The sequence below is a fragment of the Gossypium hirsutum genome, chromosome A05 (genome assembly GCF_007990345.1).
Source record: "Gossypium hirsutum isolate 1008001.06 chromosome A05, Gossypium_hirsutum_v2.1, whole genome shotgun sequence".
Lineage (NCBI taxonomy): Eukaryota > Viridiplantae > Streptophyta > Magnoliopsida > Malvales > Malvaceae > Gossypium > Gossypium hirsutum.
This window is the reverse complement of record NC_053428.1, coordinates 80,897,026-80,969,114: the sequence shown is the minus strand read 5'-3', so window position 1 is coordinate 80,969,114 and position 72,089 is coordinate 80,897,026. Positions and strand designations below refer to the sequence as shown.

The 72,089-nt window shown below is 34.3% G+C and overlaps 6 protein-coding genes across 10 annotated transcripts in view; 4 read left to right on the top strand and 2 right to left on the bottom strand.

The window, feature by feature from the left end:
• Positions 1-39,369: 39,369 nt before the first annotated feature.
• On the top strand, positions 39,370-41,913 carry LOC107957168 (uncharacterized). Of its 2 annotated transcripts, none has more exons than XM_016892616.2 (6): positions 39,370-39,705; positions 39,798-39,861; positions 39,959-40,066; positions 40,246-40,344; positions 41,152-41,277; positions 41,523-41,913. In XM_016892616.2, the coding sequence occupies exons 1-6, from the start codon at positions 39,676-39,678 to the stop codon at positions 41,666-41,668; spliced, it is 573 nt and encodes a 190-aa protein (XP_016748105.1). In that variant the 5' UTR covers positions 39,370-39,675; the 3' UTR covers positions 41,669-41,913. The 2 variants fall into 2 exon arrangements, with proteins under 2 accessions (XP_016748105.1, XP_016748104.1); XM_016892615.2 differs by having other exon boundaries at positions 39,396-39,705; positions 39,953-40,066.
• Positions 41,914-42,041: 128 nt separating this feature from the next.
• Positions 42,042-44,363, top strand: LOC107961160 (protein LURP-one-related 14). The gene is made up of 3 exons (XM_041112510.1): positions 42,042-43,438; positions 43,702-43,923; positions 44,054-44,363. Exons 1-3 carry the CDS (start codon positions 43,193-43,195, stop codon positions 44,144-44,146), a joined length of 561 nt encoding a protein of 186 aa, XP_040968444.1. The 5' UTR covers positions 42,042-43,192; the 3' UTR covers positions 44,147-44,363.
• Positions 44,364-45,035: 672 nt separating this feature from the next.
• LOC107957167 (amino acid transporter AVT6C) lies at positions 45,036-47,113 on the bottom strand. Its single transcript, XM_016892614.2, has 5 exons — positions 46,628-47,113; positions 46,317-46,469; positions 45,968-46,171; positions 45,418-45,883; positions 45,036-45,324 (listed from the first exon to the last, which is right to left on the bottom strand). The coding sequence occupies exons 1-5, from the start codon at positions 46,992-46,994 to the stop codon at positions 45,207-45,209; spliced, it is 1,308 nt and encodes a 435-aa protein (XP_016748103.1). The 5' UTR covers positions 46,995-47,113; the 3' UTR covers positions 45,036-45,206.
• An 11,694-nt stretch (positions 47,114-58,807) lies between these two features.
• Positions 58,808-63,410, top strand: LOC107957165 (acylamino-acid-releasing enzyme). 4 transcript variants are annotated; one of them, XM_016892608.2, is made up of 5 exons: positions 58,808-59,121; positions 59,235-59,303; positions 60,243-60,347; positions 62,439-62,748; positions 63,019-63,410. In XM_016892608.2, the coding sequence occupies exons 3-5, from the start codon at positions 60,317-60,319 to the stop codon at positions 63,125-63,127; spliced, it is 450 nt and encodes a 149-aa protein (XP_016748097.1). In that variant the 5' UTR covers positions 58,808-59,121; positions 59,235-59,303; positions 60,243-60,316; the 3' UTR covers positions 63,128-63,410. The 4 variants fall into 4 exon arrangements, with proteins under 4 accessions (XP_016748097.1, XP_016748100.1, XP_016748099.1 ...); XM_016892611.2 differs by having other exon boundaries at positions 58,916-58,998; XM_016892610.2 differs by having other exon boundaries at positions 58,920-59,128.
• Positions 63,411-64,227: 817 nt separating this feature from the next.
• On the bottom strand, positions 64,228-65,187 carry LOC107957166 (protein EARLY RESPONSIVE TO DEHYDRATION 15). The gene is made up of 2 exons (XM_016892613.2): positions 64,682-65,187; positions 64,228-64,588 (listed from the first exon to the last, which is right to left on the bottom strand). The coding sequence occupies exons 1-2, from the start codon at positions 64,938-64,940 to the stop codon at positions 64,428-64,430; spliced, it is 420 nt and encodes a 139-aa protein (XP_016748102.1). The 5' UTR covers positions 64,941-65,187; the 3' UTR covers positions 64,228-64,427.
• A 4,871-nt stretch (positions 65,188-70,058) lies between these two features.
• LOC107960503 (GDSL esterase/lipase At2g30310) overlaps positions 70,059-72,089 on the top strand; it is a 4,126-nt gene continuing 2,095 nt past the window's right edge. The window contains exon 1 of the mRNA XM_016896842.2: positions 70,059-70,340. Coding sequence (XP_016752331.1) covers positions 70,059-70,340 — 282 coding nt within the window. The remainder of the gene's footprint in view (positions 70,341-72,089) is intronic.

Here is a 72,089-nt window from a genome sequence, read left to right as displayed (position 1 = left end):
AGTTTATGAAAACTCAGTGTGAAATCCGTATTTACCAAAAAGTCAAACATACAGTGTTGAATAGTCTGGGCTTAAGCCCATATCAGTAGCGATATCAGTGTGGGCCTTAGCCCAATACAGTAGCAGTATCATTGTGGGCCTTAGCCCAATTCAGTACAGTATCAAAAATGCATATAAAGATCCTACCCATCCATCCTCTACACTCCACTCCGTCCAGCCCTACACTCTATGTGGGGATAAAATCGACCCACCCATCCCTACACTGTAGAATATAGTACCAGTTGCGGCACTAACAGTATTTGCAGCAGAGTTGCTAGTATTAGGCTTATAGCCTTTCAGTACACTTCCTCCAATATCATATGTCTCACCCCATGCAATGCAACATAATATATATGTACAAATAATAAAGATGGCATGCTCAACATTCATATATCATATAAGGGTATATCCGTTATTTACCTCATAGGGTATAATCGTCGTAACATAGATTAGGGTCTAGGTATACTTACCGACCCAACAGTAGGTCCACAGTCGTCTCGTACGACCCGTGCAACCTTAACACTTAATCAACAAAAATGGGCCCAAGCCCATAATACGGCCCATGTGGGCCCATACGCTTGTGTGGCCCAATAAGCCCAAATAATGGCCTTGGCAGTGTAAACAACACAGCCGGCCCAATAATCTCCACATATCTATGTGGTTTGCCACGTGCAGGGCCCACGAGGTCGTGGGGCACACACGGCCTATTTTGGCCCAACGTGGCCCAAAATGACCTAAGCCCACGAGATTGCTTGGGGTGGTCTCTACAATCATATGCTTGGACTTATGCGTTTAGATGACCACACGAGCGAGTGCACGCTCACGTGGCATCGGTGGTAACAGTTTTCTAGCTTTTTCTATTTAACGAATGAAGTAGTGTGATTACACACCTTTTGGAGAGAAGAACGCCAATCACCACGTGCCCCAACCTAGATCCAAGTACGATCCAATGTCATTCTTTAAATCGTTAGGGTTAATACCCTCTTATTACACTTAGAACTCCAAATGTACCATTCACTTACCTTGATTAAGCAAGCAAGGTTTACTCCTCCCTTAAGCTAGCGATCAAGCACTCCTTGCCAAGGATCTACACTACCAAGGTAGTCCATTAATGATGATTCATATTCACACATGGCTTGAATCAAAAACAGACTTATAGAAAATACTAGATTAAATACAGGAAATAAGACATTCGACCAACACTTTCTAACTCCAATCTTGCACCAAGTTCACCACATGATATCTAAGGGTTAAGTTACCTTTAGTCGAGAGAAAAGCACAAGGTTTTGAATGCTTCAGCAATCCCTTGAGAACCCCTTCACTCCTCAAGTAGTTCTAAAATGCAAGAGCACCATGAATGAGGGGCAAAAAGAGAAAAGCCAAGGATGAAGGAACATCATAGAGACTTACCATGCACTATTCGGCCAATGCACCAAACGTAATAGAAGGGTGAAGAGAGAAAAGAAATAGAAGGAAGAAGAAACAATATATTCGGGCAAAGTGATGTTAGGAGAAATTGGTCAAAAAGGAAGACCCAATAGGTAAGAAAAATAGTCAGTTGCAAAAGGAACCAAATGGTCAAAATGAGTACCAACAATTGGAAAAGAAAGTAAAATTACCGAAAGAGAAAGCAATATTCGGCCTCTACTAGAAAGTGCAAGAAAACAAAAGAGAATTCTTTGGCAGGAACCGAAAAAGAAAACAACCATAAACCAATTTCAGTACTTAATTACCTATGACCAATTTTGGCACTAGAGAGTTCCACTTTCGACAGACAACTACCTCATCTCCCCTAAACTCTCCTAGAATCTCACCCCTTATCTCTCCCCAAATCCCTCAAACACCAATTCAAACTCCCCCTAACAACCGGCCACACACACCACTCTCCCTCAAACACTCCAACCATCAGAGTTTCGGTCAACCCCAACTACCTACCCTGCATGAGTAGAAAAATATAACTCCCTTGCGCATAGGGTAGCTCGAACCCAAGACCCCTAGGCACACCCACACGCCACTTACCATTAACCTAATAGGCATTACATTGCCATGTTTTACTCATTTTAATTTAAAAGTCCATTATTAACATGCAAGGGTTTATTCAACAAGAAGACAAAAAATTTTGCTAAAGCCTAGGTTTGAACCCAAGACCTCTCACACTACTCAAGACCCTTAACCATCACAGCAAGTAAGCTAACATGCAACATAACACGCAATTAAATTACTAAATATCTAGGGCATTACAAACAACGTCTCGATGAACCAAGGAGTGTGATAATCCCAACGATCCGAGGAAATAATTTGTCTACAATAATGCTGTTAAAAGATTCAGTAATTTTTTAGATAAACCACTAATCCCCTAACACTGATTTGATTTTTTCATGCAATTATTTCACGACCCGATCATAACCAGGGTCAAGAACTTAAAGTGTTCCATTTTTTGCTGATTACCCCCTAAACCCGTTGTTATCTCGATAGTTCAGGAATTTTATGCAAATTTTCCTGAGGCATAAGAACAAAGGGTCTTCATGATACGTGTTTATGCCTCTCTATTTGCAATCGAAGCTATTCACAGAACACCTCATTATGACTTGGATTTTTATAAAAAATTACAAAAAGGTAAGGTACACTCTGAGGCAACTATAAATTTTCAAACTGAAGGACAAGTTACTTGGGTTTTTAGGGTGGGAAAAATGACCCAATACAATTTCAACAATCCATAATGCTCCCTAAAGAAAAAATATGGATCTATTTTATTTGTACGAATATTTTTCTTGTACAAAACATCACAGAAGTTACCTATGATCGTACCATTCTACTACATGCTATTTTGCATAATCAACAGATAAATGTGGGAGACCAAATTGTCTATAACATAAGGCAGTGTGCAGGAGGGCATACATGAGGGCCAGTGTTGCGATAGACCCTAAGGAACTAACTGAAGAGCTACAACTCATACCAATAAGGGTGAAACAAAAGTGGGCAACTTCGATAACTCTCATGAGTGAAGAAATGGGCCGACGTATAAAAGCATATCTCGAGTACTACGCTAAGTGCAACTATGGATACGAGAAGGTAATGAGCCATCTAGTCAAAAAATTCAGCATAGACTCATTCCGATGTCCACAACCACCTCTATTTTGGAAAGCTTCAATGGATGTTGATCCATCCAACACCACCCGACCCACACAGGACATACCATCCATCTAAAGAGGAAAGGAGAATATAGTCAATTCTGAAGAGGACAACCATACCGAAGAGTTCGATAATGATAACTTTGCTGATCTTTAAGGGAGTAAAAAAATTAATTATTTGTTTTATTTAGTTTCCTTAATTTAACAGTAGTTTTATTTTCTTTTTGTATAGGAACTCCACACTTTAGAAGGCACTACATATTCAAGCTGAACCGACAAGGGAAAATGACACAATTAACCTTACAAACCGTTCAAGACAAAATGGATAATTTCATTTCTTATTTATTTTTAGGTGCATATTGGGGACAATGTGCCAAATAAAGTGTGGGGATGACATAGAAATTTTTTTTAATTGTTCCATTATTTTTTCTTAGTTTTAGTAGATTTTTAGTAGTTAATTTTTTTATTGCGTGTTTTGTTTGTGCTTGAGCTTGTATAGATACAAGTGATTGGTTACGGGTTACGAGCATGTAAATAGATTATTTGTTTAAACTGTAAATTTAGCTTGAGAATAAACGATTTTAGGTTGTTTGAATTTAGACTAGTTAATTCAATTTGTTAAACTATAAATAGAAAAAATAGTTACACGTACCAAATATTAAAGGTATATACAAGTAGGCACATATGTTTGTTGAATTCTAAGTTGTTTAAATTCGAATACTCGAGTATTGAATCCATGGTTATTAAAATAGTATAGTTTAATAAGTATAAAAATCCTTATAAGTAAGTGCCTAAAAATAAAACTTAATGAGTGACTAAAAGCATGGTGAGGGTTAAAAGTAAAGCGAGTGTGATAAAAGCATAAAACAGTTAAAAGCCAAGAGAGTGAAGTGTGAACACAGTGAAATAAATCTAAAAATATGAGTAATTTAGAAAATCTCACTCATATTGGAAAAAATACTCATGAATTGCTTACACTTGTAAATATTTTATTAGAGTTCAAAGCATGGATAAAAGCAAATGAGTAATCAGAGTTTGAACTACATGTATTCTCCAACTGTAAATGTTATACTCGTGTATACATTTTCATTGAGTCATATGTTTAACTTTGTTTGACTTATTTTCTTTGCAACATATTGTAAATCGTTTAGACACCTAGACAGAATTACTAGTTGAGAAAATATTCCTATTTTTCAATGCTCCGATCCAATCTCGTGTATGAAACACGCTCAAGTACTTTAGTTATATTGCACTTTTCTTTTTTCTTTGTCTTTTATTTTTGTCTTGTTTGCTTGAGGACAAGCAACGAGTTGAGTATGAAGAAGTTTGATCTACCACAATTCGTTGTGACAAATTAGACTATTTTTCGACACTTAATAGCCTAATTTCAAGTCGTTTTATGTTATTTTGTTTCATTTTCTATTTTAGTAGCTTAGACTTAATTATTAGCAACATAAGTATTTTTATGCATTTTCTAGTGTTTCAATGACCCGTTAGGCTAATTCAGGCCTCGAGAATGACTAACGGGCTGCTTGAGTGCATAAGGTGCCATTTCAGGTAAAAGAACACAAAGGACAATGCCAATGTCGCAAAACCAACACGCAGTGGCGTGACACCGCAAATCGAAGCATTTAAAGCCAAAAAAGGGTCGATGTCACGACATGGAGAACATGACGTCCCGACATCACGACGAAAACCTGGATACGTTGAGATGCATTTTGGCAACCATCTAAGGCATATTTGTCCAATTAAAACCCTAATTATTTCAAGGATGTTTTAGGCACTTAAACCTTAATTGTAACCTATAAAAACCTCATTATAACCTCAATATAAGGGAGTCAAACAATATTTCATATTTTTAATTTTATGTTTTCTTTTGTTCTGCTTTAGTTTTATTTTAGTTTTTCTTATGTTCGCTTAGTCAGAATCTTTATATTCCAAGGTGAAGACGATTGCGAGCGAAGATTGTTCCAAAACTGTGCTCCTATTATGTATCATTGAGCATTCTCTTTTTCCTTATTCTTTTATTCTATTATTTATATTTCGTTAACTTAATCAACTAACGTTTGTCTAAATATTGGGATAAATTCTTGTACGTATTTTATATCTTGCATGATTCAGTTATGAAACTGATTTATTAATTAAGTAATTGTTTAAATGGGTGTTTATTCAAGAATACTTAGTATATTAGGGAGTGATGCCCCTAGTAGAATATCTAGACATGAGAAACCAAAAGGAGATCCTGTTGAGTACAACTTGTGCCTAGCAGTGACATTGAAAGGGTATATATGCCTAGAAAGAGACTGAAAGGGTGGCGTAGGTGGTAATCCTTATTGAAGATGAGGCCGAAAATTTATTCTTAGCTAAGGGTGGTAAATAACTTAGTTGAGGATAATTAGCGATTTAATTGATAATTAGGGATTTAATAGATCATAGGCCGAAAACTCACATCGTCGAAACTAGGAATAGGAAATTCCATAAGGTTATTTTAGGTTATTAAATTAATTATTTTAATTAATATTTTAATTATGCATCAACACTACTAATTATTAATTTTTTTTTTGTAATTAATTTAATAAGAAATTCTCCAATCCACAATCCTTTGGGTACGATCCTCAAAATACTTTCCAAGTTTTTTGTTGTAAACAAACTATATTACAATTTGACCCATCTACTTATGAACACGGTTGTTTTATTCTATATCTTTTTACTACAATATTTCTAGTCCAAACATTCACATGTCTGGCGACAGTCACCCCTGTCTGGTATCGATACTGATTTAAGTTTTGATGTTCAAGAAAATTAAGCAACAATAAAATGTATCAATACCCTAAAGATAGTATCGATACCTTTCAAAATTTATCGATACCCTGTCTAGTATCGATACTATTTTAAGGTTTGATGTTTTGAAAATTTAAAGAAAAATTATCCAAGTATCAATAATCTCCCCAAGGTATCAATACCTCATAGCAGGTATCTATACGCTTCCTATTGCATCAATACTATAGGCTTTAACGGTCACTAAATTAAGGCATTAGATGCCCAGAGTGTTGATTCCCCTCCAAAGGCATCAATACATTATGTTGCCGGATTCATTAATGCTTTGGCTCTTACACCTCTAACGAATCTATTCAACTCCTCAAGAATGCAATGATTAGAAATCTATTAGGGGGTATAAATGCTAGCTTCCAAAGCTTCTACAAAATCAAAAGAGATTACAAAAGATCAAGAGCTATCAAGAATGATCAAAAACTCTTATATCAACCTTTTGTGCTTAAATTCTTTATATTTTTCTTGTAAACACTTTTGAGAATTTATTGTATTTTCTAAGCTCAAGTGTTTCTCATTGGGTGTGTGCTTAACTTGCAAACATTCAAATTTTGTAAGAATTGTTTTTTCTCAGTTGTTTGCTCTTTTGAGAGGGTTTAAATCTTAAGATTTGGGTAGAAATCTTAAGGGAGTTGTAAGGTTAAACATTATCTTCAAAGGTTGATCATTAGTGAATTTAAGAAAATCCTTAATGATGGAAAGCTAAGGTACTTTCACTTTGCAATCTATTTCATTGTTTTCCTTGGTTGATTCTGGTTCTACACATTCATATATTTTGAGTGAATTAGCTTGTAAATTAGTGATTCCTATAAAGATGATTGATTTGGGTATGATTGTAATTAGTTCCTTTAGATATAGTGTCATTGTGAATAAAATTTATCATAGATGCCCCTTATGATACAAGGCCACATTTTCTCTATGGATCTCATGGAAATACCATTTTATGGTTTTGATGCTATTTTGGGTATGGACTGGTTGACTGAACATAAGGATAAGGTAGAGTTTGAGACGAAGTGAATTACTTTGAAGAATAGTGATGGGTTGGAAATTGTTGTAGTTGGTAAAAGATTGGGATTTTAATTTAATATAGTTTCGGCAATGAAGGCTAAAAAGATTATGGGGAAAGGTTGTCACTTACTTAGCTTATGTACTAAATTCAGATAGTAAGAAATTGAGGGTTCAGGATATTCGTACTGTTAAGGATTTTCCTAATGTGTTTCCTAAAAAGTTGTCTAGTTTGCCGCCACATAAAGCATACGTGTTATCAAATATAATCTCGATTAGCCACTCCAATATCTAATCATTCTCAAACATTTCCATGCCATACATGAGCTATATCATAAGATTATATACACAAAAAGATTATAATGCTATACATGTCATATTCCCAAAATATGCAAGCCACCATATTGAGATGGTCCGTTGATAGTGTGAGCGTGCCTCCGACCGTCCTGATCTCCAAACCGGCTTGTCAAAACTACAAGGAATGGGAGGGAAGGAGTAAGCATAAATGCTTAGTAAGTTCGCATGCAAATAACAAATAACTTAACAAAGCAATTATACCAACCAACATTAGCATAATATCACCAAAACATATATCACATTTCTATTCATCATTCATCATCTTACCATATTATTGTTGTCGTATCAAGTCTCAACCCGAGGGTTAAGTACATACCTGTCCAAAGTGCACATTCCAAAACACTTACCAATACGTCACTTGCATCTTGAGTATTCTTCCATTTCACTAGAATTTTTCCCGTTGAGCACATCGGAATATAACTCGGATACATGGAAAGTTTGCACATAAGTGCCACATATGTAGCCAAGCTACCATGTAACCCACCCATAAGCGAACTCGGACTCAACTTAACGAGCTCGGGCGTTCGCATCCATAACTGAACTCGGACTCAACTCAACGAGCTCGGATGCCTAGTTACATCTCACGAACTCGGACTCAACTCAACGAGTTCGGACGTTCGCATCCATAAGTGAACTCAGACTCAACTCAACGAGCTCGGATGCCCAAATATCTGAATCTATTCCTAAGGTTCAACGGTAATTTCCTCGTTCATACTCCTATACCATTCTCCTTGGAATACCCATGACGATACTTCGGTAGTCTTTCACATTTTTCACATAATTCATAAAATTTTTGCATGTTGTTCAACAATGACCACAAAGCATAGAATTGCATGATAACAATCATAATATTGTATAAATAGCATTAAATGATTTAAAATAATGGTTATATTACAATATTTACATTTGAACTTACCTCGTATACGAAAATGGTCATTTTTACCATTTTGTCCACAACTTGGTATTTTGCCGATTTTAGCCCGAATTTTGATTTTCCTTGCTCTATCATTTCAAATATAGCCTAATTAGGACTCATATTATTCAAATCAACCCAAAATCATATTTTGGCAAAATTACAATTTTGCCCTAAACTTTCACATATTTACACTTTTGCCCCAAATCTCGTAAATTAAACTTCATCCTATTTTCTTATGTTTTATGATATGCTGATCATTTTTCCCTTCTACAGCAACATCCAATTCTCACTCTAACATGTACTTATGAATATTAGGTATTTTTACTGATTATGTCATTTTAGTCGTTTTTACGTAAAATCACTTAGCAAAAGTTGTTTACCACAATCTCAAGCTTCATATTCTACCATAAAACATCAAAATTCATGCATATCATTCATGGGTAAATTTTTAAATATAAACCCTAGCTCAAAATATTGGTAGAAACAGGTAAATCGAGTTACGAGGATTTCAAAAATGTAAAGAACATTAAAAACGAGCATAGAAATCACTTACAATCAAGGCTTAAAAGTGTTGAAACCCTAGCTATGGTGGAGAGAAAATTTTGGCAGCAACTTATGGAGAAGATGATCATTTTTGTGTAATTTTTCCCATTTTATTTCATTTAATATCAAAATGACCAAAATGCCCTTCTTAAACTTTCAAAAATTCCATCCATGTCCAATTATTGTCCATAAACTTAGAAATTGGTCAAATTTCTATTTAAGACCTCCTAATTAATATTTCAAAGCAATTTCATACTAGAAACTTCTAGAATGCAAATTTTGTAACTTATTCAATTCAGTCCCTAACTTCAAATTAAGCACTTTATGCATAGAATTTCTTCACGAAATTTTCACACAATCATTCAATCATATCATAGACCTCAAAATAATCATAAAATAATTATTTCTATCTCAGATTTGTGGTCCCAAAACCACTATTCAATTAGGCCCTAATTCGGGATATCACAGAACATCAATTTCCTTCAGGGTTGTTGCAACCGATTGCAATTCTTGAATGGAAGCAGGAAAGGATCACTATGGATTTTGTTTCGGGTTTGCCTTTGACGCTATCGAAGAAAGATTCGATTTAGGTTATAGTAGATCTGTCTTCGAAGAGTACATATTTCTTAGCAGTACATACCAATTATTCTTTACAAAATTTGGCAATTTTGTACGTTGCAGAGATTGTACGTCTTCATGGAGTTCCGGTTTCTATCATCTCCGATAGAGGTTCACATTTTATGTCGAGGTTCTGAAAGAGTTTACAAGAGACTTTGGGTTCAAACCTTACTTTCAATACGACTTACCACCCTCAAACTAATGGCCAATCTAAGAGCATAATTCAAGTGTTAGAAGATATGTTGTGAAGCTGTGTGGTTGAGTTCAGTGGAAGTTTGGAGTGGTATCTTCCTTTAGAAGCATTTGCTTACAATAATAGTATCCAAGAGAGTGTCCACATGGCACTTTTTGAGGCGTTGTATGGTAGGAAGTGTAGGACTCAGTTGTGTTGGATGGAATTAGATGAAAAGAGGGTCGTTGGACCGAAATTAGTTCGAGAAACCAAAGAGAAAGTGAAGTTGATATGTGAAAGGTTGAAAGCAACAATAGATAGGCAGAAATCTTATACGGATTTGAAATGTCGAGACATCGAGTTTCAAGTTGGTGATAGGGTATTCTTGAAATTTCATCGTGGAAGAAAGTTTTAAGATTTGGAAGAAAAGGTAAATTAAGTCTGAGATATGTTGGGCCTTATAAAGTTGTTGAGAAAATTGGTCTAGACTCAAGTTGTTGCCAGAACTTGAGCGAATTCATGATGTTTTCTATGTGCCTATACTACAAAAGTAACGTTCAGATCCGTTGCATATTGTACCAATAGAGGAGATCGAGGTTTGACCTGATCTCACTTATGAAGAGGAACCAATAGAGATTTTAGCTTGTGAAGAGAAGGTTTTATGAAATAAGAGAGTTTCGTTGGTTAAGGTTTTATGGCGCAACCACAAAATGGAAAAGGCTACTTGGTAAATCGAGAAAGCGATGAGACATCAATATCCTTATCTATTTAGCTCAGGTAATTTCGAGGATGAAATTCTTTTTAGAGGGGGAGAATTTTAGCACCCAAAATTATGCCTAAAAGTTTCAAGGGTATTTTAGGAATTTTAGCATATATGTGCTCAGAATTTTGTAAGGTTGGTAATAGATAATGTTTTCTACAATAGCTATTAGAAAATTAAGTCAATTTCTAAAAATGAGTTTTAAATACCTTTAATTTTGAAAATAGGACTGATTTGTAAAAGAGTCAAAACTGAGAGATTTTATGAAGCAATTTACCTAGAATTCTAAAATCAACCTAAACCCCCCTTCTCCAGTTTGTTTGCACGATAGTTTGCTCCTCACTTTGCTTGTGTCGTCCATTCTACTTTCCCATCTCTCCTAATTGAATTTTACTTGCAAATCCTAACCCCTCTCGATTCCCAACATCCTTTGAACCATAAATCTCAATTGAAATCAAGAAAACACCTAAAAACCTCACTAATCTCATCATCTTCTTCAAGAGTGGGTTTTCCCATATTTGCGTCAAATTTCATTTTTCTCCCATCAAAGGTAACCATTTGTCTTTCTATTAGTTTTAAGTGAAATCTAGTCACTTAAACTGAATTCTTAGCCCTTAAAACGCAAGTTTTAAATAAAAGCTGAAAATTTGATTGTTAATAGTGGATTTTGGGATTATGGAATGTGGTTTCAAAGTGTTTTTAAACTTATTTTAACATGATTAAAAGGTTTCTAAAGTTATTTTGAAGTTTTATTAAGAATTGCTCGAGTTTTAATGAATTTTTGTCATAATGGCCAAAACTTTTCGAAAAATGTCGATGCCATGAATTGAGTAGTTTTATGTAGTTTAAATCTTGGGAATTAGTCGTAGATGAATATGTAGATGAACATAATTCGTTTCATGCGAAAATATTAAATGCAGGTTGAGATATTCGAATTTAAAGTTTTCTATGTAGAAAGTTTTGGTTAAAAGAGTAAGTAGCTTAGGCTATTGTTTTTAACTGTTTAAGGTAATTTAATGATTGATTGTTGATTGTATGTTTGTGTGGTTTTTCTTGTTGAAGTTTTGGATTCAATAGAACCTTCAATGAGTAGAGACAAAGGCAAAGAAAAGCTTGTCTGAGCTTTTAGTTTTTCGGTGAAAGCATATTTTTTGGTGAGTGTTTTGGAATCGTTGCTCGTAGATGATTCATTGCATAATTGGGAATCTAGAGGTAGCCTAAATCCTTAATCTAAATTCTGAGTGTAAGTTTTCTCATGTCTATGATTAAATGTGATATATGTGTGCTTGTGCAATTGTGAAAATATGAACATATATGAGATGCTATGACATGTGTCATAAGCTTGTAATGACTGTTGTGAAAGAGATATATGGGTATGTTATTCATTCCATGTGACAATAAATATATGGGCATGTTTTCATACCATATGACAGTGATTATAATGTTCTAACGATGTGAATATGCAGTGAATATGTGCAAAAAATCGGTAAGTAAATATGTGATAATAATGTGGATATTTTGGCCTTGTGATTTTATGAGACCATAGGAAATAGTTGGCATGTCATAGGATTGTGAGTACTCACCTTTGTGCTGTGATTTTGGGGAGTTGAGGCCCAAGGATAGTTTTTGGAGAGATATGGGAATGTGAGCTAAACTCTATTCACTGGGATATGTGTGTTTGGTGTCTTGGAAAGTGTTAGCTATACGCTTCACTTATAGGATCTGTTCAACTCTATTAGTCCTTTTGGTGTGTTAGAGATCCATGTATCCAATGTGTGGTGCTAGAATGTAACACCCCACACCCGAGCCCTACGCTGGAACGGGATACGAGGCATTACCACACTTAATCACATGCATACAATCATATCGATGTCGTTAAGACTCGATCAAATTTAAAAAAATTTCAAACTTTATTTAAACACCTTAATTTGGGCCTACGAGGCCCCAAACATCCATCGAAACCCATTCGGGACCAACCCGGGTCCTTTAACTAACTTTAGAAAAATAAATCTTGAAACAGAGCACACGTCCGTGTGGTCATTATAACACGGCCGTGCTAATGGCCCATGTGACACACATAGCCTAAGCATCTCGGTACACGCCCGTGTCCCACGCCCATGTGAATTAAATTCTAAATTCAAACCTACAGGGATTTTCACACTGCCTGACACACGCTCGTGTCTATAGCCCGTGTCCCTCACACGGCCATGACATGCCCGTATCCTAGCCCGCGTCTAAAAACCTTGAAATTCTATTTCTGACATCAGCATCCAATTTAGGGCACACGGCCAAGGCACACGCCCGTGGCCAGAGGCCGTGTCCTCCACACGGCTGAGACACACGATCGTGACTGTGCCCGTGTGTTTACTACCATGCATATTGACTCGAAAATTTTATGTGCAAGGGACACACAGCCAAGTAACATGCCCATGGGGCTGACCGTATGTCACACACGACCTAGACACACGCCCGTGTATCTACTCGTGTAGACAAAATAAGGCTATTTACCAAGTCTTTTTGCCACCCCTACTTGCACTAACCTACATAACATCTAACATGACAAATCCACACAACAATACAAGGTCTAATCAGCCACACAAGGCATTATCTCATTCATGCAATTTACTTATCCATGAAAATATCATCATTTGCGTATATCAATAACAAACATTAGCCATTATCCAAGGCTTTATACAAAATGAAGGGATTCATCCCAAGCCAACACATTTGGCCAAATTAACATTGACACAAATCTCAAAAGTCTAGGCCCTATACATGCCATATTCAAAAAAATAAAACCAACTATACCAAGTGCTTTGGTTGATAGTGTGACCAATGCCTCCAACGTCCGATGATCCTAGAGCTAATTAGGCGGCACTATAAGAAAATGGAAAGGAGAGGGAGTAAGCATAAAGCTTAGTAAGTTGCATGCAAATAAATATAACAACAACTTTACCATACATCATCATGCTCATAATTCAAAAGTAGGAATAAGCACAACTTACTCATCATTATCCAATACAATTCACATAGCATATATTGAGCTCACATCTCATACATTTCAAATAGGTACCTGTACCACTCACAACATGGTTATACTTTTCTCGTTTAACTTAAACTGTAACTCTCACCGTTGAACCATTTGGAATGCTATTGGATATTCACTAAGCCTCAAACATAGGGTATAATACCGACGCCATGTCCCAAACATGGTCTTACACTGGCTCATCCATCAAGTCGATGCCATGTCCCAGCCATGGTCTTACACTGACTATTGAAATCGAGACCGATGCCATGTCCCAGACATGGTCTTACATTATCTCTCACATATTAGTGCCGATTGCATGGCCCAGACATGTCTTACACTAGCTCTTGTCTCAATGCCGATGCCATGTCCCTGACGTGGTCTTACACTAGCTCTCACAATGTGGCCGATGCATGTTCCAAACATGTCTTACACTAGCACACAAATAGCCCTGTTAAAACTGTTCAAACGGGAGTTGTACTATCTCAATATTCATCATACATAATCATTTCCACAAACAAGCAATTTATGTTACATCAATTCAAACACATATAATAACAAGGTAGTTGTATTATTTACATACAACTTACCTCGGATTACAAAATGTAGACGACTATTTTGGCTTAGTCCACTTGTTTTACTTTTCCCCGATCTAGGCCTGGATTTTGTAATTCTTGATCTATATTGATAAAAATTCAAAAATTTAATCATTTTATTCATCTAAGTACTTAACAATTCATAATTGGGCAAAATTGACCATTTTGCCATTGGACTTTCACAAAATTACGATTTTTTCCTTGGGCTTGTAAATCGATTTTTATCAAATTTTCACATTAACCAAGCCTAGTCGAACCTATTTCATACATATAGCAACTCATAAATTCAAACATTTCATTCATTTATTACCTATTTTACAACTTATGCAAAATGGTCCTTAGTTAGGGTTTCCATGAAAACTACTTCACAAAAGTTGTTTATTTCACAACCATAACTCATATTCTTCCATAAAATTTTAGCAAACATCATAATCTTGTAATGCCCCAAAATCTGAGTATTTATTTTTGTATGTTATGTTGCATAAATGCATGCTTGCTCTAGTGGTTGAGTGTCCTGAGAAGTGTCGAAGAAGTCCTGAGTTCAAGCTTTGGCTCGTACAAAATTTTGTTTTTACTTGAATAAACCCTGTCTCTAGTCAGTAGGCTTCTTAGATAAATATGGTTAAAACATGACACAAAAAGCCTGCTGGTCCAGGGGATAGTGGTGTGTTACTACTACTAAGGGTCTTGAGTTCGAGTCCCGCTGTGCTCAAGGAGTGTTTTATTTTCCTTCTCTTACCGTGTGAGAAGTAGAAGTTGACTGAAATACTGCTAGTTGAGGAGAGTTTGAATTCGGTGGTTGAGGAGGTAATGGTGGAGTGATATTAGGAGGATTTTGAGGGATTTGAACATGGAGGAGTTATAGCCGAATAGGGCTTTGACCACTCAGGAATTCGGCTGTAAGTTGGTAATTGGTCACTTTATTTTGGGTTTTTGCCAAATTGTGGTTCTTCTCACTCTTTTTTTTCTGAAGCCAAATATCTCTATTGTTCTTTTAGTGTATCTTTCGGTTCTAGTGTGTTTCGATTCTTCCTTCTCCACTTTTCGCTTTGTTTCTTAGGTCGATTACCTTCTTTTGTTTTTAGTTTTGGAAAGTGCTCTTTGACTCCTTTTCGTCTTTTTTTCCCCCAATCAATTCTCTTTTGGCTGAATATACCATCTCCCCCTCTTTCGACTCTCGTGGTTATCAGAGTTCATTTCTATCCATCTTGCTATTGTGACTGAATACCCCTTACTTCTCCTCTCTTTTCTCCCTCCAAACCGTTCCTCTTACTATCTCTTCCTATTTGGTAGCCATGCCGATTACTCTATCCCTTTCATTGCAGTTTGGCTTTTGTTCTCTGACAAATCGGTAAGTACTCTCGCACTGTTTAAAACCAAACACTAATTTCTCTTCTTGCCGATTCTTATCTTCCTTCTCTTAGGTGTGGTGTTTCTTTTGGTTTCTAGAAATTCTCTAGGAGTGAAGGAGTTTGCAAGTAAATACTGAAGCAGTCTAAACCTTTCCCTCATCACTCGATCAAAGGTAACTCTGTTTGCGATTATTGTGTTCAATTGGAGCATGACTTATATATGAAGGTGTTGGTCGATTGCCCTATTTTCCCCTATTTTTGGTTTTGTGTTTTCAATAAGCCAGTATATTGATCCAAGTCATGTGTTTATGTGATCATCGTTAATAGATTTCGTTGTTAATGCAGCTATTCGATAAGGAGGGTGAATCAGGCTTCGTCAACAGTTTTAACAGGGCTAAACAACACTCTTTCAATCAAGGCAAGTATCAAATGTTATTTGGAGTTAAGTGATAAAAAAGGGTGATTAACCCTATTATCAAGCGACTAACAGAATCCCTTGATTGAATGTAGGTTTGGTGCCCGTGGGCTATTCGCACGTTTTCGTAAAGAGGGTGTAACCACACTGCTATAAACGTAGATCGGCAAAAGCTGGAAAAATATTATTATTGACGCTACACGAACATGCGCTCGCTTGTGTGGTAATCCAAATGCCTAAAACTGGGCGTTTGATCATGGAGGCCACCATGAGCGATTTCATGGGCTTAGGCCGTTTTGGGCCACGTTGGGCCGAAATGGGCCATGTAAGCCCCACGGACTCGTGGGCCCCACATAGGTAAACCCCACGAAAGCATAGAGAGTATTGGGCTAGGCTGTGTAGTTCAAGTGGCCAGAGCCATTACTGGGCTAAACGGGTTCTACGGGTATGTGGGCCCACTTGGGCCCGTAATATGGGCCTTAGGCCATTTTCATTGATTGATTGTTAAGGTTTCATAGGTCACCTGAGATGACTGTGAACCTACTGTCGGGTCAAAAAGTATACCTAGACCCCGATTTGATGAAATGATTGTTATACCTCTATGAGGTAAAATGACTATTATACCCCTATGAGGTAAAATGACAATATACCCCTATGATATGTATGACTGTAATTGAGCATGACATGTTGCATACACGTATGATATTATGACATGACACATTGCATAGGGATGGGTTTATTATATCTGGAGGAAGTGTACTGTACTGGCAGCTCTGCTGCATATACTGTTTAGTGCCACAACCGGTGCTATATTTTGGAGTGTAGGGATGGGTGGGTTGATTTTATACCCACATGGAGTGCAACGCTGGACGGAGTGGAGTGTAGAGGATGGAGGGGTAGGATTTCTGTTTGCATTCTGTTACTGTTACTGAAATGGGCTAAGGCCCACACTGAAACTGATACTACAATGGGCCAAAGCCCTAACTGGAAATGAACTGTTACTAAAACGGTCTTAGGCCCAGATTGTGATTGCCACTGTATGACTGACTGTTTGTTTGATAAGGGATTACACATTGAGTTTTCATAAACTCACTCTTCTGCTTTTCTGTACAGGTAATCCTTAGGAGGATCGATGCTGCGAGGGACTCGATGGTGTCCACACAACTACATTTTCTTACATTTTTAACTTTTAACTTATAAGTATTTAATTTGGGTGTTTTTATTTGTAATAAGGCCTCTCTAAGTTTTCATTTAGGATTTATTACTTGAATCATATCTGCTAGTTGTAGGTCGCGGATTTTCAAAAAGATAAATACTTTTCAAACACCGCGTATACGCAACATATTTTAAAAAGCTTCCACAACGAACTCTAATATGTTTAACATTTTTCTAAGACAACTTGAGTTTTAACAATGAACAAGATATCCTAAACATACGTTAAGCTCGCAAAGGGGTTTTAATATAACACGAATTTTGCAACGAGATTATGTTTTTTCGAAAAGCACTTCAACGTGACATCGCAGATTCGGCCATAACGTCTAGGCCGGGTTTGTGGTGTTAGACTTCATGGAAAATCCCTAGACTATCAATCATTTTTCAAAATGGTCCCCCCATTAGCTAGCTCATGCCATAAGGGTCCAAAAAACACAAAAAGTATCAAGAAAAGTCATCAAATCATTTACTTGTAGAGATATTAAGTGGCTGAAAATTTTCAAGCTTCAAAACCCTCTTATGGCTGATATTTTCGGTGGGAAGAAGATGAGAGAAAATATGATATAATTCTCTCTTTGTTTTATTTTATTCATAGCCAATTTAGTCACCAAATCTACCAAATCTTTGACTTTTTGACCATTCTTGTCTCTATGGCCGGCCAGCCTATGCATTAGTGGTCTAATTACTCTTTAAAGACCCCCAATATTGGTTATCTAGCTATTGACACACTTAGCTATCAAAATAGGACTTTTGCACTTTATGCGATTTAGTCCTCTTTCACAATTAAGCATGAAATCGCTAAAACTAATTCACCAAAATTTTCATATTCTCATATAATCATGCCACAACATATAAAATAATATTAAAAATAATTTCTCCGACCTAAGATTAGTGGTCCCGAAACCACTGTTCTAACTGGGCCCAAAATCGGACCGTTACATAGAGTCCACATTATGTTTCATAACCTCAAGAGCCAAACTATCATATAATGTGACTGAATGTGATTAAATATGGTTTATATGTGCTAAGATATATGCTTAAATAATCATGTGGTTAATGTGATAAATGTGTAATAGTATAAATAGAAGATGATTAAATGTGTGAAATATGATATTAGAGTCAAATATGTTATGAATATGTGACATGTCTGCTTAGTCGATGCATAATGACTTGTTTGCGTAGTGGTTTTTTTGAGCATTCACTGAGCTTGTTAAGCTTACCCACTCTTTTTTAATCATTGCAGATAAGTAGTGCTAGTGTGAATGATGTGGTCTCGAGGGGTGATCCAAGCCAGAAATTTTAGTTGCTATTAGTAGGTGTTATCTTATTTATGAGTTTTAGGAATAAAAGGCAATGTGGTAGGCTTTGTGTTGTTTTTGCTATAATTTTTAGTTGTTTGCATGCCTATTGTGTTTGGTAATTTTTGGACATTAAACATGATGTTTGGGACTATTATTTGAGACATTTTGGTGTTTATTTTATGAGGAAATTGATGCATGATGTTAAGAACTAATTTGGAATGATCTATGTGATTATATATATTGTGTTTTTAAGGTTTGGAACAAATGTATCAATATTCGGGTTTTGAAAATAATACATCTGCAATTTTTGAAGCGCAGGAAGTCAGTTTCTCTAGTTGGTATCGATATTGCCACGAGTATCGATACTCAAGGTAAAATTATATATACTTTTTCAGTGTTACCGATATTTTTTTAAAGTTTGGATTTTAAGACAATAAATAGGAAGCTAATTTGGTATCAATTTTCCAAGCGGTATCGATACCACTATACCAATATCGATACCTATGTAACAGTTTTGGAATATTTTGCTAAGTGATCCTATTGCTTGTTTGGTGCTTATTTAATGATTGTACAATGTATGTTAGCACGTTTTATACACCTTAGGTATATGACTACAGTTCGTATAAATGCCATAATAGTAAAGGAAACAAAAATATGTATGTTTAACAATGTGTCGACTTACATTGTATATGATGTGAGACGGTGGTGCAGCATCATGTTCTCAGGCTCGGCAATCAGGGCTGGTATAGGGTATTACACGGGAAGTACTTGTAATTGAACTCGATATGGAAGAGGATCAAAAGCCCATTATGTTGTAAAGTGGGACGACAAACCCTAGTATTATTAACTTGGGATGTCGCCTCCTACATCTTAGTTGAACTAGAATTTCGTTTTCTAGTTGAAATAAAATTCTATAATTCAAAAAACGTTCTACCTTCTCTCCTTATAAATAGATGGAACTGATAGGGTTATTTACACAACATAAAGATATTGTTACTTTGCCCAAAAATAGAGAGAATTTTTTTCTCAACTATTAAATATCTTTTTCTAGAATAACAATTCTATCGGTTTATATTTTGAGAAAAGAATTTTCATTTTCACCCAAAAGAAAAGAAAACTATTTCTAATTTTGTAATTCAAATTGATTTGTCGAGCCCACACTCGAATCAATTCGTGGTATGAGAATAACGAAGAATATTGTTTGGTTGAAAGTTAGAAACAACAAGGATCTGTCTATCCGAAAACATAGGTACGATTTTAGTCTAGGGTTAATTCCTATAAATATCATAAATCGGGTCGATTTTCAAAAATTTTATTTTTCACTATGCAAGAAAATTATTTTCAAATCAATTTTTTTCCAACACCAACTCAATTGAGCAATTATCAGAAACTCATCTTTTTTATTAAGTAAGAAACATTGATATTATCAAGTTATTTTTATCATTTTGAATTATGTAAAAATTAGAAAATTGCATTTGATAGGATTCAAACTCAAAACAAAGTTTTCAAAAACTAAACTTTACAATTTCAACCGAAGTCTTAATCATTTTTACCATTAATTGTGAAGGTATTTATGGTACTAGGAAAGGGGGCTTAGTAGTTATATGGAAAGCTACTATTAAACTAAGTATCGAAATAATACAAAAAAAAACCAGATCTTTCCCTATGTTAATGATGTTATGCATCGATTTTGATTATCTCTAATATATGGCCACCCCTCACTAACACACCAAGCAAAAACATGGGACTTAATCTTCCAATGTGCTTTGACCATCCAATCATCAAAGGTTTGGTTACTACTCGACAAATTCAATCAAGTATTGTATCCATTTGATAAATTCTCACTCCACCACTCAAGAAATCCAGGGGCAGATGCACTCTAAACACACCTTGATGCACATGGTCTAATAGACATCCCATCTAAAGGCCAGTACTTTACCTGGACACATAACCAAGAAAGTGTTGACACTATTTAGGAATGATTGGACTATGGGTTTGCCAACACTACGACACATAATGCTATCCAATATTCCTATCGTGATATCATATAATAGACCTATGATTTTCTTCAATGACTTTCAAAAACCAACAGGGAGGCATCGTATTGTTTTGAAATCATGTGGAACACTCATCCATAGTTTCATCAAGTCATCAATGAAGCATGGAAATCTAAAGTCACCAACTTCTCAGTACTTAAATCAATGAAGCATGGAAATTTGAAGTCACCTTAATTCGAAGGCTCCAAATCACCTAAAGCCAACTCTATTATTGGAACAAAACAACTTTTGGCGACCTTAAATGGCAACACACTCAACTTGAAACTAAACTATGACAATTCGAGGATAATTCAAACACCATCATCCATAATCAAATAGAGAAGCAAATAAAGGAGGAGTTGATTCAACTCAAGAGCAAGAACAAATCCATTGTGCATAGAAAGCCATAACCGAATAGATATTACATGGTGATTGAAATATGAAATTCCTCTATATCCTTACAGCATGGTGTCGATCAGCCAATTAGATTCTAGGTTTTTATAATGAACAAAGGCAATGGATTGAGGACAACGATACGCTCCACAAGATGATAGGATAGTATTTTACCAACTAGGGGTGAGTGTTCGATCGAATCGAATCGAATCAAATGGAAAATTTTCGAGTTAATCGAGTTTTTGAATCCTATTTTATCATTCTAACTTAATTCAAAATTTTCTCAAATCGAGTTGAGTGAGATGGAATTTGAATCAAATCGAATCGAATATATTATTCAAGTTAAATTTAAAAACATGACTTTGGTGTTTTTTATTTTTTATTTACTTTTTTTTAAATATTTTTCTTTAAAGTTTTTAAACATGGTCATACAAAGAAAATTTTAAGTAAACAAGTGAACAAATAAAAGCAACATAACATCAATCCAAGTAAACAATATGAGTCCAAGTAAACAACAATAACCCAACAGGATTATAATAATAATAAAAACATAAGTAAAAGTCCAAGTAAACAACACGAGTCTAAGTAAACAACAACAACAACATAACAAGATTATAATAAATAAAAAAACATAAGCAAAAGTATAAAATACAGCAAAAACCTACACTGGTCCAAACAACAAAACATTTACCTACAAACAATTGAACTGAAAAGATTTTTCAAAGAACCATTTCATTGAACTGAAAAGATTTGTCGAAGAACTACATCTACCTTCAAAAATTTGAATTGTCTCGGCATTAAAAGAATGGTCATTGAACAAGCAAAGTAATTGTTTATCAATCATTTTCATAATGTCATTAGCAACATTAAGAAAAAGCAAGTTGAACCCGAAGTCCAAAAAGCTTGTTTTACATCGCTGATCAAAGATAACAACCAAGTAAACTAGCATTTTTATCTTGTTTCCTTCACCCCAATACTTATTATACTTATCTCTCATTTTGGAAGTCATAGAAATTATGTCTAAATCTCCACAATCTTGCCACCCATCAAAAAGACAATACACCTCCATCAATACTTCAAAAAGTAAATGAGAGGTAACATGCAAATATCCAGACACTTTTAATGTAAGATGACAAAAAGGCTCTAACACTTTTATAACTCTTCCAAAAAATTTCCCAAATCATCAAATGTAAGAACTCCATCTCCAGCAGCGAGGTCAAGAAAAAAGTTATGATCATCATGTACATATGATTCAAATGCAAGCTTATATTTTTCTACCACCTTTAACATCATATATGTTGAGTTCCATCTAGTAGGCACATCTAAACACAATTGAGTCTTACTATCTATCATTTCTTCTTCTGTCCATTGGTTGAATTTTGTCAACCTTGATGGTGATGCTCTTATATGCCTCACAATGCCTCTACCTCGATCCATAGATAAAAGCATCCTTACATAATATGATTAAGAATGTGTACAACACGTCCCATATGCATAAATTTCACATTTGCAATAGAAGCATTCCAATGATTCAATTTCTTTCTCAGATATTCAATGGCAACACTATTGGTGGATACATTATCAATCGTAATAGTGAAGAACCTCTCAATCCCCTAATCTCAAATACATTTCTCAAGGGCTTGACCTATGCTTTCACCTCTATGAGCAGATATCGAAAAAAAATTTATTATCCTTTTTTGCAACCTCCATTCATCATCCACCCAATGTGCCGTTAAAACCATGTAAGATATTCTCTGCAATTAATTCCAAGTGTCTATTGTCAAACAAACTCTATTTATATCTTGTTCAAAATAATTTTTCATTACACTGTTCAAGGATTTAAATAAATCAAGACAATCTATAACCACCCCAACCCAGCCTAGACTTTATGGCTGAATAATGAAGACCATATTAGCCAACTGTGTGACTAAATGACCCTATCATTCTTTGAAAATCCTTATTTACTCTCTTTTAAGAAAAATCGCAATTTACACTTGTTATTTTGGAAAACATACATCAATTAAGTCAACCATCCTTAAGTCATTTTAGTAATGATATCATGGTTTTAGAAAACACATTGCTCATCGTTTCACTCAACAAAACCTTATTACCTTTTATTATAGCGAAAAACTCAATTTATGGAAGCTTTCATGTTAAGTCACATATCATGCAATGTCCAATTTTAAAATGTGCATTAAAACCAAATTAACGTGTCAAGTATGCATGCATGAAAACCCCAAATCAAAGTAAAACCCAAACCACAATACAAATAAATTTTACAGTCGAAAAACCAAATGATTTTAAATAATACTTAAGTAGAATAAATAATTAGCCCGAATTCCATCGAATGTTCGCGTGCCGGGTCTGATCCTAGTCTCGAGCATTACCTGAGATGTTTGAAACTATGGGGTGAGCTAAACTAGCTCAATGTGAGTTGAAAAAAATAAGAACATTCAATTACTCATAAATAGTGTAACACCCCAAATTTTATAAATATGTTTCTGCAATTATTTAACACAACTGTGTATCTGCTTCAGTGGTTAAGTGTTCTGGGTGTGTGTATGAGGTCCCAAGTTCAAGCCTTAGCTTGGGTAAAATTTTGGTTTTTATTGAATAAAACCTTACCTTTGGTTCATAGACTTATAAGTATTTGTTTTTAAAAAAATATGGAAGAATGGGCCTGCTGGTCTGATGGATAAGTGGAGTGTTGGTGTGAGAGAGGTCTTCGGTTCGAGCCCGAACAGAGGCATTATTTTTGCTGCTAATGCCGTGGGAGTATTTGAGTTGGTTTGGGATACTGAGTAATTGCAACAGATGTTGTTTAGTAGGAGCAAAACAAGGGATTTGAGAGTTACCCAAATATTCTGCTCTCCCTCTCTACCGAAATTCCTATGCAAAATTTCCTTTTCTCCACATTCTTTTTCTGTTCTTCCAGCCGAAATCCCCTTTTTGCTGCTATTTTCCTTCACTCTATTATAGATTTTTGGTCCTCTTCCATCGTCATTGCTTATCTCTACGCTTGGCGCGAATTTGATAAGTGTAAGGGTGCATTTTGTTTCATTTTTATGAATGGTGGGTTGTTAAGAGATTTTTTTTTGTTTAGGAGAATTTCAAGATTCTGTGGACTGCTAAAATAGTGCTCTAAGTCATCAAGGAACTGTTGTTGTTCGTTAGAGGTAAGGTCGTCGTTAACTTTCAGGATTTTCCTATCCTTAGTAACTCTGTTTAAGTGACTAATTAAGTGACGTACTATTCAATAATAGGTTCTAGAGTACTCGTGGCTGCGTTAGCTTCGAAATGATACCAGGTGTGTACTCTGATTGCACAGAAAATGAGATTTGGCGAAACTCGAAAAGTAAACTGTCAACACCACATGAACGTGTGGATTACCCGTGTGGAGACCGTACGGTGATACACGGCCATGTGAAACTCTAGGCCAGGTCGTGAAATCCACACGGCCAAGGCTAATTTGGGTCGTGTGGGCCCACACGGGAAAATTGCATGGGCATGTGAGCCCATTTTTTTATAACAAAATATAAGGTTGCACGGGTCGCCCAAGTCGACTGTGACCTATCGTAAGGTTAGTAAGCATTATTTAGACCCATGTTTTGTGATATGATACTGTGATGTATGTGTTAACATGTTACACCTAGCATGTATAACTGTACTATTATGAATCTGGATGTATGATCCTTTTATCTGCATTATAGCATGCCATATTGTATGATGCATTGCATCGGGGTGGGTTTGATGAAGTGAAGGGAGTATCTGAAAGGCTTCATAAGCCTATTATCTGGCAGCTAAGCTGCATATTTATGACATGTGATGAATCCCAGTACTTTATGGTGTGTAGGGTTGGATGGGTCAATTTTATCCCTATATTTGGTGTGCAGGGATGGGTGGGTCGATTTTATCCCCACATGGTGTGTAGGGTTAGACGGAGCTGGTGTGCAGGGTTTGTGGGCATGTTTTCTGTTATTCTGATCTGTTATGTATGCTATAATTGAGATGGGCTAAAGCCTTAAGCTTGTATCTGATTCTGTGTCTGAATGGGCCAGGGCCCACACCTACTCTTTAAAAGGTTTAGGCCTGAATTATGACTGTATTATATTACCTGACTGTATGCATGCAGAACTGTGGGGATGTAAACACAAAGTTTGCAAAAACTCACCCTTTATTTGTTTAAACTATTCAAGTAATCCCCAGCAATAGATGGATTAGGTACAGCGGAGGACTCAACGGTGACCACGGCCACCTACTCATGGGTTTTATGTTTTAAACGCTTTACCACGTTATTCTATTATTTTAGGGATATTTGTTGTAATTATGGACTTGGACTTTTGGTTTTAATTTGGGTTTGAACTGTGATTATGGAGTATAAACTGCAACGCCAAAGCATGGTTTTCTTTAAAATTAACCAAGGTTTCGTAATTAAAAGATAATAATAAGTTGACAAATTTTTATATATCAAAACGGGTTTTTCCAAAAACACTCTCATGTGAAATTGTCGGATCGGCCATAACGTCTAGGCCGAGTTTGGGGTGCTACATTTAGTGGTATCAGAGCCAGGTTTGCAAAACTCGACTGTGGATTTGGGTTTTAAAAGATTGGTTTTAAAGAAATAATTTGTACTTGAAATATTTTCGGAATAATAAGTGGTACACTGAGTCTCTAGTGCCGATCCTGTAAGTTTCTGAAACTATGATAAGTACTGTTTCAAAGCATGTTTAGAGTATACTGAAATTCTGCTTGGATTTGTCTTAAAATACTGTTAATATGCTATAAAACTAATGTAGGTAGTATACTCTACTGAAACACTCAAGGTAGTGTAAACTGCAAACTGTAGAGAGACTATACTCGGAAAATAGACTCTGAACATTCTGATACTAGACTGCATAAAATATCTGTTAGTGAATTATAGGAACTGTAAACTGATTTGGATAAAATTATTAATACAGATAAATACTAAAATTTATGATGAGCTCACGTGGTACTCGTGGACGAGGTACTAGAGGCCGAGGTAGAGGCCGTAGAGGGGCTCGAATTGAGTCCTTAGCATCTGATATAATTCCAAATCTGGATACTAGAGAGACAACGGTATCACCTACGATAGAGATTGGGTCTAGGTTCCATGATCGTGCGGCTGTGGACAACGCACGTCGTTGGGCCAAACACTGGTTCTGGGGACCGTGAGTCGGTTACGAAACGACTTCGGTCTAATGGGGCTGAGGTATTTAAAGGTATCGCTAGAGTTTCTCCTAATGTAGCTGAGTACTGAATGGAGGCCACGAAACGTATTATGGATGACCTAGATTTCATTGCTGAGCAAAAGCTTAAGGGGGTTGTGTCTTTGCTTCGTGATGAGTCATACCAGTGGTGGTTAACGGTTAAGGAGGGCACCCAGCCCAACAGACTGACATGGGATCTATTTAAGACGGCTTTCTAGAGTAAGTATATGGGAGCCAACTATATGGATGTGAGGCGACGTGAGTTTCTGAATCTCACTCAGGGTGATCGTTCGGTGGCCGAGTATGAGGCCGAGTTCTTGAAGTTAAGTCGTTATGCGTGAGGCATGGTGGCGACAGAGTATGAGCATTGTGTCCCTTTTGAGGATGGTCTCCGCTATTGTTTACAGGTTCTGATAGCTCCTCAATGGGAGCGGGATTTCTCTACACTGGTTGAGAAGGCAAAGATTACCGAGGAAGTAAAGCACACTGAGTGCCAAAACTGAGACAAAGGGAAGGCTAAGAGGGATACAGAGCCTTCGAATTCTGGGATGAGGCCTAAGAAAAAGGCCAGGTCTGATGGGCCCGTGTGAATTGCGCCTATTATTGCACCTACTGGGGTGACGTTTTGTCAACACTGTAATAGACGCTATCCGGGCGAATGTTGAAGGGCTACTGGAGCTTGTCTTAGATATGGGTCTACTGAGCATCGCATTAAGGATTGCCCATTGAGAGTTAATCAGATGCCAACTCCGATTAATGAGACTGCGCAGCCGGTAAGGGTAGTTCAGCAGCCATCTAGGGGTCGAGGTCAGACTAGGGGTGGTAACGACATGGGCTGAGGACAAAGAGCACTGGGGAGAGGTGCTGGACCGACTAAGGCGAGGTAGCCTGCACTAGTTTATGTTACATGTCGCGGTGAGGATCGAGGTACTCCAGATGTCATCACGAGTACATTCTTAACATTTAATGTACCTTACCTTGCACTGATAGACATAGGCTCTACACACTTTTATGTAGCTAGTACTGTGTCTGGGACTTTGGGAATTCCGGTCAAAAATACTGATAGTGAGTTGACTGTGATAAGTCCTTTGGGGCAGTCTGTTCGAGTAGATAAGTTGTATAGAGATGTTCCACTTGAGGTCCAAAGGACAGTGTTTCTGGCGGATTTAGTGGAGCTTCTATTTTGGGAGTTCGATTTAATTCTGGGTATGGACTGGTTAATTAAACATCGAATGAGTCTGGACTGTACTACAAGGGTTGTTCTGAGGATCGAGGGAGATAATAAGGTGGACGTGATTGGAGAACAATGAGACTATTTGCCTAATGCGATATCTGCATTGAGGACGGAGAAGTTAGTAAGGAAGGGGTGTGAGGCATTCTTGGCTTATATCAGTGTTGCTGATTCTGTAGACTCTTCGATTAAGGATATCTAAACTGTAAGGAACTTTTTAAATGTTTTTCCAGAGGAACTACCGGGATTGCCTCCGAGTCGTGAGGTAGAGTTTGGTACTGAACTGGTTCCTGGTACAGCTCCGGTGTCTATCGCCCCTTACTAAATGGCACCGAAAGAGCTAACGGAACTTAAGGCTCAAATCCAAGAACTGCTAGATCATGGGTTTATTCGTACTAGTGTGTCTCCATGGGGAGCACCTGTTTTGTTTGTAAAAAAAGACGGTACAATAAGGATGTGTATCGACTACCGTTAACTGAACAAATTGACGATCAAGAATAAATACCCACTTATGAGGATAGACGACTTATTCGATCAGTTCAGAGGGGCGTCAGTGTTCTCTAAGATTGATATGTGATCGGGTTACAATCAGTTGAGAGTAAAGAAGGCCGATGTGCATAAGACGGCATTTAGGACTCGGTATGGACATTTCGAGTTCCAAGTTATAGCCTTTGGTTTGACTAATGCACCAGCGGCATTTATGTATTTAATGAACCGAGTATTTCAACCCTATCTGGATCAGTTTGTAATGGTGTTCATCAATGACTTATTAGTGAATTTTAAGTCAGAGGATGAGCACGATGAGCATCTCAGGGTGGTTCTATAGATTCTTCGTGAGAAACAGTTGTACGCGAAGTTCAGCAAGTGTGAGTTCTGACTTCGGGAAGTGCCATTTCTGGGACATTTAGTTTCTACTGGGGGATACAAGTTGATCCTCGTAAGATTGAGGCTGTGTTGGGTTGGAAACAGCCGAAGAATGTGTCTGAGATCCGTAGTTTTCTGGGGCTGGCAGGATATTATCGGCATTTCATAGAAAGGTTCTCTTTTATCACAGCTCTGATGACTAAGCTACTGTGTAAGGGAGTTCCTTTTGTTTGGACTGATGCACAGCAGGAGAGTTTTGATAAGCTTAAGACTGTTCTGACTCAAGCTCCTGTTCTGATACAGCCTGAGCCTGGTAGGGGTTTCGTGGTTAACAGTGATGCGTCGCATGTAGGTCAGGGTTGTGTTCTGATACAAGACGGAAAAGTAGTTGTTTATATGTCTCGTCAGCTTAAGACTCACAAGGCTAATTATCCGATACACAATTTGGAGTTGGCAACAGTAGTCTTTGCTCTTAAGATCTGGAGGCGCTATCTGTATAGTGAAAAGTGTACTATCTACTCTGATCACAAAAGCCTCAAGTATCTCCTCACTCAGAAGAAGTTGAACCTTAGGCAGCGTCGATGGGTTGAATTGCTTAAGGATTATGACTGTAGTATTGAGTATCATCCTGGTAAGCCTAATGTGGTTGCCGATGCGTTAAGTCGTAGGGCCATGACCAAATTGAGAGCGATGTTCGCTCAACTTAGTTTATTCGATGATGGGAGTCTACTGGCTGAACTGCAAGTAAAACCAACATGGATTGATCAGATTAGGGATAAACAGATAGGAGATAAGTCTCTTGAGTTGAGGTTCTATCAAATTGAGAGTGGGGTTACTACGGATTTTAGGATTAATGATGATTGGGTATTGTGTTTTCGAGGACGGATCTGTGTACTGAATGATGATGATTTAAGACAGTCGATTCTGAAGGAGGCACATAGTAGCCCTTATGCTATGCATCCTGGTGGAAACAAGATATACCGAGATCTCCGAGAGTTGTACTAGTGGCCAGGGTTAAAACGTGAGGTTACCGACTTTGTTACTTGCTGTTTGACTTGTCAGCAGGTTAAAGCTGAGCATCAGTTACCTTCGGGTTCGCTGCAGCCGGTTAAGATAACGATGTGGAAATGGGAGCAAGTAAGGATAGACTTCGTTAGTGGGTTACCCCTAACACCCACTAAGAAGGATTCTATTTGGGTCATTGTGGATCGATTGACCAAGATAGCACATTTCATTCCTCTTGGGATAGACTTCTCCCTACAAAAGTTGGTCAAACTTTACATTTCTGAAATAGTGAGGCTATATGGGGTACCTATCTCGATCATTTCTGATAGGGATCCTCGTTTTACATCTCGATTCTAGCAAAAGCTTCATGAGGCTTTGGGTTCGAGGTTAGACTTCAATACTTTTCCATCCTTAGATAGATGGTCAGTTGAAGAGGGTGATTCAGATATTGGAGGACATGTTGAGGGCTACATTATAGACTTCTAGGGCAGTTGAGAGGAGTACTTGCATTTAGCAGAGTTCGCTTACAAAAACAGCTATCAGTCTAGTATACAGATGGCACCTTACGAGGCACTGTATGGTCGTAAGTGTCACACTCCCTTATGCTAGACTGAGTTGGGTGAGCGACGTGTTCTGGGTCTGGAGATGGTATTAAAGACTGATGATAAAGTCCCATTGATTCGAGATCGACTGAAAGTAGCTTCTGATAGACAGAAGTCCTATGCTGATTTGAAGAGGAAGACATCAAATATTTTGTGGGGGATATGGTTTTCCCTAAGGTCTCTCCATGGAAGAAAGTTCTAAGGTTCAGTTGCAAAGGCAAGCTGAGCCCTCAGTTTATTAGGTCGTACCAGATTCTGAAGCGAGTAGGGCCAGTCGCATACCCTACACACATTGTTCCGGTGGTGGACATTGAGGTTAGACCGGATCTAACATTCGAGGAGGAGCTAGTTTAGATTTTAGACTGCGGCGTTAAGGTTCTGTGTAGAAAATATGTCCCTTTAGTGAAGGTGCTGTGGTGGAATCATAGCACTGAGGAGGCCACTTGGGAGCCTGAGGATTCAATGCGATAGCAGTATCCTCACCTTTTCTGATTAGGTAAAATTTCGAGGATGAAATTTTCTTTAAGGGGGTAGAGATGTAACACCCCAAATTTTATAAATATGTTTCTGCAATTATTTAACACAACTGTGTATCTACTCCAGTGGTTAAGTGTTCTGGGTGTGTGTGTCAGGTCCCAAGTTCAAGCCTTAGCTTGGGTAAAATTTTGGCATTTATTGAATAAAGCCTTACCTTTGGTTAATAGACTTATAGGTATTTGTTTTTAAAAAAAATGCCAGAATGGGCCTGCCGATCTGGTGGATAAGTGGAGTGTTGGTGTGAGGGAGGTGTTGGGTTCGAGTCTGAACGGAGTCATTATTTTTGCTGCTAATACCGTGGGAGTATTTAAGTTGGTTTGGGATACTGAGTAGTTGCTACAAATGTAGTTTAATGAGAGCAAAACAAGGGATTTGAACGTTACCCAAATATTCTGCACTCCCTCTCTATTGAAATTCCTCTACAAAATTTCCCCTTCTTTACATTCTTTTTCCATTCTTCCAGTCGAAATCCTCTTTTTTGCTGTCATTTTCCTTCACTCTATTATTGATTTTTGGTCCTCTTCCATTGTCATTGCTTATTTTTGCGCTTGGCGTGAATTCAGTAAGTGTAAGGGTGTGTTTTGTTTCGTTTTTATGAATGTTGGGTTGTTAAGAGATTGTTTTCTTTTTAAGAGACAATCAAGATTCTGTGGACTGCTAAAACGCCACTCTAAGTCAGCGAGGAACTGCTGTTATTTGTTAGAGGTAAGGTCGTCATTAACTTTAGGGATTTTCCTATCCTTAGTAACTCAGTTTAAGTGACCAATTAAGTGGCGTACTGCTCAATAATAGGTTCTAGAGTACTCGTGGTTGCGTTAGCTTTGAAATGATACCAGGTGTGTACTCCGATTGCACAAAAAATGAGATTCAGCGAAAGTTGAAAAGTAAACTATCGACGCCACACGGACGTGTGGATTGCCCGTGTGGAGGCTGTGTCGTGATACATGACCGTGTGATCGACGAACCAGCCGTACGCGAGCTACACGAGCACGACGGACAGGGCCGTGTGATGGCTGGTGAGGCCGTGTGCAAGACACGGGCTCGGCCAATTAGGCCGTGTGGGCCATATGCGTGTGTGGGTCTACACGAGTGAACCACACAAGTGTATGAAATTTTGGGCCAAGTCGTGAGATCCACATGGCCAAGGCTAATTTGGGTCGTGTGGGCCCACACGGGCAGACTACATGGGCGTGTAAGCCCATTTTTCTGTAACGAACTGTAAGGTTACACTAGTCGCCCAAGTCGACTGTGACCTATCTTAGAGTCGGTAAGCATTACTTAGACCCTTGTTTTGTGATATGATACTATGATGTATGTGTTAACATGTTACACCTAGCATGTATAATTGTACTGTTATGAATATGGATGTATGATGCATTTATCTACATTATAGCATGCCATATTGTATGATGCATTGCATCAATGTGGGTTTGATAAAGTGAAGGGAGTATCTGAAAGGCTTCAGAACCCTGTTATCTGGTAGCTAAGCTGCATATCTATGACATGTGCCGCATTACGATACTTTATGGTGTGTATGGTTGGATGGGTCGATTTTATCCCCATATTTGGTGTGCAGGGATGAGTGAGTCGATTTTATCCCTACATGGTGTGTAGGGTTGGACAAAGTTGGTGTGCAAGGTTGGTGGGCATGTTTTCTATTATTTTGATCTGTTATGCATGCTATATTTGAGATGGGCTAAGGCCCTAAGTTTGTATCGAATTATGTGTCTGAGTGGGCCAAGGCCCACACCGACTCTGTAAAGGGTTCAGGCCCGAATTATGACTGTATTCTGTTATCTGACTATATTCATGTGGAACTGTGGGGATGTACACACTGAGTTTGTAAAAACTCACCCTTTATTTGTTTAAACTGTTCAAGTAATCCCCAAAAGTAGACGGATTGGTGTAGCGGAGGACTCAACAGTGACCACGGCCACCTACTCATGGGTTTTATGTTTTAAATACTTTACCATGCTATTTTATTATTTTGGGGATATTTGTTGTAATTATGGACTTGGACTTTTGGTTTTTATTTGGGTTTGAACTGTGATTATGGAGTATAAACTGCAACGCCAAAGCATGGTTTTCTTTAAAATTAACTAAGGTTTCGTAAGTAAAAGATAATAATAATTTGACAGATTTTTATGTATCAAAACGAGTTTTTCCAAAAACACTCTCATGTGACATTGCCGGATTCGGCCATAACGTCTAGGCTAGGTTTAGGGTGTTACAAATAGCAATAAATAATCTAATGCAACATAAAAAATAGCATAAAAAATTATCATTCTAATATGTCATAGACATAATACAATACAAAATGATTTCCTACCCAATCATCCACTACACACCACGAGTTCCCCAGAACTTATCTACCAAACTACAAACATTGTGAGCTGAGCTCGATGTGGTTAAACCACCATTATAAATAATGTAGTTATACTACCACTCATTATGTGATATAATCGTCATTCTCCTCATTACTTCCGGTGTGGTGCACTGAAAACATGAATGCAATCTTAACCTGCCACCATTACTCTATAGAACTCCTCCATTATCTACAATCCTACGCCATGGACATCCATTGTGTCATATGAGATACAAAAAAAGATCATATTTTCATTATAATCACATTTCAATAGCATGATTTACACGTCTTCATTATCATTCATTTTCATACAATGGTGACACTTATCAAGCATTCCATTACATAATTAATTTGATGAAATTCTAATGTGCCTCAGCTTCATAACCATTTCATAAACAATTTTTTCCAATGCATGTATAGCAGAGTTTTATTCAATACATTTAATGTCAATTCATTAAAGCATACAATCCAAGCATTCACTCATTTCTTTAATATTTTAGTATACGTCAAACATACAACCAGCAATCATTACATATTCAAATCATCCATGTCACTTCATACTAAAACCAACCATACAATTAATCAATCAACCATACTAATTTGGAAGCATGTTGTTTAGCTAGGGCTTGAAACATTAATCAATCAACCATACTAATTCGAAAGCATGTTGTTTAGCTAGGGCTTGAAACATACCTGATTCGGCCATCTTAAAGTCACTTACATAGCCTTTTTAATAAGTCTGACTAGCTTAATAGCCTTTTTACTAATTAGGAAGGTTGTTAAGGAAAAAGGAGCTTGGTGGGCAGCACAGTGAAGGAATAAGGGAGAAAATTGAAAGAATGAGAAAAGAGAAGAGGAAGGGGTGGCTAGGGTTGGAAAAAGAACGACTAAAGGCTGAAAAATAAATGAAAAAGTGATATTCATGCCTAGGTTAATAGGCATGGGTGGCACAAAAGTAGGGGGAAGGAGAAAATTTAGCAAAATTAAGCTATTTTGCAAAAGAATGGAATTAAACTCAAGTCCTTGAGTTATTTACACTATCTCCTTATATTTTTTTACCACTAAACTAATGGCTCATTTTTTATACAATTTTACATACTTCAAACCAAAAATTTAGGATGTTACACAATCCCTTTTAATTGTCCAACGAAATGGAAGACTAAACCGTGGGCATGCCATAGAAAAAAAAGTATTTGAAACCCTCTCCCTTTACAATTTTAAAAGGCATTTCATCCACAATTATCATACGATCTAATGCCTTTCTAACAACATCTTTATCAAACACCTAAGTTGATAAATCCATTGTTTCTTGGCTAGTCTTCACAAATGTTAATTCCGATTGTTTCGGATCAGAAGTATTACCTTGAGGTTTTTTTAAGCATGTTTTCAAATGATTATTTGAATTCGATGTAGAACCTGAAGTTGATTCCATGGTGTAAGTAACATAAAAAACATTGCACCTTGCTCTCTTCTCCCCCTCTTCAGTTACAAATTTGGTGAAATGGCTCCAACAACCTGCCTTTAGAGTAATCTTTCTTTGACATTTCCCTTTTTTGGTTGTTTGATTATCTCTACTTGGGGAAGAATTTTGTAAACTTTGAGTTAAACCATCTCATTTTGGATCACTCATCTACAAGTAAACATTTGTTGCAATCACTAACTGTGACCAATAATTGACTTATCTAATGGAAGATTAAATTTATTAATGATATAAGAAAAGCTCAAAAAAATAAATAAGATAATAAAAGAAATGTTGCACTAATTTGTTCATGTGGACAAGTTGAGATAATATTTTTGTGGCATAATGTTTGCGGGAGATTCACTTAAATTAATGGCAATCATTGACATGCATGCTTCACTATGCAGTTCCCAGTACCCAATTCAACATTTCTAGAGTTGGAGATGTCACCACTTTCGAATTCCTGGTATGTGATTTTATTAATTTTAGTTTAAGTTATCTTTCACTTTCCTCATAATTTGTAAGTTAAAAGACATATGTATCATTAAGTTACAATCAATGGTGGTCCTATTATTGCCCATTTTCTTATGCCAAAAAGAAAATCCCTTATGTTGTAGTTAATAAAATATGAATCATGTGACGTACAACTCAGGCAATTAAAAAATTCCGCTTTGTTGTAGTTAACAAATGACAGATTGCCCATTTTCTCACCATCTTCTCTTTCCTTTGTTTTCTTCTTCTTTAATTTCTCAAATTTATTTTACTTTGATTTCCACTATCCTTTTTTTAATTGGAAAAAGAAGAAGCTACCTCTTTTTTTTATTTTTCTTCAATCCCATTCTCCTTTGATTTCTTTTATTTGCCCTAAGAAAAAAATTGGTTCTTAATTTTGTTATGGCAATTTGACCCAAATACTTTGTTATGGAAATGAGTTTTAATCATAATCACATTAAACTGTCATTTTTGTTTTATTGATGAAAGAAGAAAGAAGAATAAAAAATAAATGTGGTATAAGCCAAATTGAATAGCCAAAAGCTTTGGGTTTTCATGTTTTTTGTCTTCTTCGTTCACTTGCTTTTTGCATTTACTAAAATTATGAGTTGTTAGCTTATTATCTTCCACATTTGGCTTATTTTTAAGTTGAATTTATTATCAAGACTTGAACAGTAAGAATTTAGCAAAATTTTATTAGTAAGTTACATGAAATTTTGAGGCAAAAGAATATATATATTTCTCACCCCAAGCAGCAGTTATATTTTTATATATATTGTTCAATGTTTCGGGAAAAACCTGGGAGATGCAGAAAAGTCAAGGTTAAGACTGAAGAGAATGAAGCATTGTCGACTAGAAGAAGCACCAGGTTTGGAGCAATTGAAGATGATGAGGAATTTGCTTAACCTAAAAAAGCTCGATTAACTAATAAAGAAGAAAAATGGAGGTAGGGATTTTGACTTGGGGGATTTGAATGAACTGATGAAGAAGAAGATGATAAATAGAGGGTTTAATTTAGGGATTTTTTAAGAAAAATAGATTTGGGGTTTAATTTAAGGTTTTTTGAAGAAAAAGAATAGATTTGGGGTTTGAATTGAATGGATGAACAATAGATCCTGGAGGGTTTAATTTGGGGGAAATTGGGAAAGTGGATTGGTGGGGCAAACAGGCTTTGGGGGGAAATGAGGTAAAGTAAAAGCCTAAAAGCGTTTGAGCTTGGGTAATATAAATTTAAATTTTAAAATAATATAATTGGTGAGGCAAACAGGCTTTGGGGGGAAATGAGGTAAAGTAAAAGCTTAAATGGGTTTGGGCTAGGGAAATATAAATTTAAAATTTAAAATAATGTAATTTATATTTGAGTTATTTGAATTCAAAAATTTAACTCAACTCGAACTCAAAATTCGAGAAAAGAATTGAGTTGATTTGAATAATTCGAAATTCGAATCTTTTTCAATTTTTTTGAGTCAAATTGAATTTTGCTAACCCTTATTACCAGCATCTATAATCAACCACTAGGACTACCCCTAGAATCGCTGCAAAATTTTCTTCGTACACTCCGAACCCCCATCCTTTCCCCAACACTTCAAGAACATCTAAATGTCCCATTCACGGTAAAGAAAATTAAAAGGGCCACCTTCCAAATTCATCCCTCTAAAGTACTTGGACCTGATGGTGAAGTGGGGTTTTTCTACCAACAATACTAGGATATAGTGGGACAACTAACTACTCAAGCATGTATGAACTTCCCAACTCTGGTTTTCTACTCAAAGAATTTAACAAAACGTTCATTGCACTAATGCCCAAAGGGGCACATTATAAGCAACTGTGTGATATTCGACCAATAAGTCTTTGCAATGTGATATATAAGATCTATTTAAAGGTACTCGTCAACCATCTTAAATAAGTAATGGAAAAAATAAACTCCCCATACCAAAATGCCTTCATCCAAGACTACAACATTATGGGCAACATTCTCCTAGGCAGTGAACTAATCTACACCGTCTATAGCAAATAGTAAGGAAAGGGCACCTTAGTAGCCTTCAAAATATATATGTGCAAAACTTGTGATCGCGTTAGATGGAATTTCCTACTAGGAATTATGAAGCATATAGGATTCAATATGCATTGGTGACAATTGATTTGTTAGCGTATCAATAAAATTTCTTAGCAAGTCTTAGTTAATGAGCGACCAACGGTTCTCATACAACCAAAGAGAGAAGTACGACAGGGAGACTCGTTATCGCCATACAACTTCCTACTTTGTCAAAATGTGTTATCATCAATGCTTGTACACACTGACTGCACTTTCAAAGTCCATAACATCCAACTACATCGCAACTGCCCACCCTTAAATGATTTGTTATTTGCTAATGATTCTTTCTTTTTCTTCTAGGTCTTGATCCAATCAACACGATCACTAAAAGAAACTCTCAAGACCTATTGCCACTTTTCCGGTCTCTCAATTAACCAAGCTAAATAAAAAATATTTTTTAGCAAAGTAGGGGAACTTAACCTTAAAAGGTGGACAACTAATATCCTCGATGTACATTGCATAGATTGCCCGAGAAGATGCCTTTGTTTCAAATTGGGCACCTCAACAACATGCACTTATTTCTTAAAAACACGGTAGAGTAAATGCATCAAAACTTGCGAATTGGAAATCCAAACTCCTATCACCTAGTGGTAAACTCATCTTGATATAATCTATGTTGGCGGTCTTACCAATATGCACATTATCCTATGCTAAGGCGCCTAAATCCATCTCAGAAAAGATTGGCTAGATTATCTGTAATTTCTGGTGGAATCAGAAAGATGGCATATGCAAGATCCACATGTGCCTAAAAAAATAATTAGGACTAGGCATTCAATAAGAAGAGTTGCTGAATGACGCCATACTAAGCAAACAAGCATGGAAAATTTTTACAAAACCTAACACACTTCTCATTCAATATTATTGACTATTTATTGTTCTACTTCATACTTCTTATAGGTCTAGGCACGACCAAATGACTCATTGGTATGGAAAAGCATTCTCAAAGGGCACGAAATTTGCTTGCAGGGTCTTGACATTCAGATATGGGATGGTCATAATGTTTCGATAATTGACAACAGTTTAGCACTTCGACAACATCCAAATCAACTATTGTTGGGGATCGTAGTTAAGGATGTTGTTGACTTTGCACATGGACAATGGAACTTGGAAGCCATTATTAACCGCTTTGGTAATGTTAGGACAAGGGAGCTATGTACTAAAGGATTTTCCATCAATCTTAGGTACAACAAGTATGTGTAGAAATATAACTTCTCAAGTCACTTTTCAGTTAAAAGGGGTATACCAAATGCTTTTACTTAGTAGAACCCAACATCACCCTTCCAAAAATACACCTATCAATTGAAAGGTCTTCTGGAAAATCACCATCCCCCAAGATTCTCATTTTCATATGGAAACTTTGCTTCAACGCCCTACCTTTCCAAGCAAAACTCCACACCTAGCACATTCACATCCCGCCTGCATGCCCCATATGTGAGGAAGTGACGGAGAGCGCAGATCACCTTTTCCGCTCTTGCTTATTTTCCAATACAATATGGTTCACCAACCCATGGACTTTATGATTGGATGTAAGAGATGGAACAAACATACATACATGGATCACCAAATGGATACAAGATTTCCCCTAAAGCGCCTTCAAATTACAAATTAGCTATCTTTGGGTGGCTTTTTACTCTATGACCAGTATGGAAGCATGGAATGAAATCTTATTTTTCGAAGCATCATCAAACCTTATTGCAATAGCCCAAAGAATAGAACATTCTCACCGTCGCTGTAATGTCACTCTCACTAAAACTTCCCCACCCACACTTTTATGGACAGATCGCTCATCCTAGTTAAACCATTTCACTTACCCAACCAATAATCCCACCTCTCTCACCCAATCCTTCACACTCTTTATGGTTTTTGCTTCATTGGCATATAATAAGGACACAAAGTTGAATAGCGCAACATCAGCATTGGAAGGCTACATCAACCTCCCCATTTTAACGATCACACATTATAAACGTCTATCCACAACCCACAACTAATTCCTCCTAGCTTGCTCAATCCTACGAAACTACATTCCTTACGAATAAAGCATGTTCGCTTTATACAATACAACCAACAAGGGCAAGTAATATTTGAGGGTCTGTTAAGGTGCGTTGGAAACTTGCACCTATCCAAGCTAATATCATGATGCTAGGCACAATACTACACTTTTTATTTGAGTAATGATGACACCAACTCATCTATACAATGCGCAAATTGGCAAGATAAGAGGCTATCAATCAACTTGCTAAAGATTGGGCACCCTAACTAATTTTAGTTGTTATTGTTTTACTTTTGCTCTTACCATTAATTATTTATAAATATATTTGTTACATTTTTTTTATTTCTTTATGTAGATTTGCTCAGGGCTAGGTCACTGGCCCAGACCCGAAGGCTCACCCAAAAAATGGGCTTGAGTAAAAGTTAATGCCCATTTTTCTATATAGGTTAGACCTTGGGCAAGATTTTTTAGCTTGAGCTTGACCCGACTCAAATATATTATGTTATAAAAAATATTATATTATTATATATGTTAAATAATAATTATATATATTTATATTAAAGCAATAACACAATAACAGTTAAACTTATTACCCAAAACTTAAATAAAAATAAAAAATGGACTGGCAGGATCGAGCTCGAGTTTACCTTTCTTAAATTGGGGACTTAAGCAAAAAAGTAAGCTCATTTTCGAGTCGAACCTAGACTTGAAAATTTAATCTAAATACATTATATGGACTCAGCCTTAACCTAACTCGGCTCGACCCATAAGCATATATTTACCTGTATGTCATAATTTAGTATTTTAAAAATTTTTAATAATAAAATTGGTGTCTAAGTTGGATATGGCAAATTAAAGTTGGATTGGAGAAAGAAATTAGGTCAGCAACCTGTGCAATGCAACTGGAGGGATGAACATTAGGCCTCCGCTATTCTTTATCCCCACTAGGAAATACGAATCTGAAATTTAGGTAGTAAACAGAAAAGAAAAACACTGCCTTTTGATCTTTGAGTTACAGCTTCGCACTGTCGTACTATGAAACCGTGGAATACCTGATCATTGCTCTCCAACACCCACCATCCCAGCACTCTGTTTCCATTCTCAACGATGCGCGCCTTGGCCGCTCACTTTAACACTGTAAACTACTCAATTTCTTTCATTTTCTTTTTTTCCTATTTTGACATCCAATTCTCATTTTATCCCCCTCCCAACCCTTTTTTTCTCTGTAGTTGTTGTTCAAAAGAAGGCCTTGGAATGTGCAGTCTCGATATTTCTCATCATTTAATGGAAAAGGTTGCCCTTTTTTTCTCATGTATTTGTTTTTCTAGAAAAGAAGGGTTCCTAATTCATTGCTTACCCAATTAAATTCCTTTATGCCTTTTAGCTGCAGATGAAGCCTCTCTTGAACAGGAAGCTGAGAGGAAAATAGGATGGTTGTTGAAACTCTTCTTTGCTGGCACTGCTACTTTCGTTGCTTATCAGTTCTTTCCTTACATGGGTATTCTTTTTTCTTTTTTCTTTTTTGAAACAAATCTTTTGTTAGAAATTAGTTTACATCTTGTCTCTATTCTGGTATTAAACTTTTGTCGGTAACTTTGGATATGCAATACGTTTTATGCACTAATCTTATTATTTGATTGAAAAAAGGGAAATTGATTATAGGTTTGCTATTTACAGGAGATAATTTGATGCATCAATCTGTGTCACTTTTGCATGTTAAGGATCCCTTGTTTAAGAGAATGGGAGCTTCTAGATTAGCCCGTTTTGCAATTGACGGTATGTTCTTTGCCCTAATTTTAGTTTTATGACAAGTTTGGTGTATCTATATTATATTGTTTTTGAATTATGATGTGAGTTCTGCTCTTAAAATTTTCCTGCATTAGTCTAAACAATAAAGCAGATACTGATGAAACGTATACATGCCTCTTATATTGTAACAGGCCATCTGATCCCATTTCTTTTCTCATATAATATACATGTTTGTTAAACGGTGCTGGTGTCTGAGAAAAACTATTTAGGGTAATATTGAGAGGAAATTCTAGCTGTTTGGGAGCACAAAGGTTCCATTCATGATCAGCTAACCTGAGTTATAAACTTCTCATGGCCTTCTGTTTGGATGTTCCTGTGATATTTTCCTCCTCAAGTCTTACCTTCTTCTGTTACATGTAGCTTTTTGGTTGCATTGATGGGGTTTGGGTGGAATTTTATATGTTTTATATGTTCTTGCGGTGGTGCCTCGATATGGCTTTAGCTGATAAACTTGCAACCGTCTGTGAAAGTTTAAAACCTTCCTCCTAAAATTTCAGCAATTTAGGTCTGTGATTTTAAGATTGAAATAAGTAGTTGCAAATGGGAGTTTGTGGTTCCCCTTTTACTTCTACCTTGTACTTATTATGGAAGTGGAGCTTACCTTCAAAACTAGAGTAGTTTTAAAGTGAACTCTATAATTTTTGCCATCAATTTTAAAGTAGAGTAGCTAATATTAATGATGCATGACCCTGCAGAAAGGGTGTTATTGTTGACTAAAGTTAGTTTATGACATCATTTATACAATTAACCCTCTGCTTCCTTTTGTTATGATAGATCAAAGAAGGATGAAAATAGTTGAGATTGGTGGAGCTCAAGAGCTCTTAAATATGTTGGGATCTGCTAGAGATGAACGAACTCAGAAAGAGGCTCTGAAAGCTCTCAGTACACTGTCGAAGTCAGGTAAAAGCATATACTAGTTTGGCTCACAAGTTTAGCCTGGCTTTAGTAAGAGTTTTGATGCGTGAGTTCCTGCCTGCCTGTTTGCAGTAGCATTCAACTTCTTGATGGGCTAACATTATTTTCGATATTAGATGAAAGGCTTTGAGTTTGGCGACACATGCATTCCAGCGCACTTTTTACCTCCTTCGCTTTTTTGTCTTAAAATGCTAACAGGGATGATTCTGACTTAGTTTCCACTATTGCAGATGAAGCAGTCAAAGCTTTACACAATGCTGGGGCAATCTCAGTTATAAAGTCTACTCCAGACACCTTCGAAGATGCCGAAATTGGTGCATACAAATCTAACTTACTGAAGAGATTTCAAGATTTGAGATATGATATTTCCTCTTGAGAAGTTTTTAACTCTTTGAATTTGGAATTGAAGAGCAGTTAGGCAAAAGAAGCCTTAGCATTGAAGGGAAACTCTATTTTTATAAGAACAATTGAAAACTTGACTGTATCATTTTGCTGATTATAGAATTCAAAATTCACACTTCATATTTTTGGTTAATGTGCCCGTCGACTGGATTGCATTATCCCAAGGAAACAAGGAAAACTTTTGTTTACCCAAGAAATGTTTTGTTTTTGCCCTGGTTACCTGTCCTCTTTGCTAAAAAATATAGTATTATCTTTTGTCAAACTCCAATTATTATTATTAGCCGGTCATTTGTTTGTTTTACAATCAGTTCCATTTTATGGTTAATGAAGACTAATGTTTTGAGAGTTTATGGTTGTCTCTTCGAACGATGCCATTCCTCTATATTCATTTTAAAGCCCATGGAAACTAATGTTTTCAGGGTTTGTGATTGTTTCACAATAATTATATTCATTTTAAAGTCCACGAAAACTAATGTTTTCAGGATTTGTGGTTGTCTCACAATAATATCATCTCTTTCATGTCTGAATTACAATATATGAAAATTAATGTTTTTAGGGTTCATGGTTGTCTACCAACAATGTAATTTCTTTCATGTTTGAATTACGGTTTACGAAAATTAATGTATTCAGGGTTTGTGGCTCTCTTACAATAATATCATTTTTTTGGGTCTGAGTTCTCTGTCTGAGTATAATCTATTTTTACTATTGCAGTAAACTCTAGATATTATTACTACTTAGTCAAACAAAGGAAAGGATCTAGTAGAAGCCGTGAACCTTACTGCAGAAATGCTAACCTCTATCTAATTTGAATTTGTTGGATAAAAGCAGTGTAAAACTTCATTGTATCTTTCCACCTATCCTTGATGCCTCGCATAAATATTCTACCAACATCAATCAACTAAGAAAATGATGTACCTAGCCAACTAATCTCAATTTTGCATAGAAGTCATTAAGATGATGTTTCCAAGGGTTTTATTTGAATCCGGTTTAGTTTATTGCTGGTTTGCAGCCTCTTAAGGCATACGGCTTTAGGTCGGATACATGTATCTGTTTCATTCTCTCATATTTCAAGACATTCTTGTTAGTCAAACGAAATGATCTCAAAAGAATATCAGCTTGTTTTAAAGACTTCATTATTAGCTGTCATGGTTTACCAGGAATAGATTATTCTGGTAGACTTCTAAACTTAACAATAATTATATTAAATATAAGATAAAGAATTTCATTAGTGTATATATGCATGACTTCAAAAACATAAATAAATTTACTAAAATTATTCCAACTGAAGTTGATTCAGCAAATAGTTTATAAGTTGTCTGACGTTGCAATGTTGACAATGAGCTCTTTTTCCAAGAAATGTTGCAAGGCCCCAAGTTTTATTTTTAAACTCTAAATTAGCCTGCAAAACTGATCACTGTCATCTATATAACTCAGAATTATATATCTTTGACATTGTAGAGAAAACCAATCTTTTAGGTCTGTTTTCCTAGAGATATTAATGGCAGTTCCACAAATGGTATATGGGGTTCCTATGATTAGTTTTGCTGGGGATGGGTTCTGTTTGCCTTACCCTTTGGATTTAATTGTCAACAGAAAGCAACATGGCCTTTCCAATATACATTATCAAGTGTCAGATGGCAAAGGAAATCTTTACCTCCTTGCCGATGGCTCCTACACGACCCTTTTCAGAAAACGAGTCCTGCGCAACTCTGCTGGTTTCCCTATCCTCACAATCCGCGAAAAGGTATAGCTTCTCACTTCCCTCTATTATACTGACATGGTTATACTCATGTTCGAATATATGCGGACATATAAGTTTAAACACGAAGACTTCAGGAATAATGAAGACTCCGGATGGCATAGCTTGAAAATGAGCTGAACTACGAGGATTTCTAATCCATATCATGTGTATATAATGTGTCTTTTTGGTTCTAAATTATTGAAAACTACTTTGGTATATCATCTTCTTTCTTACACTTTTTTTTCTCCTGCTGATATGTTCACAAGGCAATCACTGGTAAAAAATGGATGGTTCATAGAGGTGAAAGTTCAGAGAAAAGTCAACTTCTTTTTACAGTGCACCGATCACGCTTTCAACCAAAGAAAACAAGGCTTGAAGTGTTTTTAGAAGGCAACATAGATAAGGACATCAGCAACTTCACGGTTGTAGGTTCCAATTATCCATCTCAATATATAAGAATTTATAAAGGGGATACTATTCTTGCAGAGGTAAGATGCCTTTTCTTTTTTCTTTTTGGTCCTGTTTTATGAATTAAATCAGAAACTCAAAAGCTGAATTGAAAATTCAATGTTGGCAATAATATACTTATACAGGTTTTCTTTTTTGGCAACCTGTCAGGGTAAAAAAGAGAGTTTCAGGGTTAGTGTTCATTCAGGAGTGGATTATGCATTCATTGCAGCACTGATAATCATCCTTGTTGAATGTGAATGACCTGTTGTTGCATGATTCATATAGTTTCTGCTTTCGTCTTTCTTGTAAAAAATTTTCGAGTTTTCCATTGTTTTTTCTTTGGGGTACAAAAGAGGCTTAGCCGAGTGATAGGGGAAGGGTTTCCGGATGCTGGGATCCGAACACTAAACCTACTGAATACAACCTTGTAAGCTTGGTTATATGAACCAAATAAAAGCTTCGAGATATTCTACATGTATATATTGATGTCAGATTTAGCGAACTTGTCAAATATTATATATATCTTTGTTGAATGAATAAATCCATCTTATGCTACAGCAAAACTTGGTACAAACAAACAGGAACAGTTACTAGTATTCAGGAGCATGTGGCCTACATAATCTAAGTGTGAGCTTAAATGAATAAACAATGTAATGTTTAAAAATGTTAAGGTTAAAAATGTTAAGGCAATCATCTTTCTATAAAATAAGGCCTTAAAATCAAATAATAAAGGATGAAACAAGTAATAAAGTGCAAGTTGACACCAATGGCTCTCAGAAAATTACAGATAGCACATACATTGTCAACTTATAGTTAATAAAAGCTTTTTGGCTTCCAAAATTGGTGCTTGGCAGATCAATCAGAAAAGAATGATGAACAAAAAAAGGCTTCAGAAAGTCATTTTAGAAGGCCAAGGGACCAAATAGACATATCCTATTTTTCATTTGTGTCAAGCATGGAAGATAAACATGGATGAGATCTTCTCTGGCATACCGGTTGGGATTTCAGGTATACAATCAGCAAGTTAACTTGGAATGATCCATGAAATCTTATGGTATTGTTTGCAAGGATTCTTCATTGGATGTTCGAGGACAGCATACTTAGCAAAAAAGATCTAAAAGACTTGTAAAAGCATCCATTCTTGGAAGTGTTTTCAGAAAAATACATGTATCTATCTGAATTTATTTTTATCAACATATGATGTGTTTACTGCTTACAATATACGGGAGAAAAAAAATTTGCTAATTAAGGGGACTTGATTTTTACACTAGAATACAAGCATCTCTGCGGAAGGTGAGGAGGAATCAAGTGATAATCTGTTTCAGGTGAAAAAGCTGTATATGTTAGAGGAAATGGCTATTACACTTGTAACAGCAGCCAAAATTATCATTACTGCAGACACAATCCGATCTCTTGATGTCGATATTCCATGAACATCCCTGCAATTGTAAAGGGAAAAAGGAAGAGACTTAGCAAGAATGTCTTTAAGGCTACAGACAATATGAATCCAGCTTAATAGATAGAGATGATACCTAAGAGCAATAGCACCGGGGAAGACAAAAGCAAGGCTGACTGCAGAGGTTGATCCCATAAATACAAAGAAATACCATATGTTAGGGATGGCTATGGCTGCCAAATAACAAATGGCTAGCAGAATAAGAGTGAGGGACATGAATCTGGTGTTATCTTTTGCGAGGATAGGCCTACTTGGGAAAAGGAATTCATCAATATTGGCCCTTAATGAGAAGTTTAAGAGGGGAAACACCAGCACTAGGTGAAGGGCATAGCTCAACCGAACTACATCATTGAGTAAAGAACCAAGTGCTGAACCAGAATTTTGGTCGAAATTAACAAGTATATCAGGCATGATCGATTCACCAAAAAGAAGGTATCCGAAGATCCCAACTGTAAAGTAGATGGTACCGCAGAGTATCAGTGAAATTCGGACTGCTTTCATCATATCAGAAGGTTTGTCCATCTCTAAACCAATTGGATGAACTGCATTCATTCATAAAATGAGGCATATGAATGCTAGAACTAGCATGAAAACAAGCACTCATATGAATGCCAGAACGCCCTTACCATTGAAATGAAATGTGAAAGCTGTTACAATAACCGGGACAGCAGTGAAGAGATCAAAAAAAGAGGCATTGCTGTCCAAGGAAGGCAGCAGTCTCGGGGTTTCGGTTTTCCCTTCGACAAGTGCAGCTATTGCCGTCACTGAACTGATGGCAGCAAACAGCACAGCTAGAAAAACTGCTAATGCAGAACTGAACCTTAATGCATCTGCAAATTCAGTCCAAGTTAACAGATAAAATTCTCGACGACAAACTCAATATCATAACATAAACAATAATTACTCAGTTCTGTATATAAGATAAGAAATCATCTTCATAAAGAAACAGGACATATCTTTTGGAGAAAAACTTACCTACACGCCTAAATGAAACCAATGGAAGCATAATGAAAGCAACAATGAAAAGGATTGAAAAGGCACGGGAATTCCACCAGTGAATGCCAAACCATTCTTGTAAAACGCCTAAGTGCACTGATCCTTCAGGTTGATTTCCTGAAAGAACATCCCCTAAAAAGCACAATATTAAACATCAGAACATTTTATAAATAATCACTCAAATAGCTTCAGACTCTTATCTATAATCTACAGAGCTAAGTTGAACTATTCAAATAGATTATGAAACTTATCCACAACCTGTACAACTTACTAGCTGCAAAAGAACTTACCAATAATAATCAAATAAATGATCAAGCAACCAAGATTATTTGTAATGACACATAACTGCACCAGGATAGATCCAATCCGCCCAAACGACTCCTTCATCACACCGGCATAAGTGGTTGACTTCCCAGCATGTGTATACCTCATCAGAAACTCAACCGAGATGTCTGCTAGCCAAGCTATAATCACTATCAACATAAATGCTGGGATTACTCCTAGCACCTTGAGAGCTGCTGGTATTGACATAATTCCAGCACCAATAATGCTAGTTGACACATTGAACACAGCGCTGGAGACAGATGTATGCTTTGCCGGTGGCTTGTTTTCCCCGAGGAGCGGTGCATTTGCACTGGTGATGGCCGAAGAAGACATCCGGTTATGAAGCTTTTTTTTTTCTTCTTCTTCTGGTTAGGATTATCGGTTGTCTTGTTCTGTATTATTGCACATTAATGGAGACAAGGGTAGATAGGAGTAAGGGTAGTGAAATGACAAAACTGACATCAGAAAAAAGGAAATGATTTAATATAGGATAATGTAATGAAGGGGGTAAGATGGAATGCCATTTTCAATGAAGATTAGTATCAATAATTTATGAGTAGAGAACAGGTTGGATGTGGGGTAATGATGTGTTTGTCTTGTTCCATGAATATGTGGCGAACGGTGATTTGAAGCTGTACGAAATTGAATTTTCTTCATAAAAAGGTGGAGAAATAGTTGTTTCAATCACATGGGACAAAAACTAGTGAAGTGCAAGGAGGTTAAAAAATCATTATCGGCCTTTCAGTAGAAAAACGTGAGACTTTTATAAGAGAAGGAAATAACAGATCATTTAGCAGCTGATCAAACTTAAAAAACAAGTTTTTTAGTTCAGAAAGTACCCAATATCTAATTAACTGGAGCCATGGCTATTATTAACATGATTCAGTCACTATCTCTGTTTCTCTCTTAAATAACAATAATTCAAGGCCCTCTTTGTTCTAAAGCTACAATTTTAAATTTGGTATGGTGAAGTGTAAAGATATGGAATTAGATAAGGACCTGGGTTCTGGCCAAAAAGATATATATTTGTTTTTCCTGTACGTATTGGGCTGTACAAAGATCTGCAAGCAACAGAATATGGTGAAAGATGTTGATATTTTCGTTTATATGTTAAAAAGTCCGTACTTAATCGGGAAGAGCTCAAGACATGCGCTGCCCAAGTACTGATAACATAAATCAGCTTCTTGCATCTTTACATTGCCCTTGAATTTGCAGCAGTTCATATGCTGCTAATTAAACCTATATCTAAAGTATACGATCTGGTTCATTGTAATAGCCTAGTTTAAAAAGATTTGAAAAAAATCAAATAAATTGTTATTATTCTTATCCTATATTTTTTTTAAAATATTTTGAATTTTTCATGTAATTATAAGAAATTATTGGACGCATTTCATAGGCTTTCAATTATTTCTATATGGTGTCGGAGCTTTTTGACTAACCACATGAATTTCAGTTCTATAGCTTGGAACTTCATCTACCTTCAATAGTTTATCTTTGTTGACTGACGTCATTTCTTGTTCACGAAAGCCATCCAATAGGGTTTCTGTCTCACTAACCAATCATCCAATCATAGCTATTGGCTCTATGTTAAGAGGTTTGTCTATTGGATGTCAAGAATATACTAATCACAACTACGTAACTTACAATGCTACGTTGCAGTTCACATGATCTCCGAAAATATAATATTCCTTATTTCGTTCATCGTTGTTGTAACTCATAATAAAATCCCACCATTAAAACCCCCTCGGCCACAAAATTCACCTTTTACCCATTAATTGTTCTCGTTTTTTCATCATTATCTATCCAAGATTGTTAATCTATCTGTCATTAACAAATGGCATAACAACACAGCCTTAGGATTTCAAACTTTTTTTTTTTTGAATAATCCGTGTGTATTTCTAGAAAAAAATTATTGGAACTATTTTATAAACCTCCAATTACTTGGATAGATTGATCAGCTTCAAACAGTGCAGGACATTGATATAAACTGGGTTAAGAGATGTATTCCAGAAGTGTGCAGCTATCCACTTTACAATTAGGCCATTCTTCAACTACCGCTGGTAATTAGTTAATACTACCATTTCCATAGGTACCCAAAAGTTGTGCGTTTATTTAGCAGTTTTTATTTTTGTACAAAAAAATATTTTCAGGTTTTCAATGAGGTGGACATTCAGGCTGAAGATGGATCTTTATGGGGTAATTCTGTAGAGTGAGTTCTGTCCTTGAGCTTCATTCTCTACTGGCTTATTATGAGAAGTTTAGAAGGAACTTTAACACCCCACCTGTGTTTAAGAACCTTGATATTAATCCATCGCACTAGAGTTTTGCATATGACTCAAGGTACTTTAAGAGAGCGACTTGAGAAAGAACTGATCCTCCATATATACGGCCCAAGTTGTGACTTGGCAAACAAGCATTGGTTGATAATTGTATAGAACTGTTGGAGTTTAGAGAAGTTGAGAGAACAAATATAGAGAAAACAAGGAAAAATAGTTAGCAGAATTTTTTACTGCTATCAAATTCTCTCATCTTCATCTTCATTTCACATGAATTACAATATATATATATGAGTGTAGTGATTACAGATAATTTAACAAACTCCACTAAAACACCTTGAAAATACAAAGATGAAACTTATACATAAATTGAGTAAGTAAAAATTAGTACCTAAAAGTCAAATCAATACTAACACTGCTTTCTTTAGCAAGTAATATCAGCAAACAGATTAATTATAAAATATCATTAGCAGAATATGCCAACCCTTCTTGTAATACATTTGGGGTTCGCCAACAACTGATAACAGCTCGCATCTTGCTTAGCAAGCAACTTGAGTTGAGCTCGCATTTTTAGTTGAGCTCGTAGACTTGTTTCAACTTGCAGCCTTGCAGGAAGAGTTCGTCATTGTATGAATGGCCACTTCGCAACAAGAGTATACACAAAAACTAAAGCATTGGGATGTACTAAGATCTGCTAATCTGATTAAAGATGTTGATATTTTCGTTTGTGTGTTCCAAAGTGACATTTTTAACGCATGCACTGAATAAGCTTATTTGACCTTTATACTTGCCCTTGAATTTGCACTACTTCATATGCTGCTGATTAAACCAACATCTAACATATAAATTCTGGTTTGATGATGAAACACTGATAAAACCCATTAACCTTTGTTTTCTTTTTCAATTAGTATACATGGTTGAAAGACCAGATTATTAATGTGTTTTTTATTATTAATTGAGTTAAACAATAATATCAATTTAAGCGTGAGGATGCCCTTAATCACTTTTGATTATTATCAGGCAAACATAAACATAGAATTGATTTATTTTCTCATCCGACCATGGTACTCATGTCGATTCAAACATTTATAACGCAAACATGAATGTACAGGCAAACAATGGCCATATATAGAGCAGCAAAAAGCAAGGTATAAATTACTCAAAAACTACAACTCTCTTGCTCTTGTCGGTTGCTACCTTCTCTATTACACTATATCCCTTGTTGATTTGAATGTCAGCTAGTGTTTCCCCATGTTCACTAACTCAGCCTTAATTCTTCAGCTCCAAATCATTTACTATACTTAAAAACTTCTTTTGTTTTTCTGATTTAAAATTTTCAAATTTAATTATTAACATTGTATTTCCCTTCAAAATTTATCAATTTGTCATGTGGATTAGGTTATATTCATATTATGTGACATAATTTATAAAATAAATAAATATGTTAAGTTGACAAAAATTTTGACAGAAATTAATTAGTAAGATTTTTAAATTAAATAAATAAGAGATTAAATTTTTAATTTTTAAAATATAGAAACTAAAAACTCTATAAAAATACAGGTACTAATAGCATATTGTAACCATATTTTATAAGGGAACAAATGTTTCATCGTTGAGGAGTCAATTTTGACACCTACCATGGTTTAATAAGTGAATCAATTCTTTACCGAATTTAATTTCAAATTTCCATTTAGAAAAAAGAGAGAGAGAGAGAGAGAGAGAGCTGGAAGTAATTGAGGTTTGCAAAACAAAGGATTAAAAAGTCATGAAAGGAGAGCAAAAGCGGGGTCCACTTGAACGAAGTTCCATCGCCAAAAAGCTCATGATACCTTGACCCCAAGCAAAGCCACTTCGATATGAAAGAATCCAATCTCACCCCCTGGACGTGCACTGCAAACTTAAAGAGAACTCTGAGACAAACCCCAAAAGCCCAACACTATCCCATGAATACTGAAGCCACCAAAAGCAACATTATGGGGAGAACAAATCTCCACCCACAGCAACGACATTTCTTGTTTTGAAAAACTATATAAATTTTAAAGACTTTCTTTTTTATAAAAATAGTAACTTCATTAAGAGTCAAATCAGAGCACACCCACTAAGGAACAAAAGCTAAGGAAAACACACTCTTAAAACGAAATTAAGTTAGAAACCACACTTAGAACCATCCTTCTTTTGCTTCCATTCGTCTTGCATCAGAAGTAAATGATTATATGAGAACAAAACACTTCTAATTAAACTATAGATTGCAATGAACGCTATATTGGTAGTGTCAAAAACTACTTAAGACGGACAACCTTGATTAATTGATGATAACTACATACTACCCCTACTCTCATTAGACTACCTTAACTACAAACTCTAGTCAATCGTACCGAAAAGATTTTAATGCTTGAAACCAATCCCCAAATGACCCAACCTCTTTCACATCTTTCCGGAAAGTAAGAATTAAGAAAAATACTAAAACAACAACTATTCACATGACTTTTATTCTATGCTTGGATTGCACTAAAACAAGTTAAAGGAAAGTAACACTTTTCCTTTTTGGATGTGTTTTTTTTTTTTAATAAGGAAAAGTAATGGAAGTCCTTAAATTACTCAATCTTTTTTCATCCCAATTTGAGGAAAAGCTGAGGAAAGAAAATAACTTTTAATATGCAAAATTACATTTTTATTTATGCTATTTTATAAGAAGGATGTAATTGAAAAAATATTATAATCAATTATTTTCTTTACTTTCCTAAGTTAAACTAAACAAAGTCACGTTACTTTTCTTTATTAATTTTATATATGGAAACAAAATAAACATGCACCAATATGGTAACTGTGTTATTTTATTTATTTAATTTAATATTTGTATTCAACAAAAATTATATATTTTAGTATCCAAATATAATGATATTAATTTTTTAGTGTTTAATTCAAATTTTAAGGTTGATTTAATGACAGTTAAATTGCTAATATTATTAAGTTTGAATTTTTCATAATTTTGTTGATAGAATAAATTTAGTGTTAATTGTGAATTTGTTTAATTTATCAAATATAGTTCAATAGATGTGATTCAATTTGGATTTTAGGGTTGATCTGGTAAAATTTAATTGCTAATTATGATTTTCTTTATCAAATCAACTCTAAAACTTAAATTATATACTAAAAAATTAACATTATTATCTTTAAATGTTAAAATATATATCTTTTGTCATATACAAACATCAAATCAGATAAAAAAAAATAAACATATACCACATTAAAAAAAATATCAATCTCAAATACCAAATTATGCATTAAACTTTAAAAAAAAACGGCAAAACAAACTTTTATTATGAATATGCTTTCGCGGGATAAGCAAGCCTAGCAAATCTCGTAGGCTAAGAAAAGCATCACAAAAGCAATTAAAAAGAACAAGAATGAAATAAAAGAAGAGATGATGAAAACTATTTAGCAAAAAAGTTAGAAAGAGAGTAGTTTTCCATATGTAAGTTAAATTTTGTTATATGAATCATGAATTTATTCATTATATTTTAATTAAATTAAATTAATTTATGCATTTTTAAATTGATTAATTATAAAATATGAATTATATGTAAATTATAGGTAAAAAGGTCTTTAAATTTTTCTAAAAATATCAATTAAGTTCTTCTGAAAAAAAAATCCAATTAAGTCTTCAAACTTAAAAATTACGTCAATTTTAAACCCTTTAACCGACAAAATTCATTACTGACCATTCATTAAGTGTTGATGATGTGCCAATTAACAACAATTTTTCAAATAATTTATTTTCTTCTAAGTGGTAGATAATGCGAGAAAAGTTGTTGACGTGGAAATTGTGAAAATTTAAAAAAATAAAAATAAAATTTTTTATTAAGTTTCATTAATTAAAAATTATAAAATTGATTACATGGAATTAAGAAACAAAATTATGCGATCATCACCATCTGCAGCAATTTAATTGTGTTAATCCATCATTGCCATCTTCCTTCTTAGTTGTTTAACAAATACATTTTCAGCATTGTAACAGAGATTTTTAGCAGTTTCAGCCTTTTCACATTTCTTTCATTTTAGTTTACTATTTACTATTACATAACTATATAATTTTGGACCTTAAATTCCAAGAACTTTTTTTTTTACACTTCCATTCTATGACTAACCACAATCTTTATTCATTATAGTATTTATTTTACATTTTTCACAATTTAACTTCATTTTTATACTTCTTCAATTTAGTCCTCATGTAAAGAACAATTGTAATTTCATTTACAAAAATCACGGAACTTCATTTAGTAAATTCTTAATTCACAATATACCTTATATTTTGTGTTTTCTGCATCATTTTCACTTATCTTATAATAACACATAAAACTTTTACGTACTTTTCAATTTAGTACTTTTTACCTTAAAATTAAATATTCACTATCACATAGCACTTTAATCCATTAATTCATCATAATATATTATTTCACATGTCTAATTTATATGATCTTCACTTTTATTATTTCAATCATAAATTTCACAAAGTTCACAATTTAGTCCTTAACATCATGAACATACAATATTTACTCTAATCTCATTTCAACATCATTTTATATCTATTCCATTACCATCTTTCACTTCAATTAAGCCTTCTTTTAACATATTCTATTTAACATATCTCTACTTTAACATCACTTACTTTTTTAAACAAATTAAACTAAAAAATATGATGAAACCTTGAAATTCATACATTGTTCCCTTGATTTCAAGCCTTAACTTGATTTTCTCTCTCCTCCAACATGAACATACAATCTTCCTTCTTGAAATCTAATTTTATTAGATTTTTGGAGGCTTGATTTTACTAAAAATTTTAATGAAACTTTAAAGATTTCTCTCTTAATTTCAAGGAAAGGACCAAATTGCAAAGAAAATAAAACTAATTTTCTCCATGGAGAGTGGTGGCATGAACTTGAAAGAAAGATGAAGAGAATTCTTTTCTTTCCATTTTTTACTTAATCATCAATTAATATAAAAATATCTTAAAATAAAATAATAGTAAAATGATAATAAAAAATTTCTACACCAATAATATTTAATTATTACTTTAACATCCCTAACCCGTCTCCGTTGTCAGATTAATGTTACGGGATATTACGATAGTTAACAAGACCGATAATACAGTACACAATTCAAAGATTAATTTAAACATCATAAATTAATAAACAATCATCATTCATTGTATACATTTGAAAACAAGACTTAAATTGAGCCTATGGAACCCTAAAATTAGTTTAGAAACAAGTATGGACTAATTTGAAACATAACAGAAAAATATGGTAAAACTGAAAACAAGGATCACACGGCCGTATGGCCAGACCGTGTGACAAAGCCCAGACCTAGTGGCTCAAAACATGGTCGTGTGGTCACATTGTGTAACAACTTGAGTTCGGGTAACTTAGGGTCACACGGCCTTGTCACTAGGCCATGTAACTCTCTGAAACCGTATGGATAAATCTATACCAAAAATCAAATAAGCTACATGGTCGTGCCAAACAACCGTATGTGACACATGGTCATGCCAAACAATCGTGTGTGACACACGATCATGTGCCAGACCGTCTCACAAGCCGTGTATGCCCAAAAGTGTCTTCTAAAACAAACAATTTCAACTCAATTCATTAAGTCCACAAGTCATACCATTACCAACCATTAAACATGCATAAAATGCAACAAAACTTACCAAAACACATCATATATCACCTAAGTGCTTAACCAATATGCCACCAATGGCACTGCAATTCAAAATTTAACCATAAGCATTCAATACCTTCCATACCATAAGGTTAATATTAAAATAATCACTTTGCATCCTAATTTCCAATACTAGCATAATTCCAACCAAAGTTCATTAAGTTACCTAAATCATGTATACCAATCAGCCATCCAAAATTGCATTTATGTAGCTAAACATGACTATATCATCACACATCACAACCAACTAAAAATAACCATTTAAGTTTACATTAAAATACATACTTCATACATCAAATGACATACAAAACATAACCAAAATGCTTATAACCATACATTACCAAACCCTATCTACATGTCACTTATAACTGAGCCAAAATAAACAATTAGCTACCAAAAGAGTTGTCGAATAATGTGATCTCCAACAAAGTTCCAATCGATAGCAAGAGTCCGACAATCTACAAAAAAGAAAAAAAAAACAAATAGGGTAAGCTTATGTAAAGCTTAGTAAGTTCGTATTAAACTTAAACTTTAACTTACCATATATGTTGTAACTAAAACATTTCATAATTAATTTCATAAACAAGGTCATGAGTTCATTTATTTCCTATACATACCACAAATTTCGCAAGGTTAGTGAGTTCACGTATACGAAACATATAATTTTATCATGTCATAAACATTACAAGTAAACACATTTAAAACTCAAATCAACCATTACCTATTCATTTAACAACTCACATTTTATTTCAAATATCTATATCCAATGTTTCATTTCATATATCTATTTTCATATAACTGATTCATATAACCATTTCATATATCTACTTCCATATAATCGATTCATATAATCATTTCATTTATTCATTTTTCACCCAATGAATTAAATGAAATAACATCGGATACATGAAAACGATGCTCACACAAGTTGTAAAATGGGCCTACTCACACGAGTTGTGGGTTGGGATGTAGGCTACACGATACTGCTCACACGAGCTGCAGAGAATCCGTAACAAATGTAGGACATCAGCCATCGGTAGGACATCCAAGATCAGCACCCGAAACGATAAATAACCCTAATAACTTGTGGGAAATTATGATTTAGTCCCTCATATTTGTGATGAGGGACATCATTGCATGTAAGCTAAATCACTATTCACTTCTAGTAAAATTATGATTTAGTCCGTCATCTTTCTCTACTTATTCAATCCGGTCCCTACTTACCAATTTTGTGTCACAAGAACTTTGGAGTTATTTTCACTTTTGTCCTTCAACTTTTCCTATATTTATATTTTAACCCATTAAATTTTAAATAATTATATTTTGCCCCAAAACTTTTCACTTCTTTACAATTTAGTCTTTACCTTAAATTAATATATCAGGACATATTTCTTAATTCAACTTGACATCCATCAACTTTCTCTTTTATCATTTATATTTCTTATTTTACCGAGGAATCCATTATGCATGATTCGCATTTAATACTACTTTTTATAACATAACAATTTTAAGAGTGTTATAAAATATTGGTTTTAAAAGTTTATAAATCTCATAATACCATTTCTAATCTTAAAAATTGCAAGTGACGCAAAATCAACATAAAAGGTTTCAAAGAAATGAGGAAAGACAACACTTGAAACTATATAAATACAAAGATTTCATTTTACATTTGAGGACTTGTTAAGGAACTTGAGAGGGTCTTAAGGAAAAAAAAAAGAAAAAAAATTGACAAAGACAAGAGAAAGAAGGAAGTTGTGGCCTATTACAGGTTTAAGGGTTTGGGGTATTATCTCTTAAATTCGAACAGTAAGAAGTAAGAAATATAGATAAGGAGGCCATCGTTTTGTTTAGAGGTTGATTGGACTATTAGTGATGTAGATCGAGCGATTTTTGGATTTTGACTTTGGATTTAGATTCATATGCTTAAGCTCCATTTCAAAGGAAAGTAATTGAAGATTTTAGAAAAGATGATGAAAACAAGTTATTGATGTGCTTTGTGACAGGGGAGAAGACTGGACAACGACGGCTCTAATGACTTTGGGCACTAGCTTTGTTTTGATTGTTTGGCAACTATTAACTGCCACATTATCAACATTTAACAAAACTAATGATCAACAACGATTTCTATCTATTAAAAAGCTTAATTGATGCAATTTTCAAGTTCGAGGGCTTAATTGAGTGCATTTTTCGTAAAGGGGCTTGATTGATTTTTCTAAAAAAGGTTTAAGGGCTTTTTTACCCCTTAAGCCTTTAGTCTATGTACTTTAAAATTGATTAATCTTAGTTCCTGTGTTTTTTTTTTAAATTTTAAAATTTCAACATTGACTCAAATGGTAACATTTAAATATGATTGGTTAAATTTTGCTATTAATTTTAACCATGTAAAGTTGTAAATTTGATCCATATATTTTTTAATTTTTATAAAAATCTTGATCCTAAATCACTAATCATCTTATTTTTTATCCTTATAAAATTTTTTAAAAAAATCTACTTTCAAATTTTAAAGTTTTAAAGCTTTCATTATATGTTTTTGTGCCAATTTGACAAATTCGATTAAAGAATTATTTTAAAAATAAAAAAATTAATTAACTAATTGAACTAATCGATTTTTAATTGATTCGATACCTAAACTAATATCCAATCTCATTGTGAGCCAAATTTGGAAATAAGAAAGTTGAAGTTAATAAATTTTCATAATACTTATATGGGTAAATTACACTAGCAGGCACTCAACTTTGATGCAATTGACAAAACAATCACTTTGATTTCAATTCAATCACTCGACTTTCGAAAAATAAACAAATCAATCCTTTTAACCATTTTCCATTATTGTAACAAAAAAGTGACATGGTATCCTACAGTGTAAACGACCCCAATTTAAAATCCTACTTAGGTTGACAATAAAAGAGGAGGAGGAGAAAAGAAAAAAAATCATATCAAATTGAAAGGATCTATTAGTGAATTGGACTAGTTGCTATTTCAACAAAGCCTAAATTGTTGTTTTTTTTAATACAATTTTGTCTTTATTCCATAGATAATGCAAGGCAAAATAAGATGAAAAACAGGCAATTTAATCACAAGGAAGCATATGTAACAAATTTTCACTCTTTTGACGCTTATGAATGTGGTGCCATAGCTTGGCACAAAGCATTATTCAAATCAATTCAACAAAAGATTTACTGCTTGCTTCTCCACGATGAACACATATCTCCTAGATTCTTAACAGGTGTTAGCTGGAAAACAAGACAAATTCGAAGACCCTTTGTGGAGAAAGGTTCACACAACAAATGGAATTACAGCAAGCTTCAAATCTGGTTGTTAACATGATATCACAAAGTCGTTTTCACTGATTCAGATTTACTAGTTTTCAAAAACATGGATTGCGTTGTTGCTGTCGCAGTTGAGTTTGAACCAATAGTTGCCGTATTTGGGTGATTGGGTTAGTAATCGAAAAAGGTAGCTCATTATGACATTTCCACAAACAGCTGGGTTGTAATATTTGTTTTTGGTTTTGGTAATACTAGATTGAAAGTTGTGGTTTAGCAACCATGAGGGCACATATTGAAAGTTGTGGTTTAGGTTTTGGCATGACCAAATCTAGATAGAGAGATATTGGAAAGTAAAGAAGGAGACAAAAGATATTGATGGTAGAGTGAAGCATATCACTATATTTGAAAATAGAGTGTTAGGATGGAGAAAAAGTATAAACATATTAGGTCATTTACGCAAACATTAAAAATATTAGGTCATTTATTAAAAAAATAAATGACAAAAAAAATACTCAACTTTGCCTCATCCAACGTGGCAAGCTACATGGCCACATTAGCTAATTAACTGGTCACGTTAGAGATCCTATTAAGCCTGTGATAGAAAATTTATGATTGATTTTTGATAATGTTAGTGACTGATTTGTTATTTTTTAAAAGTCAAGTAACCGAGTTAAAATCAGAGTGACTTTTTGTTAACTATATCAAAATTGAGTGGCCGTTAATGTAATTTGCCAGTAATTTGTATTAATTTATGTGGATAAGTATGATATGTGGCCGGTTGAATAAGAGTAAGTCAATAGTGTTCAAGTAAAGGCAGCCTGGAAAGAGCTAAAGATCCAAATCCCCATCAATCACGTAAATGTCAAGCCCCCACACTCTTCCACCCTGTTTGGTTCAATGTAATGGCATAGCCATTACAATTCAATTCCATGGGCCCACCATAAACCCTTGTTTGGTTCAATGAAATGTCTATTACGGAGGTTGTTGTTTAGCTTGCTATTCCCACTAACCACTGAACAGAGGCTGAATAACATTCTTTGCCTCACCCTCTGAATTGCTATTCAGAGCACGGTAGGAATGCTGAAAGATTATTATTGTTTCATCATCTCTCTTTTCTGCAGTTTCAACTCCAGCCTCTACCTTCACTACCTTCTCCATTTACAAAGTCCTAAACACCATTGCCCCTCACCAACTGTCTGCAGTTCTTGTCCTAAAACCTCAATTTCTCTTTAATTATCTTCAGCTCTGTCAATTTTTTCTTAATTTTTAAATTATATATATAAAAAATTTTGAGAATGTGGTTGCAGATCATCTGCGGAATCATCATTTACCAGTTGTTCCGGCGCTTCTTTTATGGTGGCAACGATGTTTTAAATGTGGAAACCTCTGATTTTAATGCTATTTTCTCTGTTGCCAATGGATACTTTTATTTTCTTTTTACAATTTCAGCTCTTTCTGTACATTTTTCCCTTTTTTGGAAAAGAGAAGAGTTTTTTGTTGTTTTGATGGTAAACTGGTTGATAGGTATCTTTTGTTTAGCTTCCTTTTTGCCTGTTCGATACTGGTTAGAGCGAGCTATCAAGTTTAAATATTAACTTTGGGGGTCAGCTGTTTTTCGATACAAAATAATTGTATTCTTCATTTCTTGATTGATGGGATGATTATATATATAGCGTCTTTGGAGTTTATAATCAGTGTCAATATCTTGAAATAATCGATTTTGGTTATTTAGGTTTGCTTGACTATTGACTTGTGCTATTGAGAAGTGGCATAGTATTATAGTTCAAACTTAATGCAAAGAATGATTGCAAAATATTCAACTTAATCCATGCACAGTTTTAAAAATCTTCTGGGTACCTTTTGAATTGAAATCATTTCAGATTTGCTAGCCTATCCCTGTTTCTAGGACACACTTGTTTGTGATTTTAATATAAAGTGGAGTCGTATAAGCATTAGGCAATATCTTGGCTGGAACAAAGTACAAAACTAGAGAATATGTATTGTGGCATCGTGGAACTATGATTGCTGATTACCTTTTAGTGAATTTAAAGTAATAAGATTACTCAAAAACGAATTTAAGTCATATTTTTAGTTTTAAGTGTTCTACATCCAATCTCCGTTGCATCTTTTGCTTGCATTACTTTGTTGGATCTATTGTTGTGGCTTAATAATATTTTCGAAACCATGTTGTTTGCTGTGCTTTCTGAAACCTGATTGATGAATATCAAATTTCTTTGTGGGAATGTAAAGCATATTTCTGCTTAGTTTTCTGTTGGAACTTCCCTTGATGATTTTCTTTTTCATCCTACATGTAGAAAAAATCAACCAGCTATTTTGGCCATGGATTCTTCTAAAGCTGGTACAGTGAAGGAATTGCCAGTGGGGCTAGATGAAGCTGCGAATGAAGAATGTGCTTCCCAGTGAGTTATTTGAACTCAATAAATTTATTACAGAAATACAACCAAAATTATTACATCTAAAAGATCTGTCAATACCAAAAGATTGGATGATTGATAGAATAAGTGGTGCTAGTACTTCAAAACCAGTAAGTACTATAGAATATATGTCATTTGGAGATAGACTATACTTTAAAAATAATGCTATAACAAATACAAATGATAATTTAGTTTTACCCTCTAATTCTCAAATAGAGGAAGAAGAAGATAATATTATTACAAATTTGACAACACCAATAAGTATGAAAACAGTTCAAATACCTATTTTCCCCACTGAACCTAGTAGAAATTCTAGAAATACTAGAATGGAAGAAATACAATCTGCTACTATTATTCAACAAATGAAAATGGGAAAAATGATATTATTACATTTCCAAATTTCCAAATTACCCTAGTGTGTAAATTAGACTGAATACCACCAACAAGTGCTTTTATCGGGTTTTCAAATCTTTTATCTAATAAAACTGCTATTATAGGTATATCATGTCCTTTTCTAAATAAAGCTCTAATTGTTATCATAATTATACCTAAATGTATATATCTAACTTAAGGGTATTTCTTTTTAATTCTCTTAATTTTTTCTTTAGTAAATAATGGAATTTCTGTTAATCCACCTCTAGTATCATTAGCAACTGTGTTACCACTAATTTTTTCTATGTGTCTTTGACTCCATATTTTAAACTTAGATATTTTATATATTTCTTCTTTAGAAATATAATTTTTATTTATTTATTCTATCATTTCATCAGAAAAGTCTTTTTCTTCTACAATCAAATTTCCTAATTTTATATCTTGTTGTTCAGACTTAGGAATTTCTTCTAATTGATTTATCTTGATCTTTTTTATCAAAATAACCACAAAATCCTGTTTTTAGAATATTTGTTAATTCTTTTAAAAGATCTTTAGGAGTACCTATTTGATTAATTAGTTGTCCTTTTTGGACTTTTCCTACTTCTGATTCTTCCCATCGTCTTAAAAATTGTAAAACATCTCCTTGAAAAGTTCCTACAACGATTGTCATTGACTCTGCCCAATCATCTATAGTTTTTTCATAGTCTGATATTAAAATATTAGTTAAGTCTAAATATATTCCACCTTGAGCCACATTTCTTTCATTTAAATCATCTATCCTATATGGTATAGGTATAGTTTGACTTGATTGTTGATTAGAAGATTCTCCTGTATATTCGGTTTTAATTTCATTAGTAGCTATATTTTCGGTTTGATTACCAAAAATTCTAGTTGTATTTTCAACTGTCTCAAAGTCTTTATTTAAAGCTCTCAGATAATCACTAAACAAGAAAATAATATTTCGGCCCTTAGTAAAGGATTTAATAGTCTAATAGATATAACCTCTATATATTATAATAAAATATATAATTAAGTTAGTAATATAGAAGAAAAAGTAAATTATATGGGCGATATCAAAGAATTAGATTTGAACAACAAATCTAAAGAAATTTTATCCTTTTTCCAATAGTTCCTTGATTTGTATATCAAATTCATCTATATCTTGTTTAGTATAGATCATGGGTTTAATTCTAATAATTTTATTAGGATTTTTTTTATTTTATTTCACAATATCTTGGACTATTTTCCCATAATTTTAATGGTTCTTCACTAAAATTATTTTCTAGAATTTTGAACAACCAATGATTTGTTTCTAGTTGTTTAATTTGTTCCTTTCTTATTGGTCTAAATCCTTTATCACATATAAATTTATGATATTCTATTAAAGGAATTTCTACAGAAGTTTTTTTTGTTGACAATATTACTAAATTTTTATCTACAGAAAACGGTAAATGATGATATATAAAATTATTTCCTAATAATATGTCTCCATGCATTTCAGGAAAACACAATATTTTAAGAATTACAAATCTTTAATTATTTATGTAAATTGGTATATTTCTAGCCTTAAATATGGGTTTTTAAGTCTGAAAGTGGTAAGAAGGCTAACGTTTCTTCATCTTTCTCTTTTATGTTCCTCTTTTTATTTAAAACCAAAATGCTATCGCAGATCCCGATGCTGTTTTTTGAAACTTTTTGCTGCAGGAATAGGCTCCCAAGCAATATTTTCAATTAGCCAACCGAATATTTTGGCAAACAAGAAAAGAAAGTTTATGTTGTCAACTAGTATTTCGAAAGAAAGTAACAATAATGTAAACTTCCAATGGGCACCATTTCCTGTTGAGATGACAGGAGTGTATATAACTGCTCCTTTACCATCAGGTTCCAAGCTTCTTGTGATTAGAAATCCTGAAAATGAATCTCCCACACAATTTGAAATATGGAGTTCATCTCCGTTGGAGAAGGAGTTCCGGATTCCCCAATCCGCTGATGGCTCAGTGTATGCTGATGGCTGGTAAATTTCTTCTCTCTGATGATACAGTTTTGCACACTAAGTTAACATAGTCTTTGATCCAGAAGTAAATGGTTTAAGTAGCTTAAGTTGAACTTTCACCTTCATCAATGTAAATATGGTAGAAACTCTAGAACTGCTTATAAAAGCATCATTGCCTGGTTGTAGTAGCATTTGCAGCTGCTACAGGATTGTTATAAATAACTTTATCGGTAGCTATTATCCCAGCAAACTTAGCAAAGTTGAAATCTTTCTTAATGGTATATGTTCTAGGGAATCTCTTGGAACTCTGATGAATCTCTTATTGCTTATGTTGCTGATGAGCCATCTCCCTGCAAGCCTTCGTTTGATTGTCAGGGTTACAAGGTGCTGCAAAAGTTAAAGAATGTATGATAAGTATTCCGTAATACAGCTCAGGTGTTGATGAGCTCAAGAAGCGGTTGGCACCTCTTAGAAATCCATAAACCAAAAATATAAAAGTTAAAACTCCAGTTTTTACTTCATTAAATCATTGATGTTATTCCTTAGAATTATCATATCTGCAAGTTGGTAATTTTGTTTTGTAGATATGACAATAATGATTCATGTTTCCACAAGGTAATAGATACCTCCATGTAACTTTGATATAATTGTGTATGGTATACATGTCGATACCGAATTTTTGATATTCTTCTCTTATTATGGTACCGACTATATCTATCATGATACAAATGTCTGAGAAATGCAGAATGCATAAACCTCAAACGTTACTTATTAGTAAAATTTAACTATCAATTACCAAAGTTGATTTCGATTTTAAACAAATTAAAAGGAATACCAAAATAAACCAAAAAAGAGAATGAATCTAATAATTCAATTCAAAAAATTTCTGGAATAAATTTTTTGTAAGATGCTGGTGAGAATAAAACATCTACAATTGAGATTGTAAGTTATTAAAAACATCGTTTGAAAATAAATTGTTAATATTATATTAAAATTATTATTAAATATTATTAATAATTATATTAAAAATATTATTAAATTATATATTATTTTATTAAATTATATTTAATAATAATTATATTATAATATGATTAAAATATTTATTTTTATTTTTATTAAAATATTTTAACAATAATCTTATTAAAATTTAATAAGAATAACCTTCTATTTACAAAAATTCTGTTAAAAATACTTTATTCATTTAAACTTTTTTACTTATACTATTATATCTATTTTATTCAATCAAACACAAAAATCTTACCACAACTCTAATTAATTTAATTAGAGCTCTAATGGAACGTACCCTTATATCTTTTAGCCTCAACCCCCAGACATACCCTTGTATCTTTTAGCCTCAACCCCTACCATCACGCCTCTTTTCCAAAAGCAACAAAACTTCCCTACATCATCATTTCCTCTTCTTTTTTTAATTAACAGTAAGAAACACTTGCTTTCCTCTAAATCTGATTTTTTTTGTTGTATACTTCAACGGTCATGATCTGTGGGATATGGGAGGTAATTCTAGTATTACTGAAACAAAGTTACAGATTACAGACCTAAAACTCTGTACACAATAATTTTACAAATTCAAAAAAAAAAAAGAAAAAGAAAAGCAAGTTACAGGTAGCAGCAGATAAAACCTAAAGCTGACGGTTTTCGGCTCTAAGGAGACCTCCCATTTCAAATCTGCAGGAATCGATCTACCTTGGTTGGTGAATATTCCTCGGACTCACTTTCACATTCACGATCTTGGGCGCTTTCTCAAGAAACCTAGGTGACTCACTCACAACTCGCCCCTTCCGCCATTTGAATGCTCCAACGGGTAATAATTCCTTTTGAGTATCTTCTTCCTTCCCTTCACCTAAAACCCCAGAAACAAAACAGGAAAAAAAAGGGGGTGAGATCCGAGTTAAATATACTCGGTTGACTCGGGCGAGTTAAACAAGTAACTTACGGGTAGGGTCAACGAAAAAGTCGTCGTAATCGTCAAAGACGGCATCAAGATCGTCGGGGAAAAGAAGATCGGCGTCGTCGTTTTGGGGATCGTGGAAACGTTCTTGAAGCCAGTAGTCGCGGAAACACGGGGAGGATTGGACGAGAGACCACCACTCATCAGAGAAATCCTCGACCGTCCGGTACGCTAACGGAACAAACAATGGAGCGTTGGGATTCAAAGTTGAGAAAGAAGATGGTCGTTGAGAGAGAATCTCCATTTGCAATTCTAAAGCTTTTGTCGTACAATGGAAAAGAGATAAGGATAAGATCAAGTATGTGTACACACTGAATATATATAGGGGATAAGCTTACTAAATGAACCCGGATTTTCATATTATTACACTTATGACACTACATTTGTTGACAAAAGTAAAGCTGTGGAAATTTTTTGCATTAAATATTGAATAAATGTAGAATGGCAAGATTGAAATATGTGGCAATTAAAGGGTAAATGACAGCAACGTTTCTGCAAGGAGAATAGGCATTGATTTTAAGCCTAAAGACGCGATCTGATATGCAATCAAATAATATAAAATATTCAATCGTTTAGGCTTTGATTGCTTTGGTTGACATGAAAGCTGGAAATTAGTGAAAATGAAAATTTTGTTGGTAAAAGTATTTTTATATTAAGGAGTGAATTATATTTTCTGAGTTAATTGGTTTTTAAATATTAGATTAAAATGTAAATTAATTTTTTTTTAATTTATTTAATTTTATTATTAAAATTTTATTATTATTTTTCAAAATAAGGTGTACATGTGGTATATTATATGTAATTGTTTAGTTATTTTATCAGTAATGTCAGTTTTTAATAATAGAAATGGATAATTTTTTTAATAGAAATAATAAATTTACTCTTTGATTTAATGTATAAAAATTAATTTACTTATTTTTTGAATGAAAAAGATAAAATGTAATTTAATTTCTTTTACCAACTTAGTGATTAAGATATAAAGTAAGTAAATAATCTTAAATTTTGATCGTTTGATTTGTTAAATTTTATCTTATTATTTTCTTCCTTCATATCAGCAAACTAAGATTTTTCTTTCGGAAACATCAAAAAGAGTTTGTGTTAAAAAATCTAATTGAATAATTAATTATATAAAAGATTAACATAACTTTTTATTAAATTATAAATTAAACATAATTTTTTAAAACTTTTAAATAGAAAATAAAATGCGTAAAATTATATTAGTTAATGACTAAAAATATAATTAATGCATAGTTAAAAAGTTTAAAGTTATGATTATAATTTAAAAAGTTTAAAGTTATGATTATAATGAAACTTTTTAGTAGGCTCTCAAATTTTTATGCTATTGTTTTTAATTAAATGATTTCTTTTTCACTCAAAATCGTGCAGTCTCACATCATTGGCGATTGTGATTTAAATGGGAATTATTTTATAAAAAATATTTATTTTAATTCAAATAAATTTTTCTAACTCTACTTAAATAATTTTTTTTTTCATTTGATGCTATAAAACTTCATTTGAATGAAATCTATATAATTATATATAAAAGGAAAGTACCTTTCTTATGCTGTCACTTGGCAATCTAATGCTGTCCTTTTTCTTGTTTCTTTTTTGGTATTTTATAAAAATGGTTAAATATAAGATTTAATCCCTCTAACATGCTTAATTTTGAAATCTAATTTATATGCTTTAATTTTAACATAATTTGGTATTTATACTTTTATAATATTTTAATTAGTCTAAATAGTTAATATAATTAACTCTTCGGTAAAAATATTACATGATTATATATAATTTGAATACCCTAATAGTTTTAGAGATTGACAAGTGACTTTCAATTTCTTTTAGGTTCGCATCGCCTTTTTTTTTTACATTATAAGACAATGGTCAAATTTTAATTTTGGCGTCTAAACTATGTTGAAACTTGAGATTTAATCTATATACTTTACTTTTTGACATAATTCAGTTAATTTATTTTTATAATATCATTAATTAGTCTGGATAGCTAATATTGTTAATTATTTCAATCAAAATTCCAATACCAATACCAATTTTTCTCAAGAATACTATTCTAATACAAAAAAATTATTTTATCTTGATGGTTTCAAATAAGTATTTTTAAGAATTTAATAGAACAATTTTAAGGGTTGTAATAACTATTACACCTAAATTTTTTAAATTTAAAAAATAAATGATCATATTCTAAAAAATTAAAAATATGAGAATTAAATTTTAAATGTATAAAGTCTCTAAATATTTTAATTTTATAATTTAATAGTGAGACACAAACCATACTAATTCAATTAATAAAATAAAAAGAACCCAGGTCAAGCCGACCCATATCATCACATCTGCAGTGCCCATGGTTTTGATAAAGACCAGAGTTTTGTCGATTGTGATCAACGGTTAGATTTCTGAGAGTGTGAAATGCTTGCCACGTGCAGTTATATGAGATTGATATCAGACATCAGGCCACGTAATTCATTTCTTCTCATCTTTGTTATCCCCCCATCCTAGATATTAACAATATAATATCATAATGTTAAATTTGGAGTTATTTCACGTGCGCCATCCATCCCTTACATACGCAAATGCATATTACATATTTACCCCTATTTAAAAAAAAAAAGAGAGAGACTGAGAGTGAGAGTTGATGGAAATAAATAGTACTGCAAACCAGAATGTAGAGGGTATGCGGGGTTTTCGTGATACTGCACTCTAGCATGCCCCTCTACCTATCTTTTTACCAAACTCCATAGCAATACATTGGGTCTTTCGATTTTAGGGTTTTGCCTTGTGTGAAGTTCCGGAAATCCTGTTGCCCTCTGCCCATAGTCTTTGCTTTATTAGGACTAAGCTGGTATTCAACTTCATAATAAATATATTATTTAAAAAAATGGAGAGGGTTCCTACTCGCCATCCCATAACCAAGAGTATCCGCATGTGCAAAGCAGTCCAAACAAATTAAACAAAAAACGCAGAGTTAATAATACTGCTTTTCCTACAACAAAAAGGCCATTAGTATCTATCTCCTGCAATTTCTTAAGCTTTTCTGCAGGTCACAATTATGTTCCCTATACTTACATACATACATGCACACGAAACCCAACATTCCATGTCTTACTCCCCCGGTAACCTTAGATTGGTGATTCCCTGTGCTCATAATTCTTCTCTAAACTATGACGTCCAAACACATTGTTTTGGTCTCTGCCTTCAAATGTAACCAGCTGATGCTCTACTTCGTTTTCATGATGCCTTTTTTCTCCCCTCTCAAGATAATTCTCTCCTCCTTTTGATTTGCAATGAATTCAAACAAACAAGCTGTTAGAAATTAATTTAGTCTTTTTACTTGAAATTTTTTAAATTTCTCTTAAGGACGCCTCCAAAATTTTTGAAAATTATTTTGAGATATTTAAAATTCTTTAAAAATTTTAGTTAGGCCCCCCAAAATTTATAATATCTCGTTAAACCTTTCAAAACTTTTAATTAGATCCCTTCAATTTTATTTTATTTTTGTCAATTCTCATTAAGTCTTTAAAAAGTTTGAAAGTTTTAATTAGACCTGTCAAAATTTTTAAACATTTTAATTAAACTTTTAAATTATTTGAAATTTTTAGTTAGGCTCCCAAATTTTAACGCCAAAATCCTTTAGTGAGTTCAATTGTTAACTTTATTAAATTTATTAGTATGATATTTTAAAATGAAAAAATACACACTTGATAACCATATAACAAAAAATAATATTGTAATGAACTTAAATTTAACAAAATAAATTTAATGATTTAACTAATTGAATTTATATTTTTAAATTTAAAAAATAGAGTAACTAAATTTCTTAAAATAAAAATAGAAAATTAAATCTCAAATATGTGAAGAAGAGTGTAGAGAATTGGAGCTTATTTAAACCATCCTTATATGACCATAGCATTACATTGAAATCTTTCCAATACTGTATTATATATATATGGCATGACTTAGTAGGAACAAAGTCAAGAATTGTGTGATGAGACCGTGATAAAATTAAAAATTTTGGGAGTCAAAACTAAATATTTTTTCTTTGAGTTGAATTTTTAACTTTTCAAAAATTGTAATTTTTCATTTAATAAAATATTAAAAAATTTAAGTTAGAGTGAATCAAGGAAGTTGAAGGCCCTAGCAGGCCCAGCTACACTCCCTGCGGTTCAGCCGAAGGAAGATAAAAAAAAGGCAAAAACAAGTTGAGCTTAGTGCCGTGCCATCTACTATCGGTCCACCCAAAGGTCCCGGTTCATGTAATATAATCATTCCAATAAGCATAACCCCTGCCTTTCTGGGAACTAAGCAATTGCAATGCATGCCTATCGCCTGAGCGAGGGCGCCCATGCCCAAACCCTAAGAATGGATGATAAAAAAATCCGAATTCAATGGGTTTCGACACTCAATCCTTTAGGGTTGAATTTTTTTTAAAAAAAATAGAGTTTGGAATAAGTCTTGAGTTTAAGGTAAATTTATCTTGAAATATTTATAAAAATACCATTAATATATATTAAGTTTTTTCTTTTAATAAATATGTATTAAAATTTAAAAAAATTGATTTGTTTCAAAATAAAAAATAAAACAACTAAAAATATGTAATTTTATTTACTTTAAAATATAAATAAAATAATTAAATTAAAATCGAGTTGGGTCAAAATTAAATCTTTATTAAATTTTAAATTCAAGTTTGAAATAATTTTTTTTTCCTAAAGAGTCTAATCGATTTGAGACGGATTTATCAAGATATGGGTTGAGTTTCCTACCCTGCCAGTTGCCATCTCTAACCTAACCATAAAACCCATGCATGTTATTTTGAGTTTTTGATGCACTGTTGATTTACCCTCTTTGGTCATATGCCATAGAATGCGAAAAATATCATATGATTATTTATTATATTTCAGATTGTATTTCAATTATTATACTTAAAAAAAGCGCAAAATGATTTTATAAAAAAAAAACAATTTTCATCTCTTGTTCTGTTAATTGTTTTATAAAAAAATTAATCCTTGTTGGTGAGATATAATTCTCACCCAAAATTCTAACTCATAAAGATTTATATTTTGTAAAAAGAAAATATTAATAAATAAATAACTCAGAAGACTTCAAATTATTCTGTAAGGAGTTGTTTTCATTAAATATCTTACCTATCTACTATCAAGTAAAATTACATCAACAAATCCAATTAGAATTCTGATAGTTTACTTATAAATATTATCTACTATCAAGTAAAACTCCATCAACGAATCCAATTAGAATTCTGATAGTTTACTTATAAATAACCATCCATTCTTCCAATGTAAATTAATTAAGCACCTCACTTTTCCCTTTAACAAATTGATCAGCTATCAATATGTCATCCTCAAAGTCCAACCTCTTCATGGTCGCGCTACTACTAGTCTCGATGACCATCATCAACACCTGCGGTGCCAACGCCAGCACCAACCCAAAGTTCCCTGCCATTGTCATCTTTGGTGACTTAACAGTGGATCCCGGTAACAACAACTATATCGACACAATCTTTAAAGGCAACATAGCCCCATATGGGATAAACTTTCCAGGCCACGTTCCTACAGGCAGGTTTTCAGATGGCAAACTTGTTACGGACTTTGTGGCATCTTCTTTAGGGATCAATGTAATATCCCGAATTAGGGCCTAATCGGAATAGTGGTTTCGTGACCATAAATCCGAGATAGAAATAATTATTTTATAATTATTTTGAGGTTTATGATATGATTGCATGATTGTGTGAAAATTTTGTGATGAAATTCTATGCCTAAAGTGCTTAAATTGAAAGTAGGGACTAAATCGAATAAGTTGCAAAACTTGCATTCTAGAAGTTTTTAGTATGAAATTGTTTTGGAATATTAATGAGGAGGTCTTAAATAGAAATTTGACCAATTTTAAGTTCATGGAAAAAATTAGGACATGGAAGGAATTTTTGGAAAGTTTAGTAGTAAGGGTATTTTGGTCATTTAGTTATTAAAATGAATTAAAAACAAAATTAAAAGCCAATTTTTGTCCATCTTCTTCATTAGGCCGAAATTTCAAGGGTTCTCCATAGCTAGGGTTTGTTTCAAGCTTCCAAGCTCCATAGTAAGTGATTCCAAGCCCCGTTTTTAATGATTTTTACGTTTTTGAGATCCCGGTAACTCGATAAAGCTTATGTTAGCAATAATTTAACCTAGGGTTTATATTTGGAAAAATACCCATAGGTGAAATTTGTGTATTTTGATGTTTTATGATAGAATATTAAGTTTTAAATTATGTTAGACAACTTGTACTACTCGATTTTAAGCAAAAACGAGTAAAAGGGCTTAATCGGTAAAAATACCTAATAGTCACAAGTACATGTTAGAGTGAGAATTTGATGTTGCCATAGAAGAGAAAAGTGATCAGCATGTTGTAAAACATAAGAATAAGGAATAAAGTTTAATCCCGAGCCTAGGGGCAAAAATGTAAATATGCAAAAGTTTAGGGGTAAAATTGTAATTTTGCCAAAATTTGAGTTAAGGATTAATTTGATAATGTGAGTATTAAATAAGCTAAATGTGTTATTTTAGATCAAGAAAGACGTGGAACCGACCTCAATCGAGGAAAAGAAAAGATTATGGACTAAATTGCAAAATCTTTGTATTTTGGTACCAAGGTAAGTTCATGTGTAAATAATGTAGCATAATTGTTATTTTTAAGTTATTGATATTAATTATGTGTTATGCTGAATTTCATTATGAAATGTATGCTTTGTGGTTAATTTCAAATAATATGTAAATTATGTGAACTACTTGTTAAATATAATTGTTACCGAGTATTGATTTCGGCATTCTACGGAAGAAGGCAAGGATAAGTGTTCGAGGAAAAAGCCCGTTTGAACCTTAGGAATAGATTAGGATACAAGTGACATGTCACTAGAATGGTTGAGCATCCGAACTCGTTGAGTTGAGTCCGAGTTCGAGTTCACTTATGGATGCGAATGTCCGAACTCGTTGAGTTGAGTCCGAGTTCGTGAGATGTAACTAGGCATCCGAACTCGTTGAGTTGAGTCCGAGTTCACTTATGGATGCGAACGCCCGAGCTCGTTGAGTTGAGTCCGAGTTCGCTTATGGGCGGGTTACATGATTGCTTGATTGCATATATGGCACTTATGTGCAAGTTATCCATGTATCCGAATTATATTCCGATGTGTTCAACGGGTAAAGTTCTACTCAAATGGAGGAATATTCGAGATGTAAAGAGACGTATTGGTAAGTGATGTGAAATGGATATTTTGGACAGGTATGTGTTTAACCCTCGGGTTGAGTATTGACACAACCACGATAAGGTAATAAGATGATGAAAAATGATTAAAAATGTGATATGTGTTTTAGTGATACATGCTAATGTT

Bases quoted from the DNA above. Each gene is read 5' to 3' on its own strand.
- LOC107957167 (XM_016892614.2), bottom strand. From the start codon at position 46,994: ATGTCTTCTTCGGCCATCACCAGTGCAAATGCACCGCTCCTCGGGGAA. The intron at 45,884-45,967 runs GTAAGGGCGTTC...GAATGAATGCAG, and splicing joins TTTCACATTTCATTTCAATG to TTCATCCAATTGGTTTAGAG. The intron at 45,325-45,417 runs GTATCATCTCTA...TTACAATTGCAG, and splicing joins CCCGGTGCTATTGCTCTTAG to GGATGTTCATGGAATATCGA.
- LOC107957168 (XM_016892615.2), top strand. From the start codon at position 39,676: ATGCGCGCCTTGGCCGCTCACTTTAACACT. The intron at 39,706-39,797 runs GTAAACTACTCA...TTTTCTCTGTAG, and splicing joins TGGCCGCTCACTTTAACACT to TTGTTGTTCAAAAGAAGGCC. The intron at 40,345-41,151 runs GTATGTTCTTTG...TTGTTATGATAG, and splicing joins AGCCCGTTTTGCAATTGACG to ATCAAAGAAGGATGAAAATA.
- LOC107961160 (XM_041112510.1), top strand. From the start codon at position 43,193: ATGGCAGTTCCACAAATGGTATATGGGGTTCCTATGATTAGTTTTGCT. The intron at 43,439-43,701 runs GTATAGCTTCTC...TATGTTCACAAG, and splicing joins TCCTCACAATCCGCGAAAAG to GCAATCACTGGTAAAAAATG. The intron at 43,924-44,053 runs GTAAGATGCCTT...GCAACCTGTCAG, and splicing joins GGGATACTATTCTTGCAGAG to GGTAAAAAAGAGAGTTTCAG.
- LOC107957165 (XM_016892608.2), top strand. From the start codon at position 60,317: ATGAAGCTGCGAATGAAGAATGTGCTTCCCA. The intron at 60,348-62,438 runs GTGAGTTATTTG...TTTTTGCTGCAG, and splicing joins AATGAAGAATGTGCTTCCCA to GAATAGGCTCCCAAGCAATA. The intron at 62,749-63,018 runs GTAAATTTCTTC...TATATGTTCTAG, and splicing joins TCAGTGTATGCTGATGGCTG to GGAATCTCTTGGAACTCTGA.
- LOC107957166 (XM_016892613.2), bottom strand. From the start codon at position 64,940: ATGGAGATTCTCTCTCAACGACCATCTTCTTTCTCAACTTTGAATCCC. The intron at 64,589-64,681 runs GTAAGTTACTTG...CTGGGGTTTTAG, and splicing joins CTTTTTCGTTGACCCTACCC to GTGAAGGGAAGGAAGAAGAT.